The following is a 70451-nucleotide window of genomic DNA, read 5'->3' on the forward strand; positions in this document are numbered from 1 at the left end:
CAACCATTGCCCATTACCCCAACTGAATCCAGCTAGATGATGAGGAATCCACGGAATCCTAGAATGGAGAGAACCTGAGGACCCAGTCTCAGGAGTATTTAACCAGATGGGGTTTTAGAATGCAAACTCAGCCTGACCAGAGAGGGGCACAATGTCCAGGCCCAGCTAGGCGATAATCCCTCAGCCCTCTGCCCTGTCCAAGCAGTGTGGTGTTCAGTGCTAGTCACAGCATTATAGGAAGGTTGCTCACTGATAAATCAGAGACTAGGAGAGGATGGCAATCAGTAAGGGAGAGAGGTTCAAGAACATACCCCCAAAATGTCATCACAACTGGCATTTATGTATCATTTGTTTTACACAGGTTATCTCCTTTGATTTTTACAATAACACTGGGAGGCAGGTGCCATTTTATAGATGAGGAAACTGAGGAAAACAAAAGTTAAAAGGATTTTCCTAGAGTCACCTGGCTAGTAGCTATCTGAGGTTGAATATATACATTCTGTTTGTACACAATAGTTTGTACGTTGTGGTTCCCATTGGACTGTGAGATCTTTGAGAGTCTGTTTTTGCCTCTGCTTGTAGCTCCAGTGTTTGACATGGTGCCGGGCACCCAGAAGGCTCCTAATTAATGCTTAGTGATTCCATTCTATTCACTGTACTATGTAACTGGCTCCTATTTCAGTGGATAGGAGGATCTATTCAAAGAAGGATCCAAGTTCAAAATAGGCCTCAGATCTTATACTAGCTGTGTGACTCTGGACAAGTCAATCCATATTGCCTCAAAAAACAAAATAAAACAACCCCCCAAGAAGTGGGGACCCTTAGCTAGGAGAAGAGAAGGCTTAGAGATGACAGAACAGCTGTCTAAGTATTTAAAGGACTATCCTCTATAATATGACTTGTACTTATTTAGAGGGAAGAATGAGAATCAGTGGGTTTCAGTTACAAAGAGACACTCTTAGGCTTACGGTCCAGAAAAACTTCCAAAGTATTGATCCAAAAGTAGAAGGGGATGCTTTGGCAGGTACTGGACTCGCCCTTCCTAAAAATTTCCCAGCAAAGGCTTAAATAGCCTTTTGTCATATTTGATTTGGGGGGAATTGGGAGGCTGCAATGGCCCTTCTGAACTGGATCAGCCAGAGTCTAAGCTCACTTCACAGATAAGGAAACTGAGTCCAGACTGGAGGAGAGAGGTTCTTGCCAGCTCTCACAGGGAGCCGGTGGCATAAACAGGCTTGGATAGCATTCCACACTCTCTCGCCTGAGTACCCCCACCCAGAGCTGGGAGGGTGAGGAACCCCCGAGGGAGCAGCTGGCCAACTGATAGAAGTTTGTTTGTTTTCTGGCTTTCCATGGCTCTGTTGTAGTTCACAGATTGCTGCTGTGTATATCTGGAATCTCCCGGCCTGTCCCCGCCAGGACAAACTGGTTTTCATTTCATCACCTGATTCCTGGGCCAGTCCCTCATACTGTAGACTGGCTGAGCTCCCAGCTGCATTCTGCACCCACAACTTCCCACCGGGCCTGCAAGGAGGGGGGGTCCATGTGCTGGTTTCAGCTCCTTATTTAGGCTATAAACAGCTCACAGCCACGGGTGGCCGGGGGCCTCAGTGTTCCTGTCTTGACTAGGCAAAGCCCAGTTTGTTTGGGATAAATACAGAATGGAGGAGTGGGGGAAGTAAAGAGGAAGGGGAGAGAAGGGAAGGGGATTGGGCCTTCTCTTTGTTGTCCCATATTCTTTCATTAAAAATATTTATTAAATGCCTGCTGTGTTTAGAACTCTATGTTAAGAGTTGGTAGAAATGCACATTTCAGTGTGAACGCCCACCCAGCTAAAATGATGAGATGAATGAAAAAGCATTTAGTAAGTGCTGAATTTATGTAGGGAAGGAGGGAGAGAATAAGCATTTATTTGGAATTTACTAGGTGGGCTCAGTGGATAGAGCTCTGGACTTGGAAACCTGAACTCAAATCCAGCCTCAGACACTTAAAGGTAAGTCACTTGGCTGAAGAAGGAAAGAAAACCAAGAAAACCTCATGGCCACTAAGGCCCACAGGATCACCAAGAGTTGGACACAATTTACAACATTTCACTGAGCCAAGAGAACCTTATAAATATAAATATCATTTGATCCTCACAGCTGTTAGGATTTCCATTTTACGATTGATGAAACTGAGGCAGACAGAGTTTAAGGGACTTGCCCAGAGTCACACAGCTAGTAAGTGTCTGAGACAGGATCTGAACTCAGTTATTCCTGACTTCAGACCCTGTACTCCATGCACTGAGCCATCCTTTCCCCTCTATGTGAAATTGGAGGAAGAAAGTCACACTAGTCCTGGGGTTAGGAAGGAGGGATCAAGGAAGACTTCTTGAAGGAGATGGCATGTGCCAGATAGGTAAGGAATCAATGAGTAAATGGCAGGAAGAGGGCATTCTAGGCATGGGGAACAAGGGATAGCAGCAGGGCAAAGTAGGACCTGGCTCTCTCTATATTTGGACCAGAGCCATGAGGTCATCATTTCGGGGAACTCTTGTAGAAATTCCCTCTATAAATGTGGATCAGCAACTCTAAATTGTAGTCATCAGCAGAGATTCACATCCTGGAGTATGAGAACTGTTTATAAAAAATATTTTGACAACTGTATTTCAATATAATTCGTTTCCTTTGCTGTTCAGTCATTTCAATCATGGCTGGTTCTTTTGTGACCCCATTTGGGTTTTTCTTGGCAAAGATGGGGAAATGGCTTGCCATTTCTTTCATTTTGCAGATGAGGAAACTGAGGCAGAGTGAAGCAAATCGCCCAGTGTCACACGGCTAGTAAGGACTTATCTGAGGTCGGTTTTGAACTTAGATTTTACTGACTCCAGGTCCTGTCCTCCTTCTACAGCATCATCTAGCTGCCTCTAGGGTAGTCCTAGGTATTATTTTATTTTAATTTTTTGTGCATTTAAAATAATAGTTCTGAAAAGAGTCTGTAGGCTTTAAACAGAAAGGTTAAGAACCCCTGTGACTTAGAGTCAGGGTGGGAGGGGGCACTGGGAGTCTAGGGGACTTGGGCAGGGCAGTCACAGTTGCCTCCCTATTTCTACCTTAAGGCAGCCAGGAAGCACAGATACTGGAGGACTGTCTAAACCTCCACACACTTCCTAGCTGGGTGACTGTGAGTCACTTAACCTTTACCTGTCTTAGTTTTCTCAGCTGCAAAATGGAGATTAGAATAGGGAGAGGAGAGGGAGCGAATAAGTATTATTCTATATAAATATATAAAGTATTATTCTATATAAATAGAGCCTACCATGTGCCAGGGATTGTGCTAAGTGCTTTAATAAATGTTATCTCATTTGAGCCTTATACAACCCTGCTAGGTGGATGCTATTATCTCCATTTTACAATTGGGGAAACTGAGTCAGATTTTTTTTTTTAAGTGATTCACTCACTCACTAGGGTCCCACAGCTAGTAAATATCTGAGGTCATTTTGAACTCAAATTTTCCTAACTTTAGGCCCTCTTCATAGTATCGCCATCTATCTCTAGCACCTAATTTCCCAAGGTGGTGGTGAGGATCAAACAAGGTAATATTTATAAAGCACTTAGCACAGAGCCTGGCGCAGAATAGGTTATATGTTAGCATATTACCTCTCAGTCCTGATATAAAAATGATAAAATCAAGAGTAGGCTTCCAGCTAAGGTGTTGAGTCAATATCCAACTGTTGAAACTTTCGGTGGAAGTTGCTCATCTACCTATGGACAACATAACAGAGATCCTGGACTTGAAGTCAGAAGGACTTTGGTTCAACTTTCTAACTGTAGGATCCTAGGCAAATCACTTAATGACATTCAGCCTCACTTTTCCCTTCTGTAAAATGGAGATAATAATATCTCCCTCCCAAGATTCGCTGAGATCAAATAAGATAACAAAAATAAATGTGAGTTATTATTAGTTGTTTCCATTTGACTTTGGCTAAGTCCCTTTCCTTGCATGGATCTCAATTTCCTCTACTGTAACAAGGGGATAAAAGTCCCTGCCCTTCCTCTCTCATAGGTCTGCCGTAAGATACAGTGAGATAAGAGAAATGAAAGCACTTTGTGAATTTTCAACACCGGCTAAACAAATATGAAGGGACATTATGATATAACCTCTGCTCGGCTCAGTTATTTTTTTCCTCAGTATTTTCCTGCCATCGCTAGGAACCAGAGAAAAGCAGGAAGTGTAGGCCCGACCTGCCTGGGGGTGGGGAAATGGCCATTAAGGTAAAAAGAGTTGCCTTGGGTCATTGGGATGGTGTAACAGGAGGGCACTGGAGGACAGTCCCTGGACCTCACAAATCCCTGGAGACGGGAGAGAGGCGGATGCATGAGAAACAGTCTGGCGGCTACAGAGACTAAGATAGCTCCTGACCACAGATCCCTCCAGGGAATGGCCTGTGAGGAATCCAGAGAGGGTTTAGTCTGACTCGTAGCTAGAAAGATCCTGGAGACCTGAAGGGGTACAACTAGTGGGTACTAGAGGTTCCTTGAGATGGTAGAAGCAGGACACAGACAGCTAAGTGAAGACTACCCGTTAGCTCATATAACTTCTCTGCCTCAGTTTCCTCATCTGTAAAATGAGGTGGTTAGATTCAGTGACTTGTGAGGTCCCTGCCACCTTTTTTAAGTTCAAAATGTTTCAGTGTTTCTGACAAAGGTCTCATTTCTAAAATATATAAAAATATGTAAAATATATAAAGTGACATCAGCAGGATGATTTCAGAAAGGCCTGGGGAGACTTACATGAACTGATGTTGAGCGAAGTGAGCAGAATCAGGAGATCATTGTAACTCGACAACAAGAAGATTACGTGATGATCAGCTGTGATGGACGTGGCTCTTTTCAACAATGAGGTGATTCAGGCCAATTCCAATAGATTTGGGATGGAAAGAGCCATCTGTAAACAGAGAGAAGGCTGTGGGAACTGAATGTGGATCACAAAAGAACATTTTCACTTTTTTGTTGTTGTTTGCTTGCTCTTTGTTTTCTTTCTCATTTTTTTTCTGTTTTGATCTGCTTTTTCTAATGCAGCATGATAAATGTGGAAATGTGTACAGAAGAATTGCACGTGTTTAACATATATTGGATTACTTGCCTCTGGGAGAGGGGATGGGGAAAAGAGAGCGAAAAGGAACTAGGAAAGACTTCGTTCTTCTCAATGATTAGTGCTCCATGGCAATCCCAATAGATTTTGGATAGAAAATGCCATCCAGAGAGAACTATGAAGATTGAATGTAAATCAGCATATGCTATGTTCACTTCTTTTTTTTTCTGTTTTTTTTTTTTTTTTTATCCCTCCCATGGTTTTTCCCTTTTGTTCTGATTTTTCCCTCCCTACATGCTTCATGAAGCAATGTGTATTAAAAATAAACAGATAAATAAACTTTAAAAATGTCTGAGGAGCAGTTCCCTACTAATGTTGTCTTTAAAGATACCACCTCAGGTTGGGAAAGAAAGGGAGAATTGAGATTTCATGTTTCACTAGGAGGGGGAAAGGGGACCTTACCGACCACTTAAGAGTTTCAAAACAAATGTTAGTTTTCCTTGTAGTAAAGAGTACATTTAATCCACATGAGAATAAGTAATTCTCTCAGGTCATGGGAAATTGGAAAAGAGATTAGCTAAGAGTTTCAATGGAAAGAAGTCAAACACAAGTCAAATAAGTTCTGAAGCATTGTTGGGGCCATATTCATTCCCATAGAACAAATCAACTAGCATTTCTTAAGCACCAACTATGTGCCCAGCACTGTGTTAAGTGCTGGAGATACAAAAAAAAATTTTAAAGGCAATCCTTTTTTTATTAAAAAAAACTATTTTAAAATTACATTTTTAATTTTATTTTTTCTTCCAGCTTTATGTAAAAGCAATTTTTAACATTCTTTTTAAAAAAATTCGAGTCCCAATTTTTCTCTTTTCTTCCCTCAACCTCCCCCTTCCCTGAAACAGTAAAAAGACAGTCCATCTTTCCACAAGTCCTTAGGCTAATGAAGGAGACACCGGCAAACATCTTTGTAGGAACAAGATACAGACAGGGTAAATTAGAGATAATCAAGAGACCAAACTCAGACTAAATCATCCATAGCGAAGATAGGACTTGACAACAGAAGGCCTGAGACTAGAAAACTAGACGTAGCTGGTCCAAAAATTTCTAGGTGGAAGAGCTCGAAGTCAGAGTTCATCCAGAGATTTTGTTCTGATTTTATTCCATTTGTTCCCATGAGTGGCAATGGTGACCTGGGGTCTGGGAGCACCTGAACCTTCACAAAAGAGGTTAATCTGAATGTGATGGGGGAGAGCTGAGCCTTGTACCACATTCAGATGTTGTGATGGGAAGAAAAGGTCTCTTCATTCTCCCATCTCTCTATACTGCCTCCTGTAGCTGCATATACATAAAATACGGTTCATGCTCAGTCTTAATAGCAAAGTGCTGGCTGCCAATCAGAGAATGAGTAGATCATAGAGCCTGGACATTTGAACATAATGAATCAACTTGACAAATGTTTATTTTAAATACTGGCTCCATACTAAGTACTGTGCAGGGGATTTTAAGATAAAATAAGTGAAAAATGTCAAGGACTTTATATTGTATCGGGGGACATGTCCATAGGGCAGGTAGGTGATGCCATATTGCATAAAGCTCAGGGCCTGTGATCTGAATTCAAATTCAGCCTCAGACACCAGCACTGTGAACTTTAGCAAGTCACTTCACCCTGTCAGCTCCAGTTTCCTCATGAACAGTCAGACATGACCCCCCCAAAAAAAATGATCAGACACATTTATATATAATATGAAATGGTTGCAAAGTAAATAAATACAAAGTAATTTTAATGGTGAGTGAGATATACAGCTGGAGGGATGAGGAAAAAGTTTTATTAGGAAGTGGCACTTACCTGGAGAGTTAAGGATTTCAAGAAAAGGTAAATGTCAGTACTGGGAAAGTCCTTAGACAGACAGTGTTCTAATGGGGAAGGTCCTTAGAACACAGAATATCCTTAGAATCAATCAGGGCCCTTAGAACCCGGGAGGTCAGAGCTGGGAGGGTCTTTAGAACCCAGGATGTCAGAGCTGGGAGGGCCCTTAGAACCCAGGATATCAGATCTGGGAGGGCCCTTAGAACCCAGGAGGTCAGAGCTGGGAGGGCCCTTAGAACCCAGGAGGTCAGAGCTGGGAGGGCCCTTAGAACCCGGGATGTCAGAGCTGAGAGGGCCCTTAGAACCCAGGAGGTCAGAGCTGGGAGGGCCCTTAGAACCCAGGAGGTCAGAGCTGGGAGGGCCCTTAGAACCCGGGATGTCAGAGCTGGGAGGGCCCTTAGAACCCAGGAGGTCAGGGCTGGGAGGGCCCTTAGAACCCAGGAGGTCAGGGCTGGGAGGGCCCTTAGAACCCGGGATGTCAGAGCTGGGAGGGCCCTTAGAACCCAGGAGGTCAGGGCTGGGAGGGCCCTTAGAACCCAGGAGGTCAGAGCTGGGAGGGCCCTTAGAACCCGGGATGTCAGAGCTGGGAGGGCCCTTAGAACCCAGGAGGTCAGAGCTGGGAGGGCCCTTAGAACCCAGGAGGTCAGAGCTGGGAGGGCCCTTAGAACCCGGGATGTCAGAGCTGGGAGGGCCCTTAGAACCCAGGAGGTCAGAGCTGGGAGGGCCCTTAGAACCCGGGATGTCAGAGCTGGGAGGGCCCTTAGAACCCAGGAGGTCAGAGCTGGGAGGGCCCTTAGAACCCAGGAGGTCAGAGCTGGGAGGGCCCTTAGAACCCAGGAGGTCAGAGCTGGGAGGGCTCTTAGAACCCAAGATGTCAGAGCTGGGAGGGCCCTTAGAACCCAGGAGGTCAGGCCTGGGAGGGCCCTTAGAACCCGGGAGGTCAGGCCTGGGAGGGCCCTTAGAACCCAGGAGGTCAGGCCTGGGAGGGTCCTTAGAACCCAGGGTGTCAGGGCTGGGAACCACTTTAATGCATGGAATACGAAAGTAGGAGGGCCCTTTCTTCATTACAACAGTTGTACATCTGCCTCCTCCCCCTTTGTGAAATTATCCATGTTTCCCTTCTCAGGTTCTTCCTTCTTCTTTGACTTGAGGCCCAGGAAGGGCCATCTTCCTTAAGCCTCCCATTATGTGGGACCCAGCTCTAGGGTGCTTAATTAAAGTAACAGACAGGCCAGATCTTCAAATTCCAGACCCTTGAAGGATGGTGTCCCTGTCTCATCCATTTCAGCCAAGCTCCCCTCTACCCAATGTTCTGTCTGAGAGTTCCTAAAACCTGGGATACTGCAGGTGAGGACAAGGGCTGGGGGCTTTGAGGAAAGCCAGCTTTCAAGTCAAAAAGCCTATTAAAGAGTCAGTGAGGAGGAGGAGGCAGATGCTAGGTCCTTGTTCAGTCCTCTTCTTGCCAGCGACCCAGCTTCACCTCCTCTGTCCTCAGCCTTACCCCGTACCAACTAGAGGGATTAGCAGGACCTAGCTTTGTCCTTTGGGCTTGAGAAATCACATCTCTTCAGCAATGGCTTGGCAAGAGCGCGATGTCTGCCTCCCATTTACCTCAGCCAGGGTAACATACTGTACAGTTCCGAAAGTCATGTTTTCTAGGCCCAGATCCAACCACTCAGAATACTACTTGGTTGGATGCAAATGCTAGGTCTTCATCATCTACCAGGGGGAGGTGGTGGGGAGATCCAGGAGAAACTGCCACCTAAGAGTTATATGACCTTGGGGAAAAAACATTCCCTCTCAGGGCCTATCACCTCCTCGGTAAAGTGGGAATAATAACCTCACCTGGTTCCTTTGCAGGATTTTTGTGAGTGTTATAGGAAATGATAATTTTTTTAAAAAGTATTGGGTGACTAGGTGGTGCAGTGAATAGAGCTGAGCCTGGAATGGGGAAGATCTTAATTCAAATTCAGCCTGAGACACTTATTAGCTGTATTATTCTTTAAAAAGTCACTTTATTTGCCTCAGTTTCCTCATCTGTAAAATGATCTGGAGAAAGAAATAACAAACTCCTCAAAGTATCTTTGCCAAGAAAATTCCCAATGGGGAAACAGCAAGTCAACAACAACAACAAATTTTGTAAACTACTTTTTAAATATCACTGTTACTGTCATAGTGAAGTAGTAAGGGCTTCCCTGAGAGCGAGGCAGGGGGTGCCAGGCAAACCAGGTCACCTCTATCACCTTAAGTGCCAACTTTCTTCAAATCCTGATGGAAATAGTTCAGGATCCTGAACCCAAGAACCGTAGGAACAGTGTTGACCAACAGTATGCCTCCAGACCTGCTTCCAGCCCAGCTCTCGCAGCCATCATTGGGGAGAAAATCATTGTAGAAGAGACTCACCTTTCTCAGTACCATTGGACACAACTGACCCAGCTCTACCAACAGGCAGATAAATACAGAAGATCTAGGAGCTCTCTGCCTGGCTCTTCCTGCTTCCAGCCCAGTTCTCATCTGCAGAGGTAGTTCCTATGGAGAAGGGGCTGCTATCCCCAGCTGACCCTCACAGAACAGACAAGCCAGCCTGGCTGAAGCAAGGAGGCCCCCTGAAGGACAGACAGGAAGCAGCCAGTGCCAGGCAGGTTAAACCACTGCCCCCTTGGACCCTCTGCCATCCTACAAGTAGCAGCCTCTCCTGGAGACACACCCTGACCCTGCTCCTGCCGGGGCTGCAGCCACAGCTACCCAAGACCCAGCCAGAAAGAGGGATCTTATCAGCAAAGTCACTGGCCTTTTCAGGTAGTTCAACATCAGAAACTGATGTTATTTTATCAGAGAAGACATTATAGATGTGACTTCCCTATCTGCTTTGCTGCTGTACTCTAAGGACCAAGGGGCCTTTCCCTCACACCTGCTGCTGAAACCTCCCATGAATGTGATCTCCTTTAGACTGTGAGCTCCTTGTGATGAATGAAATATATTTAGAATTGCACATGTTTAACCTCTTGGATTGCTTGGAGAAGAGGAAGAAAGAGGGAGGGAGAAAAATTTGGAATACAAGGTTTTGCAGGGATGCATGTTGAAAATTATCTTTGCATGTGTTTGAAAAATAAAATGCTGTGCTCCAAAAGTTATCAAACTGTGCATACCCTTTGACTCAGCAGTGCTACTACTGGGCTTATACCCCAAGGAACTAAAGAAGGGAAAGGGACCTGTATGTGCCAAAATGTTTGAGGAAGCCCTTTTTGTAGTGGCTAGAAGCTGGAAACTAAGTGGATGCCCATCAATTGGGAAATGGCTGAATAAATTGTGGTATATGAATGTTATGGAATATTATTGTTCTGTAAGAAATGACCAACAGGATGATTTCAGAAAGGCCTGGAAAGAGGAGATCATTGTACACTTCAACAACAATACTGTATGAGGATGTATTCTGATGGAAATGGATATCTTTGACAAAGAGAAGCTCTAATTCAGTTCCAATTGATCAATGATGGACAGAATTAGTTTTTCTTCCCAGGTTATTTTTACCTTCTGAATCCAATTCTTCCTTTGCAACAAGAAATTTGGTTGTGCACACATATATTGTATCTAAGATAGCATATTTAACATCTATGGGACTGCCTGTCATCTAGGGGAGGGGGTGGAGGGAAGGAGGGGAAAATTCAAAACAGAAGTGAATACAAGGGATAATGTTGTAAAAAATTACCCATGCATATGTACTGTCAAAAAAAAAGTTATAATTATAAAAATAATTTTAAAACATAATTTTTTAAAAAAAATACTGTTTTAAAAATTAGAATGTGAGCTCCTTGAGGAAAAAACCCTCATCTGGGATCAACCCATTAACTCTTTAAATCCCCATTCTGTTACTGCCTGAAGGATCTTGGACAAGTCTCTTCCCCACTAGCAATTTTACTCCTTTGTAAAAGGAGGGTGTTGGACCCAAAAATCTCTAAAGTCCTTTTCAGTTTTAATGGCTATGTTCTATAACCTCCAATTTCTGACAAGCTATGATCTGAAGGCCCAGCAAGCTCTGATGATTTATTGTTCTAAGTTCCTTCCCAGGTCTAAAGTCAATTTATTGTAAGAGGATATCCTGTGTTCTAAAGCCCTCCCAGCTCTGACATCCTGTATTCTAAGGGCCCTCCCAATTTTCACATTCCCTGTTCTCCCAGCTCTGATATTCTGTTGTATAAGGACTCTCTCCATGGGCCCCTCCCAGCTATGACATCTCTCTTCTAAAATTCCTTCTAGGCTTTGAGCTTCTGTGTTTTACGGGCCCTCTTACTCTTAGTCCTAAGACTGAGGTGTTTAACCTGGGATCCACAGATTCCCAAGGGGTTTATAAATAGATTTCATGGGACCTGTGAACCTGGATGGAAGAAAAGTTATATCTTTATTTCACTGTACTGTAAATTAGTTTCTTTTATAATTCTGTCTTTTATGCACTTAAAAAATATCATTCTGGGAAGAGCTCCACAGGCTTCATCACAGCGACTGCCAAAAGGGTCCAGGACACAGAGAAGGCCTAGAATCTCTGCTCGGGGGGCCCTCCTAACTCTGCTGACATTCTACCTTCTAAATGTGACACTCCATCTCTCTAGTTCTGCCATCCCATGATTTAAGTTCCAAAGTCCCTCCCAGATTTGATTCTCTGTCCTAAGGTCTCTCTCAGCCCTTGCATTCTATGTTAGAAAGTCCCTTTTGGTTCAAACATTCTAACAAGCTCTGTTAAGAGTTCCCTCCAAGGAATACAGAAAAACCTGAAAAGATTTATATGAACTGATGCTGAGTGAAATGAGCAGAACCAGGAGAACATTGTACACAGTAACAGCAACATTGTTAAATGATCAACTTTGACAAGACTTTGCTCTTCTCCGCAATACAGTGATCTACGACAATTCCAAAAGACTCATGACGGAAAATGCTAACCACAACCAGAGAAAGAACTGCAAAGCCCGAATGCAGACAGAAGCAGACTATTTTCACTTTTTTTTCTTTCCTTTTTTGTTCTGATTTTTCTTGTATAACATAACTAACGTGGAAATGTTTAATATAATTGTACATGTATAATCTATAGCAGCTTGATTGCCATCTTGTGGATGAGTGAGGGGAAGGAGAGAGAAAAAAACTAGAACTCAAAATCTTATAAAAGTAATGTCAAAAACTAACAAATACATTTTTTAAAAAAGGAAAAATAAGTAAAAGTCCCTCCAAGTCTCTGGAATATCAGACTTCAAAGAGACCCCTGAGATCATCAGGGCCAGCCTTCTTAATTTCTAGTTGTGGAAACTGAGACCTAGAAAAGGAGGATCTCCCCCAAAGTCACAGAGAGTGTTGGCTGGGATGAAAGGGTGAGGGAAGGGGGGAGGTTATGAGGGAGAAAAAAAGTCTGTCTCCTGGCCTGCCCTGGAGATCTTAAGAACTCAACTTTATTAAAGTTCAAATATCACCCAGAAGCACAATAATGATGGGGGGGGAGAACCACAGCTTTGTAAAGCCACACCTTGAGCTCAGGTGGTCCCTGCAGTGCTGGCCAATCTTGACTTCTTGGCTTTTCCAAATTATTTTTCAGATTTCGTTGCATGTTCTCTCCCCAGCCCAGCTGATACTACGTCAGTAGAGGGAAAGAAAGAGTTTGCAGCATTTCACTCAGCCCTTGAACCCTGGCTCAGCCCTGGTCAGTCAAGCCATTTGTCCAGATCACTTTACAATTCCCAGACTTGGTCCAGGAAGAGAACCGGTTCTGGCTCCCCACCTGAGCTATGTTTGAGTGCCCTCTGCTGGCAGAACATCATCAGAACCAGAAAAGAGACCAGGTGAGGAAAGGCTAAGGCGGGGCCAGCTAGGTCCAGAGGCTTCCCACGTTCTAGATGCACTCCTGAGAAACCACGATGGGGGTGATTTCTGGCAAATCCATGGGACTTTGGAGCCTGAAAGGGCCTGCATTTTATACATGAGAAAAGGAAGACTCAGAATGGAGAAGGCATTTACATCCTTCTTATTGTTTCATACCTAAGAGTTCCTCTCTCACCTCCAGGCCTGGAATGCTCTCGCTCCTTTCTGGGCTCCTGGAATCTGGGGTTGACTTCAAAACTCAGCTTCTTTATGAAGCCTTTCTTTACAAAAATATTATTTTATTCAACTAGCAGGATGATTTCAGAGAGGCCTGGACAGACTTACTGATGCTTAGATGATGAGACTTACATGAATTTGATGACAAATTTTGGAACTCGATCAACCATTTCTTAAAAATATATGATTTCCAAGACATTGATTGTGTGCTGGTGGTGGGCTGAGGGCTCTGGGATTTCTTTTTTTTTTTAATTAAATTTAATTTTTTTATTAATCTTTAACAAAACATTGCTTTATGAATCATGTTGGGAGAGAAAAATCAAAGCAAATGGGAATAACCATGGGAGAGATAAAAAAAAAAAACCGAAAAAAAATGAATATAGCATAGTGAATATAGAAGTGAGTAGAACCAAGAGAACATGGTACACAGCAACAAGATTATGTGATAATCAATTCTGATGGACAAGGTGATTCAGGCTAGTTCCAATGGTCTTGTGATTGAGAGAGCCATCTGTACCCAGAGAGAGCTGTGGGAACTGAGTGTGGATCACAACTTAGCATTTCCATTCTTTTTGTTGTTATTTGTTTGAATTTTGTCTTCTTTCTCATTTTTCTTCCTTTTTGAACTGATTTTTTGTTGTGCAGCATGATAATTGTGCAAATATGTATAGAAAAATTGAACATGTAATAAGAATTGCTTTCTATGATCCATGCATATGTTCTGAAAATAAAAAGCTTTAAAAATAGAAAAAAATAAATTTTAGGGTTTTTTAGTTATACATGTATTTTCATTTTATATATATATATATATTTCCTTGTGAATCATGTTGAGAGAGAAAAATCAGAACAAAAGGGAAAAGCCATGAGAGAAAAAGAAAACAGAAGAAAAAGAAAAAAAGTTAACATAGCATGTGTTAAATGTGTTACATTCAGTATCCATAGTTCTCTCTCTAGATGTAGATGGCGTTTTCTATCCAAAGTTTATTAGGATTGCCTTGGATCATTGAACTGCTGAGAAGAACTAAGTCTTTCATAGTTGATCATTGCAAATCTTACTGTTACTGTGTACACCGTGTTCCTGGTTCTGCTTGTTTCATTCATCATTAGTTCATGTAAATCTCTCCAGGCCTTTATAAAACCATCTTGTTCATTGTTTTGCATAGAACAATAATAATATTCCACTACCTTCATATCCCACAACTTGTTCAGCCATTCCCCAATTGATGGGCATCTACTCATTTTCCAATTCTTTGCTACCACAAAAAGAGCTGCTACAAACATTTTGGCACATGTGGATCCTTTTCCCTCCTTTATGATTTCCTTGAGATACAGACACAGTAATGGCACTGCTGGGTCAAAGGGTATGCAAAATTTTATAGCCCTTTGGGCATAGCTCCAGGTTGCTCTCCAGGTCTCAAATTAAAAATGCACAAGATGTGAAGCAGATGTTTAGGATACATATGTGACAAAATCTCCTGGTACTGAGGAGCTTGGAATTTCTCTTTTTCCTTGTAGAGTTCTCATTGTAGAATTTCCAGGTTCTGTTCCTTTCACAACCTTTAAAGAATCATGCTCCTTGAATATAAGTCCTTCCTTGGATAATTGTCTCTTTGTATCTATGTCTGCCCATAGCATGTCTCTGTTTCTTTCCCTCCCCCCCCTTTTTTTTTAAGTTTATGCATATAATTTTATTGTCATGGAAGCATACATCAGGTCCCTTTCTGTATCTGGGTTGCTTAATCATATCACAAGGATCTGGCTCATCAGCTAAAAAGAAAGAAAAAAAAAAACTTGTTAAGGAACATGAAAGTATTCTTTTAAAGAAACAGAAATGTGATTGATCAGAAACATTATAAAAGTTTTTTTTTTTATTTTTAAAGAAAATAGTCAACAATGAACAATTTTCATGAGTACAAATTTTGGAGCTCAATCAGTCCTATCACCAACAATTTACTAAAAATCTATGATTTCCAAGGCATTGATTGTGTGCTGGTGGTGGGGTTAGAGCTCTGGGATTTTTTTTTTTTTTTTTGTAATTTAGTTTAATTTTTTATTTATCTTTAACAAACATTGCTTTATGAATCATGTTGGGAGAGAAAACTCAAAGCAAATGGGAATAACCATGATACAGATTTTTAAAAAAACAAAAAAAAATGAATATAGCATGTGCTGATTTACATTCAATCTCTGAGGTTCTTTTCCTGGATGCAGATGGTATTTACTGTCCAAAGTCTATCAGAATTGCTTTGAATCACTAAACCACTAAGAACCAAGTCTTTCATAGTTGTTCATTGCACATACTTGCTATTATTGGGTACCATATATTTTTGGTTCTGCTTGTTTCACTCAGCTTCAGTTCCTATAAATTTTTCCAGTTCTTTCTAAAATCAGCTTGTTTATCACTTTTTATAGAACAATAATATTCCATTGCCAACTTGTTCAGTCATTCCCCAATTGATGGGCATCTACTCATTTTCCAATTCTTTGTTACCACAAAAAATAGTTTCTGCTTCCCTTTAATTGCAGTTTCTCCCACTTATTGGAAACTCATTTGTAACTTACAGTCTTAGAGGATCATTGACAACTAGGGGATTTGCCCCCTTCAGTAGTTACCCTTCAAAGCTACATGGCCAATGAGAGAGAGGGGAGAGAAATTTCTTTCACCCTTTCCCTTTTATAGAAAGTGTCTCTACAAGCAGGAATTGGCCTGCAAAGTGTCAGAACCCTTCCAATGCTTCTTCCAAGGATGGGATATGTTTTTCTGGGAAACTAGTGCTACCTATTATGATCATTGGAGGGGGCAGAAAGAAATTTCCTCCTCTTCCCCTGAAGGGGTCTCACTCTACCACAGATTCAAGTCTCTATTACCTTGAGCTCCTCTGGGTATTTGCTATTTAAAGAACCCCAGGGGCACTTTATTCCCTTTTTTATTCAACCAGAGAGATGCTCCTTCATGATAAAGGAACCTATGTAAAGATTTTACTTGTTTCTACTTTAACCCCTCACCAAGTGTTACTTTATCAACTGAATTGAGAGGGGAGGGGTGTGGGATGGAAAAAATTATGCTTCCCCTTCTTAAATAAGAAATAAAGTAAATTTTCGGACCTTAACCAGGGGTACGCTGTTTGAGTGTTTAATAATGAGGGAAAGGTGCACACAACACACTTAAATGTGAACTGCATTGTTAACATTCTCTCCACTACTTTCTTAAGTGCAGACAATCATCAAAACAACAGATCAAATTCTGAATTGTAGTCTTTGTCAGTTTGCAGTGTGTGACTGCCTACACTGAAAAAGAGCTAATAGAAAAGTGGCTTCCTCCATCCATCCCCCCCATTTTTTTTTTTTTTTTAATTTAATTCAGATAAAAATCAGACTGAGAGAATTCATTTGGTTAGTGACCTACTAGTCATGAGGGCTTGGAGCACTTTGTAATGTGGGAGTGTTAGAGGCTGAATCCTCCAATCTTTTCCATCTGATGGGATCAGAGTAGCAATTCCTAGTTTAAAACACAAAGCACAAGTCATGTGTGATGGATTCTCAAAGGTTTTCTCCTTGCTAAAAAGATACTCTTTATTTAAGAGAAGAGGTTACAAACAAAATGAAAAGGTAAAATAGGCACCGGGAGTGGGAATATGTAATAGATTCAGGAGAATAATCGATAAAGAGAGCATACTTGTAAAGAATATTGTTTTAAAATAACATAATGGAGATTTGGTTATAAATCAATCAACCTGAAGAAATCAAGGGGTGCCCTTTTATTTTCATGAAAATGGTTTCATGGACTCAAGTGATTACAACACAGTCAGGAATGAATGAGCAGTTTGCATTTCAGGGTACACTGCTTTTAAGGTTTCAGAAAAGCAGAGGCAAGATCTTTTTGTAAGGGGAGGAACCAGGGAGGAGGAGCTCAGAGGGCAGGATCAAGGAGGACTCAGGTGAAATCCACCTGACGGACCAGGTCCCAGACAAGTCTAAAGGTATGCTCATCAAGATCTCTACGGAGACTGGAGGCATGGATTGTAGACTGATAACGAGTTCTAGCCTAACATCTCTCTATGAAAGATAGTCAGGACTTGGTTATGATTGATAATAATCTGACGGGCTTCTTCCTGATAAGGGAAGGGAGTAAGCTTTTTTCAAAGTCTATCTACATCACATCACTTAGAAGAGGAGTCCAGAAGGCAGCTAGGTACGGCAGTGGATAGCGCACCAGCCCTGAAGTCAGGAGGACCTGAGTTCAAATCAGGTCTGAGATTCAGATCAAATCTGATCTCAGACACTTAACACTTCCTGGCTGTGTGACCCTGGGCAAGTCACTTAACCCCAATTGAAGAAGAAGAAGAAGAAGGAAGAAGAAGAAGAAGAAAGTCCATTCAAAAAAAAAAAAAAAAAATCCAGACTGAAATACCTAAACTGGATGATTGGAGTTTGTAATTCACAAGCTAAACAGCTAAAAAATCTTTTCAGAGTTGGGTTTCTAGCAATTTACAAAGCAGTTCAGTAAAGAAACTTCAATTTATTTTTTTATTATTATCATTTTTTATTTTTTTTAGAAACTTCAATTTCTAGCCATCTCCATCACACTCCAGTGTTCTCCTCTTCTGAACCCATGGCCTATTACAACTCCAAGCATCACTCTCTCAGACTCCCCTGGCCATCACTCTCAAACATTCTTTTGTCTTCCCATTTTAGAATATAAAATAGCTCCTTGAAAGTAAAGAATATCTTGAAGTTGCTTCTATTTGTATTCCTAGTGTTTACCACAGCACCTAATGCATATTAAGTGTTTGATCTTTTTTTTTTTTTTTTTTTTTCCATTCATTCATTTATTTATTCATCACAGCTGAAGACCAGCAGATGGTAGCAGAGTAGCTACCTGGAGCAGCAGCTTACCAGTTCTCTTCCAGCAGAAAATATTTCTGCAAAAATCCCCAGCAGAGAACGACATGATGAGAATAACATATCTGCAACAAACTGTCTCCGGTACATTTATTTCCTGTCTACATGTATATCCCCTATGTGTGTATGTGTTTGCTGAACGTGCATGTTCCCTGAGTATGATCCCTCCCATTAATCTTGTGGGCTCTTTGTTCTCAGACAGGACCATGAAATCAGGGAGGCGATGCAATGACTGGCAAGTGGATTGGATTTAATTGAGGGAGAACTGTGCAAGGTCACTCGTCTCACTTTCTCCTCCAGAGAATCAAGGGAGCTGGTAGGGAGATGGAGTGGTCTGAACAGTGAGATGAGCATGGGGTGAAGTGGCTAACAGGATCATGGAGTTTCGTATTGCTAGAGACTTGAGGGAGGGACACTTTAACAAATCCAACCAAATAACCCAAAGGAGAAATCTGCCATTTCCCAGGAAGCCCTTGATCTGAAGTAGATATCTCCCAGCCCTCACACTGGGTGTAAGGAGTCTCCCAGCTCTGACAATGTGAACTCTGTTCCCAGTACCTCGTATTCTTCCCAACTGAAGAGCTCTAAACACGAGGGGCAGAACAAAACAAGCCTTCTCTCCTCGTCTTCCCCACCCCAAGGGGGTGTAGGAGATGGATGGTTTCCTCTGACCCATTTCAAAAATAGAAAAACCACAATTTCAGGCAGATTGATGAATCACACTCCCCCTCCCAGCTCCCTAGGAAAGGCTGTGTCGAGGGGGAATCCCCAGCCATTTCTCTGAAATGGGGTCAGATCAGCTGGGCCCCACGGGGTCATTCTGAAGAATTTTTGCTGAACTTGTGGAAAATCTGTATTGGTGTGGTATAGATCTTGCCTAGAGTACTGTTCTTTTGAAAGGGAGTAGATGTTAGGATTTGATAAATTGAAGTTTTTACCCCAGGAATGAACATGGCTTCTGTTTTAGAGATCTGGAAAGGGCCAGAGTTGTAACTAGGGTGGGACAAATAGGGCTCCCAGGCTGTTGGATATTTAATGGGCCATTTCTTCCCCGTAGGAATCTGGAGACCCCCATTACTATGACTATTCGTACTTCTTGTACTTTGTGTAACAATCATCCCTGTCCTCCAGCTCCTATGTTTGCTCTCTTTCCCTGGGATCCACTTTCTCCTCTTGAATCCCTATTGAGATCCCTACTGAATTGCTCTGGTCAGAAGGAAACCTATTCCTCTCTGGGATGACTCTTAGCCTTAGGAAGTTTGTTTGTTTGTTTGTTTGTTTTTTAATGCAAAATGCAACCTACTTTTTGTAGCTTCCTACCCCTAAGCTATTATTGCTCGAAGCCAAACAAATGTTTACTCCCTCTTTCTCTTCATAGACAGCTATAGTCTAATCTTCCCTAAACTCAAGGCCATTTATCATCCAGATTTCTTTCCACTAGAATCTCTTCTACTTATTAGTGTCCTGTCTAAAAGATGGCCCTGATGGGGCTAATAAACTCTGGAAAAGGACCATGTCCCTGGTGGCAGCCCAGAGTGGGCCCAGTGAGAAGCAAGCTGATCCTGTAGAATTATCTTGTAGAGACAGGTATCCTGTACTGATGACTACTGTTACCTTACATGTACTGGAGGTTAAGGCAAGATCGAGGCTATTTTGACAACCTCAAGCACCAGTTGATTACTGATGTTCACAACTGACACAGCACACTTGCTTTCCCACCTTCCAACTTCCCCCTTGTTAATGGTAAGTTCATTAGGCATTTTGCCCACTTGTTAAGCATTTCTCCTTGACCGAGATGATTTGAGTCAGTGAATTCATTCCGGTTTACTCCCCACTTCGTGATTTATTGTACCCTGGAACTGAACACAGTGTTCCAGATGTGGCTGACCAGGGAAGTGCACGAGAGGTACTGGTTGTGAAAAAGTCTTTTTCAGTCATGTGCAACAAGCCCTCTGGGGATTTTCTTGGCAAAGATACTGGAATGGTTTGCCATTTCCTTCTTTAGCTCTTTTTGCAGATGAGGAAACTGAAGTGACTTCTGAGCTTCCGAGACACCCAGGCAGAAAGTGTCTGGGGCTGGATTTTGAATCCAGGAAGATGAGTGTTCCTGACCCCAAAGGCCAGTACTCTCTCCATTGCACCACAGAACTGCGCTTAAGAGGACGGTCGCTAAACATCTCAAATCAGCTCAAGGTTACAGGAACTCTTTTGACCAATACATCACAATGCTGACTCATTGAGCTTGCTCTCCATAAAAACCCCATGATCCTTTGGGGGGAAAACTGCTATCCAAACACTTCTTACTTTTGAAGTTGATTTTTTGAACCTAATTAATTATAAGACTTCCCTTCAATTTTATCTAGCTAGAGTCATCCCTAATCGGCAAGATTTCTTTGGTTCCTGACTGTCATCCAGTATGTTCCTGATTGGTGCCAGCTTTGGCTCACCTGCAAATTTGATAAAGGGTTTATTTATATATCCCAGCCCCATGGCACCTCTGTTAGCCATGATAGACACATTATCCTCATTTTACCTTGGAGAGTCCTGATCACCTCTTCATTATTACACAGACAGCTTTAAAACAACAGAATTGGTTGGGACCAGAGAAAATGGATCATTGGGACTTAAAGGGAGCTTAAAACATTTAATTTCAAAGCTAGGAAGGCCCTTAGAACCCAGGAAGGTAGAGCTGGAAGGGCCCTTAGAACCCGGGAGGTCAGAGCTGGGAGGGCCCTTAGAACATGGGACATCAGAGCTGAAAGGGCCCTTAGAACCCGGGAGGTCAAAGCTGGGAGGGCCCTTAGAACCCGGGAGGTCAGAGCTGGGAGGGCCCTTAGAACCCAGGAGGTCAGAGCTGGGAGGGCTCTTAGAACCCAGGAGGTCAGGGCTGGGAGGGCCCTTAGAACCCGGGAGGTCAGAGCCGGGAGGGCCCTTAGAACCCTGGAGGTCAGGGCTGGGAGGGCCCTTAGAACCCAGGAGGTCAGAGCTGGGAGGGCTCTTAGAACCCAGGAGGTCAGAGCTGGGAGGGCCCTTAGAACCCAGGAAGTCAGGGCCGGGAGGGCCCTTAGAACCCTGGAGGTCAGGGCTGGGAGGGCCCTTAGAACCCAGGAGGTCAGGGCTGGGAGGGTCCTTAGAACCCTGGAGGTCAGGGCTGGGAGGGCCCTTAGAACCCAGGAGGTCAGAGCTGGGAGGGCCCTTAGAACCCTGGAGGTCAGGGCCGGGAGGGCCCTTAGAACCCAGGAGGTCAGAGCTGGGAGGGCCCTTAGAACCAGGAGGTCAGAGCTGGAAGGGCCCTTAGAACCCAGGAGGTCAGAGCTGGAAGGGCCCTTAGAACCCAGGAGGTCAGAGCTGGGAGGGCCCTTAGAACCCAGGAGGTCAGAGCTGGGAGGGCCCTTAGAACCCAGGAGGTCAGAGCTGGGAGGGCCCTTAGAACCAGGAGGTCAGAGCTGGAAGGGCCCTTAGAACCCAGGAGGTCAGAGCTGGGAGGGCCCTTAGAACCCAGGAGGTCAGAGCTGGGAGGGCTCTTAGAACCCAGGAGGTCAGAGCTGGGAGGGCCCTTAGAACCCAGGAAGTCAGGGCCGGGAGGGCCCTTAGAACCCTGGAGGTCAGGGCTGGGAGGGCCCTTAGAACCCTGGAGGTCAGGGCTGGGAGGGCCCTTAGAACCCAGGAGGTCAGAGCTGGGAGGGCCCTTAGAACCCAGGAGGTCAGGGCTGGGAGGGCCCTTAGAACCCTGGAGGTCAGGGCTGGGAGGGCCCTTAGAACCCAGGAGGTCAGAGCTGGGAGGGCCCTTAGAACCCAGGAGGTCAGAGCTGAGAGGGCCCTTAGAACCAGGAGGTCAGAGCTGGGAGGGCCCTTAGAACCCAGGAGGTCAGGGCTGGGAGGGCCCTTAGAACCCAGGAGGTCAGAGCTGGGAGGGCCCTTAGAACCCGGGAGTTCATGTTGTTCCACAGTTCTCTTTTAAAGTCCTGACCCAGAGGTAGCTACACCCAGAGAAGAAACACTGGGAGGGGAATGAAAATTGTTAGCACTAATATCTGTCTGCCCAGGTTGCATGTACCTTCGGAATCTAATGTTTATTGTGCAACAAGAAAGTGATATTCGCACACATGTATTGTACCTAGACTATATTGTAACACATGTAAAATGTATGGTATTGCCTGTCGTCGGGGGGGGGGAATAGAGGGAGGGGGGGTAAATTGGAAAAATGAATACAAGGGATAATATTATAAAATATATATATATATATATATAATTAAAAAAAAAAAAAAAAAAAAAAAAAAAGTCCTGACCCAGTTTCCCTAATTGTCCTATTCTGCCTCAGGTTATAACCATTCCCTCTTAATGTTAGGATAAAGGTCTTGTATCTTAGACCTTAGGCTATACTTATTCCCTCTTTGTGTTTGATGGAATAAAGTCTTTATCCATTTTTGACATCATTAGAATATCGGGAGCCTCTCCAGTACCTCCCATTATGTCATCCTTGGTTCCTCCCCCCATTAGGTCATCCCCATCCAGGTACCTCCCCCATTATGTCATTGTAACCATATAAAAGAATGCTGCATACGATATTCAGGACTGGATTCCTTGAGACCTTCGTGTCCTTCAGCCCTGGGACCAACCATGGATCCATTGGTCCCAGTAAATCTCTCCATTTAACAAATTCTGTATTGAATATTCTCTAATCTCTGTCTTGCTCAGTTTCTCCGGCATTACAGGCAAAGCTGGGAGGGTTCTTAGAACCCAGGATGTCAGGGTTGAGAGGTCCCCAAGAACACGGGATATCAAGGTTGGAAAGGCCTTTAAAATACAAAATGTTGGAGATGAAAGGTATCTTGGAACATAGACCTGCACTCCAATCCCACCTCTGACACATCATCTAACCTCCTCGGGCCTCAGTTTCCTACTAGAATCTGAAACACCTTTTCCCTCTGGCTATGATTCTATGATTTTGTGTGTCTATGGTATTGAAGGGGGAAAAAAAAAAGTGATATTGTACTCTACAATGTGAGTACAAATCTAACAAAAACAATTTTATTAATTGTTTTTATACAGATCCAAGCATTTTTCTAGAAGTGTCCTCCTGCTCTCAGGCACCTCTCAAACCCAGGGGTCCTTAAAGCTTTTTGTGTCCTGGAGGTCTCCGCCAGTCAATCTATCTATGGGACCCCTTCTCAGAGTAATGTTTTTAAATGCCTAAAATAAAATACATCAGATTAAATGGAAACCAATTATAATAAAATGCAATAATCACAATGTTCCAAGTTCCAAGTTTATGAACTCCAGGTCTAATTCAAGACAATTGGAAATAACACAAATCAGGGTTAAAATAAAAATTAGCATTTTGCTCAAAGTCACCTAATCTTAGAGACTCATTCTCCTAGCACTCTTCAATCTCTTTAAAACCTTTTTAGCCGGGAGGACATTTCTTCCAGACCTCCCTCCCCCCACCTCGATTTCTCACTCCCTTCTCTTTCCCCCTTTCTCCTCCCTCTCCTCAGGCTGCTTCCTTCTCCTCCCAGCCACTCTCCACAGCCACTGGGGACCAGTGGGACCTACTCCTTCAGATCAATACCTTAATCCCCTCAGGGAGCAGCTTTCTACTCTCTGGCTGATCAGTAGAGTCTACTTTCCATTGTCTAGTGATTTCTCTAGTTACTTGGAAGAAAATGCTAGTCCTTCCTGGGTTCCTCAGAAAAAGGGTTTCAGAATGGAACGGGAAAAGAAAAATCTTTGTTTTTCAGGGTTTTTCTTGCAGATTAATCTGAGGACTTCAGACTAGGATATATTTTTAAAGGTTTTTTAAGCCTTCTTAAATCAGGATGGGTGGGACGGACTAGGGATTTGCTGCTGCCATCTGGGTAATGACTTTAGAATTCTAGAGAAAGAACCCATAAAATTAAATCATCATAATCATTGGGGCCCTGAGGGAGAGGATATCAGAGGAAAAGGAGACCCTAAGATAGACAATGTCAAGACTGGGAGGGCCTCAAAATAAAGGGCTGGAAGAGCCCTTTGCTGTTGTTGTCAGCAGTTTCAGCCTATCGTACTCCTTGTGATCCCACTTGGGATTTTCCTGGCAAAGATACTGGAGTCATTTGCCGTTTCCTTCCTCAGCTCATTTTACAAGTGGGGAAACTGAGGCAAACAGGGACAAATGACTTGTGTAGGATCATGCAACCAGCTAGTGTCTGAAGCTAAATTTGAACTTAGGTCTTCTAACTTCAGACTTAGCCTTCTTAATAATCAGCAGTGGCTCCAGAAGAACTCTGAGAACATAGAAAATGAAATGTTAGAGCTAGAAAAGGAATAAGGAACTGAGAATGTTTGAGCAATCCCAGGCCAGGGCTTGCCCCTACCTTACTCCTAAGCTATAGGAAAGAAACATTTCCTGTTTAATGTGCTCTCTTCCCTCCACTCCCAAGAGGGATCCCTTTGAGGGATGTAAGGGGAATAAATAATTCAAGTCTCTTTTGGTGTCAGTCCTGGGAGTGCATAAAGGAACTTAAAGAAGGTAAAACTAGAGCCAAGAATGTCCTTGTGGTCTACTCTAGGTTTTCCTCTGCTTACAAATGCCCAAGAGAGAGGATGCTTTTTTGGCTTAACTGCCCCCTGGCTGTCCTCCCAAATGCACACCTGGTTTGCAAAATCAACATCAGGCAGTGGGTCAAACAAACCCAATGCCCAACAGTTCAGCATCTGTGTGGGACTAGTAAAGCAAAGGGAGATGTAAAATAAGAGAAACATAGGATGGAAGGAACTTGGCCATCTTCCTTTCTGTTTATTTGACTTTGCCTTCCCAAAACATAAGGCCTTTTAAGAAAACGCATCCCTTATACTATAACATATTTAACATGTATAAGACTGCCTGCCATCTAGGGGAGGGGGTGGAGGGAGGGAAGGGAAAAGTCGGAACAGAAGGGAGTGCAAGCGATAATGTTGTAAAAAAAAAAAAAAAAAAATTGCCCATGCATATGTACTGTCAAAAAAAAGTTATATCTCTATACACTTCAACTATGATATTGTATGAAGATATATTCTTACTGAAGTGGATATCTTCAATATAGAGAAGATCCAATTCAGTTCCAGTTGATCAATGATGGACAGAAACAGTTACACCCAGAAAAGAAACACTGGGAAAAGAGTGTTAAAATGTTTACATTATTGTCTTTCTACCCAGGTTACTTATACCTTCAGAATCCAATTCTTAACGTGCAACAAGAAAATTGGTTTTACACACATATATTGTATCTAGGTTATGCTGTAACACATTTATTATATATGAGATTGCCTGTCTTCTAGGGGAAGGAGTAGAGGGAAGGAGGGGGAAATTTGGAAAAGTGAATACAAGGGATAATGTTGTTTAAAAAAAAAAATTACCCATGCATATGTACTGTCAAAAAATTATAATTATAAAATTAATAAATTAAAAAAAGATAATAGCAAAAAAGTTATGATTATAAAATTTAAAAATAAATAAATTAAATTATTAAAAATAAATAAATTTTAAAAAGAGAATAGCAAAAAAGTTATGATTATAAAATTTAATCAAAAATCAAAACAAAGCAAATCACAAAGCAAAAACAAAAACAAATAAACAAATAAAAATGAATTTTATCTAACTTTTTATTGATTTTGCAGGCCTTGCTCATACTTCTATGAATTCAATGAGATGTGTTCCTATCCAATAAAAATATCAGATGATTGACCAGATTAGATCAATTAATTGCATCAATCAGCTTCCACCTTACAAAGTACACTGAACCTTCCATCCATCTATTTTCATTCTGTCTTCAAGAATTGCTAATATGGGGGCAGCTAGGTGGCGCAGTGGACAGAGCACCAGCCCTGAATTCAGGAGGACCCGAGTTCAAATGTGATTTCAGATACTTAACACATCCTAGCTGTGTGATCCTGGACAAGTCACTTAACCCCAGACTCAGGAAAAAAAAAAAAAAAAAAAAAAAGAATTTCTAATATGAGTGCTCACTGAGTGTTTTCAGGGCTGCTCATCTACCTGTGGTGTCCACTTGCCACCCAACTCTCACCTGTGCAGTGACCACACTCTCAGCAGACAGGCTAAACTAGGTGAAGGATAACAACGGATTTCAAATACATCAGTGAAGTAGAGGGATGTCTACACCAAACAAAGTTCAAACAAAAATAACAGCAGCCTTAGAGAATCAGGCCTATGATTTCCCTATTCCAAATTTCAATACTTCAAGTACTCAAAGACAATGACAATCTCCTCTGCTAAGCCTTTAAATCTCCAGTTCCTTCAATTGATCTTTATCTGGCTCAGCTCCCAGAATTTTCTTCATCCTGGCTAATTTTTTCTAGATTTGGTTTAGTTTATCAAACTTCTTTCTGGAATAAAACCTCATAACTGAACCCAATGGCCAGAGTATAGGCTATCAGGACTGTCAACTCCCTTCTCCTGGACACTAGATTTTTCTTAAAGTGGACTAAAATCACATTAGTTTCTTGGGGTACCTAGTCATCTTGGGTTTTGCAGTTTGCAAAAAAGATTTTTTTCCAGGTGGCTATCACTTAATAATGTCTCTCTCTTTCTGCACTTTTCCAGTTGATTGCTTGACTCAAATGTAAAACTTTTCATGTAGCAATATTGAATTTTTATCTTCTTAGATTAGGCATTTATTTCTGAACTCTCAAAGCTGGAGCATACCCCTAGCAGGTTTTGGACTTCAAAATTCACCTGGAAATTAGCCAGGAAGACACAACCTCTGCCTAACGTGACAGTAAATGGAGCCCTAAATTGGGAATCAAGAAGCAACTTTACAGTTTAAATCTTGGTTGACTGAACTAAAATTGAAAGTTGGGCCAAAGTATGAAAAAGCAGGGATCCAGATGGGCTCTGGATGTACTCATGTGTAATATTTTATGTATATTATATATATAATATAATTGTACTCGTTTATAATAATCACCTGTATTTTCTCTTTAAATGACCTCAGAGGAAGGTATTATATCAATATAGGTTGATATATAACTTTATACCTACCTTAAGCATTAACGCTCCCCACCTCCACCACCTTTTACACAAAAAGGAACCCACTTCTCTGCATTTAGAGAAAAAACATAGTTTGTTTCTGAGTCTATTCAGTGGCACCGGTTATAATATAATATAATACTGGTTATAATTAAGTATGTTCTTGGGCAACTAGATGGTGGATACAGTATTGGACCTGGGAGAGAGGAAAACTCATCTTGGATTCAAATTTGGCCTCAGCCACTTACTAGTTGTTTGGCTCTGGACAAGTCACTTAACCCCATTTGCCTCAGTTTCTTCATCTGTAAAATGAGCTGGAGAAGGAAAAGAAAAATCACTCAGTGTCTCTGCCAAGAAAACCCCAAATGGGATCACAAAGAATTGTGGACATGACTAAAAAGACTGAACAATAGTCATAATCCTATTGATAAAATAAGTTAGACTGAAGTTTATTTTGTTACACCATGTCTCATCTTTTATTTTCGTTTATACATCATCATTCATTTTTTTAAATCCCATCTTTTTTTTTTTTTTTTTTATCCCAAGGAAGAATAATTTGAGCAATCATGGAATTTCAGATATTATGGAATTATATATAATGGAACATAGCTATTATAGAAAAATCTTGGAATTTTAGATACATTAACTGATCCACAAATTTCACATTTTCTCTTCTATGCAACCCTTTTAATTCAAATATTCTGCGTCCTAAGGGCCCGCTCAGTCTTGACATTTTGGGTTCTAAAGACCTTTCCAGCTCTGACACCATCATCTAAGGTCCCTCCAGATCTGACATTCTTTGTTTTAGGCTCCCTCCCAGCCCTGACATTCTATGAATTATGGTCCTTTCTAGGTCTGACATCCTAAGAAGACATTGCCATTTTCTCAGGTTCATTCCTCATGTAGCTTAAGATTCAAGTTTCCTGAAGCCTCAGATAGTCTTAGAACTGAAAGAAGAGAAAGTGTTAATGTCCTTGCAGGGACCTCTGCCTCTGGAGAGATGAAAGATGGTGCCATTTTTTTTCTGTCCTCATCATCTTGACCACACAGCTGTCTAGTATCTTGTGGGCCGTCCTCCCCAACTATTTCCACATGATTCTGTCTTCTGTAGCCAGAAGGGAGCTCCAAGTCCAGAGGGGGATCATTTTCTCCACCCATTTGTCTTTCTTTGTTGTCTGGGATCCCCTTGGGGTCCTCAAGGTTCAGTAGTTTGACCTCAGAGCCCACTTCAGGCTCCACTTTGGGAGAACTGACCTCAATAATCAATAATTGCTCCCTTAGGCCAACATCTTCCACTGGGTTTGAAGATCCTGCCCATGGTCTGACCTATGAAAAGAACAGAGAAAATAACAGGGAAAGTCATAAACTCAATCTTTGGTCTCTTCACCCAAGACACAAGTAAGCCAGTCATGAAAGGCCAGCTCCAATCTTTTCACTTTTCTCCATCTGTCTCTGGAAACATTCTCTTTCAGAGAATTTTCTTGGATACAGATGAGAGCTGGTATTAGGCTTGGTTAGCTCTAGAGTTCTCTAGGACAAAGCTTCTTAACCTTTTTCCACTTTCAATTCCTTTTCTCCTGAGAAATTTTCACATGACTCCAGATATATGGATTTATAAAATAGGCATACAAATAAAATATTTATTGACAATAAACTATAATTTTATGACTCCCCCAATCCAATTATGAAATCCCATATGGGGTTGTGAACCATAATTTAAGAAGCTTTATTCTAGATAATCTGAGAATCTCACTAATTGTCATTCTCCAGAATCAGCCAGAAGAAAGGAATTCAGATAATGGTCATATGGATATGGAAGGATAGAAGAATTAACTATTGTTTGATCTTAGACAAGTATCTTTCCGTCTCTCCTGGCCTCATTTCATCCAATTTGCAAAATGGGGATTAAAAATATTTTTAAATGTTTAATATTTTTATTTTCCAAGTTACATGTTTTTGTAATATTTGTAATATTAACTTCCAGATTTTCTCTCTTTCTCCCCAATCCCACCCCATTAAGAAAATACATGTGAAATTAAGCAAACCATTTCCATAAAAGTCATGTTGCAAAGGAAAACATAGATCCCCATTACATAAAAAGAAAACTCCCAAGAAAAATAAAGTTTGTTTTGTTTTGTTTTTAAAGAGTACCCTTTAATCTGTATTCAGAAATAATCAGTTCTTTCTTGGGGAATGGATGGCATTTTTCGTCAAAAGTCCTCCAAAATAGTCATAGATCATTATAGAGCTGAGAACTGTAAATTCATTCACAGTTGATCGGGATAATAATTCTTACAGGGCCGCTAGTGGAGTCTAATCACATATCTGACCATGTTACCACCAACTCAGTAAACTCCAGTGGCTTCATATTGCCTCTAGGATCAATCAATAGCTTTTTAAAGTCCTTCTGAACCTCGTCATCTGTGTGTACACATGCTTCTGCACTTGTTTGCATATAAAGACTGTCCTAAAATTCTTAGAGCATTTTAAAGTTTTAATAGCTTAAAGCTATAACTCATATTTTTCAGTGCACATGTACCTACATACAAGTAAAAGGGCAGAATCAGAACCTGTACTTTTTTAAAAATTGATTTTATTTCAAAAATTTTTACATAAAAATTTCAGTAAAATTGAATAAAGTAAAATGATTTTTAAGCAGTAAAATCAATCTTATCAGCAATAGTATGAGACTGAAAGAAATTTGGAGGTAATCTATTCTGGAATTAGGACTTGTGTGATTTTATCAGTGAGGGAAACTTCCTTTCCTAATTCTTTGAGTTCTTAAACTTTTTTCACTCGTAACCCCTTTCACTCAACAAACTTTCACATGACCCCATCTCAAATCTGAGCCACAGTGTTTTTTGGCAGCATTTGTGCAGGCAGTGCAAAGTACGTGATGCAACACAAGTTAGCGCTGCCAGAAACACCTTAGATTCATTATGCATTTGATTTTGAATTAATTTTCGATCTTTGCATTCAGAAACATTTTACTGGTGCCAAATTTTTCGTGACCCCCCACATTCAGTTCTGAGACCTCATGTGGGGTCAAGACCTACAATTTAAGAAGTTTTGTCTTAGATGACCCAGAATGGTAAGAGAGTGACTAATCATCACATAATTAGACTTAAAACTCCCTCAATCTTTCTAGGGGCTTTCTAATCCCAGAACTGTGTTGTTTCTCAGGCAAGGGGAATGATGAGAAAAAAAGGTGAGAGAGGTAGATGGGAGCTGGAATGAAATTTTTTTAAAGGTTTTTTGGGGATAGGGTTAAATGACTTGCCCAGAATATGTACGATTAAATTTGAATCCTCGTCCTCCTGACTCCAGGGCCAATGTTCTACTTTATCACCTGGGTGTCCCTTGAAGGTCAAATGGTAAAGGGCTTTTAATACCGGTCTGAGGAGTTTGAATCTGACCTTAGAAGATCTAGAGAATCCTAATTTTTTTTTTTTTTTTTTTTTTTTTTTTAATCACAGGAAGCACTTTAAGAAAATTACTTTTGCAGTTAAATGGAAGCTGGACTGGGGTGGAGAGAGAGAGACAAAAGCCAGCAGGCTTTGGGAACAAAGTCCTGGTCACAGATGGAGAGGACCCAGGCTGGAGCCATCACAGTGTCAGAGAGAAGAGGGAATCTAGGAGAGATGTTGCAGATGAAGGCTTGAACAGATTGGACCCTCGATTGAATATGGGAGGGGAGGAAGAAGGAAGAGTTAAGGAAAGCTTCAAGGTTAGGAACCTGGGTCAGAAATAAGGAGTTTGCCATCCCTGACAAACTCATAAAGAGCTCAGTCATCTGTGCCATAAGACATCAATGAAGAATAACAGTACAGTACTATTGTAATGGGCAGCTAAGTGGTGTAGTGGAGAGTGCTAGACTCCTTCCTCTTCCTGAGTTCAAATCTGACCTTAGACACTTACTAGCTGGGTAAGTCATTTAGTCTTGTTTGCCTCAGTTTCCTTATCTGTAAAATAAGCTGGAGAAGAATGACAAACCACTCTGCTAAGAAAACTCCAAATAGGATCATGAAGGGTCAGATATGACCCAAAAAACGATTGTAAAAGGAACTTACCAGCTTCATATCCTCTGCAAGGAACTTAGTTGCACTGCTTATAGAGGGATTGGGTAGAGGTGGACACAGGAAGATTTTCACCCTGTGGGACCAAGATGAGATTTCAGTGATACTCACATTCTCAAGGAAATACAATGGTCAACAGAGCAAAAAGAATCTTGAGTTACCTTTTTAGGACAAAATATACAGGAACGGCCACGAGGACTATGGCTGCAAAAATTAACACGCACAGCAGGAGAAAGGGGAATTTGTGAGCCGGTTTTCGATCTAGGGAGAAATAGATTTCTGGTTTGGGAAATGATCTCAAGGGAACCCAAGGTAAATGAGAATCTAGGGTAAATGAGACTTGACTTGAATCTTAGAAGAGTTTCAAAATTCTAGAGAATGGGATTCTATTTCTCATCTGGCATCATCACATGGTGTGGATTTCATTTTTCATCTCTAAATTGAGGAATTTGGATTATATAAAGTCTAAGGTCCTTTCCCCCTACCAATATTCCATGTTCCAAGATCGCTTTCAGATCTGTTATTTTACATTCTAAGGTCCCTCCCAGCTCTGGCATCCTATATACACAGAACTCTGGACTTGGGGTAAGGAAGACCAGACTGCAAAGCTTTCTCCAGACATTTATTAATTATGACCTTGGCAATTCAGTTAACAGCTCTCAAACCTCCATTTCTTCCTTTGTAAAATGAAGTAAATAATTGTACCTGTCTCCTAAGGTTGTATTAAAGATCAAATGAAATAATATTTTTGTTTGTTTTTCTGTTTTTTGCTGAGGCTGGGTTTAAGTGACTTGCCCAGGTCACACAGCTAGAAAATGTTAAGTATCTGAGACCAGATTTGAACTCGGGTCCTTCTGACTTCAGGGCTGGAGCTCTATCCACAAAATGAAATAATATTATGATGTATTTTCCAAGTCTTAAAATACTACATAAATACTAGCTAATTTTAACTATTTTCTAAGGTCTTGCCTAGCTCTGGTGTTCTATCTTGATAGAATAGACCATCCTCCAAATTTGGAATGAATTCTTTCCCATTATACCCTTCCTCTCCTAGTCCCCAGTCTGTTGAAAATCCTTCTCTTCTTTTAAAACCCTTTAGAAGGATCCTTCATTTCAATTCAAATCTTTGTCTCTAAGACTTTGCTTTGTGAGTAGATGAAAAAAGGGGAGGGGGGTGCCATTGTGGAAAGCTCACCAAGCTTCTGATTCCAACTTTGCTACTTGGGAACTTTGTGACTTTGGGAAAAGTTCCTTCCCCCAGCTCTCATTTCCCCTGCTACAAAATGAAGATACCTTTCCCCTGCCCAACCTCAAAAGGAAAGTGGTTAATTTACTTTAAAATACCCTGTAAATAGGAACCAGTAGTATTATATTAGGGAAATGGTAAGTGGCTCTTTCCTGAGTATGTGTACATATTTGTATATTGTGAGATGTAGAGATTACAAGCACAAATGGGATAGAAAAGATGCCAAGAAGATTTTCTAGGGTCCTTTTATTTTCTAACAACGGGATGCCTAATGTGGAAAGAATAGGCTAACCTAATTTAAATCTCAGGGGCTCACTCCATGCCCCAAAGGTGGTTGTTGTGATTCCTCGAATCTTAATGGTGTAGAAAGCATCCTCACTCAGGTTGCCTATTGTGTACTCTAAGGCAGAAGCATTCACATCATAACCTGTTTAAAGATATAAGACAAAAATAAGTCCCCTGGTATATAATTTCAAGTCCCCATCCACCCATCCAGTCTTTCAGCAACTTGGCACAGTGTTCCACAGGTTAGTCTTTTTGCCCAGAAGGCTTATCAGGATGGCAGGAGAGACTGGAGGAAGCTAGGTAAGAAGCCAAGAGCAGGATAAAACTAAGATAGAAAAGCAGGGACCAGACCCCACCCCATGGTACAGCAAAACAAACAGACCTGGAGGGCAGGAGAGGGTCAAGTATCCAGGAGTCAAGGAATATGGAAACAGCTAAAATCAAGGTGAATCAGCAGGCAAGCAGGCAAAGCATAACAGATGCAAAGGTAACATGGGACAATAGAAAGAGAGGCATTTCGTAAATTATAAAGTAATCTGTATAAATGGTTATCTATAAACGCAGATAATATCAGAGCTGAGAGAGCCCTTAGAACACAGAATGTCAGAGACGGAGGTCAGAGCTGGAAGGGTTCTTAGAACCCGGGATGTCAGGGCTGGGAGGGCCCTTAGAACCCAGAAGGACAGAGATTGGAGGGGCCTTAGAATATGGAGTTAATCAAGACAATAACATGGAGAATGTGAACCCTCAGAATAGAGTTTCTAGGGGATAATACAGACATGACAGGACAGGCCCTTGAGGTACAGACCATAAAATGTACTGACAGGCAGGTGTTAAATATAGTTTCCAACTTACAGATGGTTTTATTGTTGGTTTCATCCCAGCAATAGATGACATATTTCTTCAATACTCCTGGGCACTTGCTGAGTGGGGAAGGATTCCATTCCAGGGTTACTTCATGGGCTATTATTCTCTTCACTTTGAAGTAATTGGGCCCAGCTTTCAAAACTGAAAAAATTATTATTATATTTATGACTACTTTTCACCTCTTGAAAACTGGGTTTCAGAAGCTGCCCTCTCACCTCTGCTAATATATATATATATATAATATTTATATTTATCTTACATCTGTCTCTCTCTTTTTTTAGTTCAACATGTTACATTCACCCAGTCACGGTGAATGTAAGTAGCTACTGAGGGTTACAGGAATGGATGAATCATCCTATACCTCAGCAAGCTTACAATCCGATATTATAGAATAAGTCATAAAGAAACATGTTGAACTAAAAAAAGAGGTGGGGTGGTGGTGGATGAAGGACATAGGAGAGAGACAGATGTAAGATTGTGAAGGTGTTGAGTAGGGAAAAACCTTTCAAGAAAGGGAGCTCTAGGGAAGGCTTCCTAGAGGAGGTTGCCTTTGATTTGGGTCAAAAAGGATGAGGTAGGGGAGAACACAGGTTTGATTGACAAATGCATGGATACATAGACAAGTCCCTCCTCCTTCCTTAGCTTCAGTGTCCCCTAAAACTGGGAGGTGAGACTAGGTCACAACTTCTTATCTAGAGTCCACAGACTCCCCTGAATGGTTATATTCAGTTTTGCTGGGTAGTTGTATTTTTATTGTAATCCAAGCTCCTTTGCATTCTGGAGTATCTTATTCCAAGCTCTCTGATCCTTTAATGTAGAAGCTGCTAAATCCTGCATAATCCCAACTGTGACTCCTCAATATTTGAAGTGTTTCTTTCTAAGCACAGATTTACAGAGGATCCATGGATAGATTCCTGAGGGTCCATGAAATTGGATGAGGGAAAGTTTAGAACATCCTCTAAGAATCAGGATTTTGTTGAATTCTTTTTTTCTAATGTTCTATTTACTTTTTAAATTTCTCTTATTTGTTTTGTGATTTGATTTGTCTAAATCTGAGAGTGCAAGGTTGAGATCTCCCACTATTATAATTTTACTGTCTATTTCTTCTTGCAACTCTTAACTTTTCCTTTAGAAAGTTAGATGCTATACCACTTGGTACATATATGTTTAGTATTAATATGGCTTCATTGTTTATGCTACCTTTTAGCAGGATATAGTTTCCTTTCTTATCTCTTTTAATTAGATCAACTTCTGCTTTTGCTTGATCTGAGATAAGGATGGCTACCCCTGCTTTTTTGGCTTTTCCTGAAGCATAATAGATTCTGCTCCATCCTTTAACCTTTACTCTGTATGTATCTACCTGCTTTAAGTGTGTTTCCTGTAAACAACATATTGTAGGGTTCTGACTTTTGATCCAGTCTGCTATCCTTCTCTGTTTGATGGGAGAGTTCATCCCATTCACATTTACAGGTAAAATTACTAATTCTGTATTTCCTGCCATCATATTATCCCCAGATTATGCTTTTTCCCTTGACCCCCTGAACCCCTTCCCCAATATTTAATTTGTAGACCCCACTTGTGATGTGCAGCCCTCCCTTTTTTTTTTAGTATCCCTCCCCCCTCCTTCCAAGTCCCTTCCCTTATTCCCCTTTTCCTTTTTCCTTTTCCTCTCCCCCTTTTTAATGAGGTGAGAGAGGAATTCTTTTTTTTAAATGATTATGAAAAGGGATCTTTTCCAGACTGCCAGAAGGACTGATGGTACAAAGTTAAATGTGTCTTGGCTAGTAAATCTCTAAGCTCCCTCTAGGTTTGACTTTATAAACTGAAATTCTGCTGCTTTGGTATCTGGTTCCAGAAATCTCCAAATTTTCTAGATCCATCTGGATCCCAAGACTTAATTTCTTCTTTGGAAGATAAGTATACACACTTACCATCCCCACTGAAATGGTACACAGAGAAGACAGTGACCCAGGAATAAGGGTTGTGAGGTTTGTCTGAAGCATAAATATTAATCCGGTAACACTTTCCAAGGTCCATGATTCCAAAAGCTTTATTCCAGCTATATGTCACTGTTGGAGAAAAGAACAATATCAGAGTCAGGAGATATTTGTCAATCATTCAGAAAACAGCATCTATGAGCAGGGGCCTGGGCTGACTTTGCATTGGTGCTGACCAAAGAAAATAAGGTATAATCCCAGGAGGCAGGGCCAAGATGGTGGAGCAAAAGCAGTAAAAAGTAAAAGCACCTGAGCTTTCCCACAAACCCAAATACAACTCAAAAAGTCCGAATACTTTTAAATAATGACCCTAAACAAATTTTAGAAGAGCAGAACCCATAAAAAATAAGATGGAGTGAAACAATTTTTCAGCCCAAGAATAATTAGAAGGTTGACAGGAAAAGTCTATTGCACTAGAGGTGAGAGTGGATCACAATATAATGCAGGTTCAGCTCATGCAGACCCTAGCCCTGGGAATCATTGAATCAGCAGTGGCAATGGCTACTTCCAGGGTTCTCAGTCCACAAACTGTAAAGGGGTCAAACAATTGGACAAAAGAAGTACAGGAGTCTATTTGTTGGGGTGAATAAGATGCCAACAAAAGATCAGGTCCTTGATAGATAAATGGACCATAGAAAGGGACACTGACAGAAAAGGACAGAAAGCCCAGAAGTGAGTCTTCAAAGGGCTATCGAACCCTTTGATCTAGCAGTGTCTCTACTGGGCCTGTATCCCAAAAAGATTAAAAAAAAAAAAAAAAAAAAAAAAAAGAGGGAAAAGGACCCATATGTGCAAAAATGTTTATAGCAAACCTTTTTGACGTGGCAAGAAGCTGGAAACTGAGGAGATGTCCCTCTTTTGGGGAATGGTTGAATAAGTTGTGACAAATGAATGTTATGGAATATTATTGTTCTATAAGAAATGTTCAGCAGAATGAATACAGAGAGGCCTGGAGAGACTTACATGAACTGATGCTAAATGAAATGAACAGAACTAGGAGAACATTGTACATAGCAAGAAGAAGATTATGTAATGATCAATTGTGATGGACTTGGCTCTTTTCAACAATGAGGTGATTCAAGGCAATTCCAATAGACTTGGGATGTAAACTGCCATCAGCATCAAGAATCTATGGGGACAGAATGTGGATCACGCCATAGCATTTTCCCTCTTATTGTTGTTGTTTGCTTGCTTTTTTCCCCTTTCTCGTTTTTTTTTTTTTTTTTCTTTTTGATATGATGTTTCTTGTGCAGCATGATAAATGTGGAAATATCTTTAGAAGAATTGCACATTTTAAGCTATACTGGATTACTTGCTGTCTAGGGGAGGAGGGTAGGAGAAAAGGAGGGAGAAAATTTGGGACCCAAGGTTTTGTAAAAAAAAAAAAAAAAAATGTTGAAAACTAGCTTTGTGTGTATTTTGAAAATAAAAAGCTATTATCAAAATTAAAAAAAAAAATTAAATGGGCCTCTGTTGAATTTAAGTAGGCTTTAAGTTGGCTTTTCTTGCAGTTGAATTCCCACAATTACTGTATCCAATCCAATCCAATTACTAATCCAATCCAAATCAATTCCCAAGATTATTTATCTCCTATAAAAGTATCTACTAATCCCCTACTTTGATAACACCTTTTTGGAATTTAGCCCACCAGGCAATGGCATGATAATAAAATCTTTGCCTCTATTTAGAGATGGTTTAAAACTATAAATTCTTTTGAGAACATTGCAACATTGGCCCAGGACCCCAATATTTTTAGGGTTCAGTCCCTGCATCATATTATATTTTCTAGCACCAAGGCAAGATCCTATTGCTTTGCTCAAACTCAAATCCTGAGTGGCAGTCCGAAGGTGAGGAGGGACACTAGCACACCAGAGCTTATGATAACGATGGAACAAGGACCCGTCACTGTTCAAGGACAGAAAAGAGACCAGAGAACAGGCTAGGAGAATAGCAGACATCTCTCCTTAGATCATAACACCTTGGAAGATCTCTACAAGTATCTCTTTTTTTTATTTTATTTTATAATTATAACATTTTTTGACAGTACATAAGCATAGGTAATTTTTTACAACATTATCCCTTGTACTCCCTTCTGTTCCGAATTTTTCCCCTCCTTCCCTCCACTCCCTCCCCTAGATGGCAGGCATTCCCATACATATTAAATATCTTATAGTATATCCTAGGTACAATATATATGTGCAGAATCGAATTTTGTTGTTGTTGTTGTTGCAAAGGAAGGATTGGATTCAGAAGGTAAAAATAACCTGGGGAGAAAAACAAAAATAATGTTAACAGTTTACACTCCATTTCCCAGTGTTCCTTCTCTGGGTGTAGCTGATTCTGTCCATCATTGATCAATTTGGAATTGGATTAGCTCTTCTCTATGTTGAAGATGATATCCACTTCCGGATATCTTCAATATAAAGAAGATCCAACTCACTTCCAGTTGATCAATGATGGACAGAAACAACTACACCCAGAGAAGGAACACTGGGAAGTGAATGTAAATTGTTAGCACTACTGTCTATCTACCCAGGTTACTTATACCTTCGGAAGCTAATACTTAATGTGCAACAAGAAAATTGGATTTACACACATATATTGTATCTAGGTTTTATTGTAACACATGTAAAATGTATGGGATTGCCTGTCATTGGGGGGAGGGAGTGGAGGGAGGGAGGGGATAATTTGGAAAAATGAATACAAGGGATAATATTATTAAAAAAAATACTCATGCATATATACTGTGAAAAAATTCTAAATAAATAAAATTAAAATTAAAAAAAAAAAAGATATCCACTTCCATCAGAATACATCCTCATATAGTGTTGTTGTTGAAGTGTAGAATGATCTTTTTTGGTTCTGCTCATTTCACTCAGCATCAGTTCCTGTAAGCCTCTCCAGGCCTCTCTGAAATCATCCTGATGGTCATTCCTTACAGAACAATTATATTCCATAATATTCATATACTATAACTTATTCAGTCCTTCTCCAATTGATGGGCATCCGCTCAGTTTCCAGTTTCTGGCCATTACAAAAAGGGCTGCCACAAACATTCTTGCACACACAGGTCCCTTTCTCTCCTTTATGATTTCTTTAGGATACAAACCCAGTAGCAACACTGCTGAGTCAAAGGATATGGTGCATCTTTCATCTTAAGAGAAGCAATCTGGTCCCAGTGGAGAGAGACCCTAACTCGGTCACTGATTTATTGTGAGAAATGTGAGTACTCAGTACTTATTGTGAGACTCAGTAAGATTAGCTGTAAAATAAGACCAACAATCCCTCCCTGCCTATTGTTCCCCACCCCCACCCCCAGGGTTCTAGTGAGCAGAAGAGAAAATGCTTGTTAACTGCCTGGGGCTATTCTCGAAGCAGGGAGGATTATTGTTCCCAGTGCCAATTAGAGTCTCACACCCACTCTTTAAGGTCTCAAGTAGCTTCAAGCCAGGTGTCGGATGGGCCCTCTCCCTAGGGTGAGAATCAATGTTTACAGAACACTTTGGAGAGCTGGGAAAGCTAGGTGCAGAGTTATTACCTAGGTGCTATGAATGGTGTGATCACAGGTGATTGGCCCTGACACCCTCAGGAGCTACATTTTTCACTGTTTAAGAAGAGAAATTGAACAGGCTAGCATCTTGCATGAGATTCAACAATGCTTCCTCGGGCCCTAAGTGTTCTCATCTATAAAAGGAAGGCTGGGGGTGGACTTGGATGTATTTAAGGCCCTTCTTTCCCAGCTCTCTAAACCTGATTGTCAGCCTGAGCTTTCCTAGACCTGACATCTTGTGTTCTAAGGGTTCTAGTATTTCTTCTTTCATATTATCTCTCTTATGTGTCCCCCTTCTACCCTGCAACACTGTAATCACCTTAACACAGTGACTGGACCCTCATTGCCTTACACCAGGATCATTGCAATAACCTGCTGGCTAATCTCTCCCCCAGTCCAATCCATCTTTCATTCAGCTATCAAACAAATATTATAAACAGCCATTCTCTGAATATCTAAAAAGATCGTCCTTTGGGCTGTACCTTTTCTATTATTTTTGGATTCCTGAAAGCTCTCCAGAGCACACTTGGCATCTGTCCAGTTGGCAAGATGGGGGTACCATTCAATGCAGTAACGCCTGACCTTTCTTTCTAAGGAGAACCATCGCATTGTCATGTTCTCTTCTGAGGTGCTGATGTTCAGAAACGCTGCATCCTGGATAAAACCTGGGGAAATATTAATAGGTAATCATACTCCAGTCATTACAGCATCCTTTGTCATTCACAAGCTGTTTTACAGCTTGTGTGTCATTCCTCCATCCATTTTCACATCCATTTCCTCACAGTAGCCTTGGGAGGGAGAAGGGAGAGAAAGGTAGGATAGTCAGGGATTATTGGGTATTATCTCTATTTGATGGATGGGGAAACTGAGTCTCAAAGAAATTAAGGATTTGATTAGGGTCATATATCTCTGAAGCAGCTGTGAGATTTAAACCCATAGTTCCTTTTACTAAGCCACCGCTCAGATGCCAGTTGATCATCAAGAGAGACATTGAAGGGAAGAGGGAGGGAAACAATTACCTTCCTCTCATTGACTTATTTGGTTTGTTATTTATACAGGCTTTCAGTCAAATAACCTTGTAGGAAAGTTAGTGCCCAAAGGCACTTACTTCAAACAGTGTAGAAAAGGAATAGGTCTTTAAGGCATCCTAAACACATAACCTCATCTCCCTTTGTATCCTCCCACATAACCTCTGTGTTTTAGCACTGTCTAGAAGGCCTTTTTTTCTCACCTGAAACTCTTGACACCTCTGGCTCAACTCAAGGTCTCCATCTGCAAGAGACACTTGAAACTTCCTCTCTAATGTTATATTCCTTCTACTCTATATGTAGGTTTTATATATCTATTTTATTTATATGTGTTGTCTCCCTCAATAGTAAGTGAGCTTCTTTTTTTTTTTTTTTTTTTTTTTTTTTTTAATTTTTTATTTTATTTTATAATTATTACATTTTTTGACAGTGTAAGTGAGCTTCTTGAGAGCAAGAGTTATTTTTGTGGTTTTTGCCTTTCTTTGTATTCCCAGACCTTAGGACTGTTCCCAACCCAGGGTAAGCTCTTAATAAATGTTTGTTGACTGATCTGTGTTCCTTCCACATTTGATGTTCTATGTTCTAAAATTTTATTCTTCCCTGTGTTGTCTGTACAAAATTTCCTTGTAAATCTAACATGCAGTATTCCATATCTTATAATCAGCTTTATCATCCTGGGTTCTAAGGGCCCTCCCAGCTCTGACATCCTGTGTCCTAAGGGCCTTCCCAGCTTTGACTTCCTGGGTTCTAAGGGCCCTCCCAGCACTGACATCCTGGGTTCTAAGAGTCCCCCAGCTCTAACATTCCTTTTACTAGTTTTCAGTTTTTTTGCTTATATGTTCTATTCCACATGGTCACTTCCAGGCATCCCACCCTCACATACCCGAGTCAAGTTCAGCAGGGATGCGGAATGTCCGATTTAACTGTGGCCCAATGGTTCCCTGGGTTTGGATGATGGCATCATATTCTGCCCCAGAAACTTGGATCACTTTCTCCAGCTTCATCTTCTTCTTAGCCTTTGGTCTGCAGGAGCAGGAAACCATCCGAAGAACAAGGCTGAAATTCACTTTTTCTGAGCAGTTGAGGGGTTGCTTCTCTTGCTTGGGCTGCTCAGCGATGAAAGGGACAAGTTCAGAGGTGGGAACACTCATCCATCTCACACCACACTATCCTTAGAAACTTCATATAAACCAGGAAGAGCAGGGGGCAGATAGATTGTGCAGTAGATAAGAGCACTGACCTGGAGGCAAGAAGCCCTCAATTCAAATTTGACCTCACACACTTAACACTTACTAACTGTGTGATCCTAGGTAAATCATTAACCCTAATTGCCTCTCAAAAAACAAAATAAAACAAAAAAAAACAAAAAACAGAGAAAGAAAAACTAAGAATCCCAAGAGAAAGTCATCCCTCCCTTCTTTTATGGGAGTCAAAACACAGCTCAGAATATTGCTGTAAGTTTAACCATGATGATCCCTCACATTATTAAAGGACAAGGGATGAGGATTTCAAAGCGCTTTTTTGTCCATATTCTACTCATTCTTACAGCATCCCTGGGAAAAGAACTAAGCAGAGAGTATCACCTCCCTTTAATTTGTATCTAAACCATATCCCAACAGGAGAAGGGACTACTCCAAGTTTATAAGTGATCGATTTGAAGGAGGACCAAAACTCGGAGCTGTTGTCTCCTAGAGCAGTGCTTTTCCCATTGAATGTGAGTGCAGCCTCCACCAAAAGTACCTCCCAGTCAAGGATGAGGTCCCTCTTTCCATTATCATTGAGTTTTCCCACTGTGTAATTCATCTCTGGAATTGTGAGAATTTCTGTAAAGAGAAATAAATTTTGCAATCAGATCATTTATCAGCGTTAAATCAGAGAATGTTAGAAATAAAGTCCTTGGAGAATGTTATTAGCATTGGAAGGGAACTTAGAACATGAGAATAGCAAAACCTGGGAAGACTGTTAGAACATGGAATGGAGGAACTGGAATGGAGGTTAGGACCTAGAATGACAGCTGGAAAGGACTTAGAACTGTGACTGTTGGATGGACCTATGGAAGGAATGGGCGCCAACTTCTTACCAGCAGGAATGCAAATAGACTTGCTCCAGTCACTCCACTGACCAGTCGGGGAAGCTTTTTTGTGCCGGCGGAGCTGAATTTCATAGGCAACAGGTACTTCTAGCTGGAGAGCGCAGGTTTCTGAATAAGGTCCAGATGCCATAGAGATTAGTTAGCCGGCTAGTGAGCAGGTTCCATAGGGACCTATCCAGTACTTTCCAGTCACCTCCCCAAGCTGGCCCTGCCCCAATCAAGCCCATCTTCTCCATGGCTCACTTCTTCAGTTCTCCCTCAGACTAATCACTCTTTTAAAAAAAATGTACTATTATTATTATTATTATTTTCTAACACACATTGCTTTATGAATCGTGTTGGGAGAGAAAAATCAGAGTAAAAGGAGAAAAAACATGGGAGAGAAAAGAAACAAAAAAAAGACGTGGACACAGCATGATTTACATTCAGTCTCCTTAGTTCTTTTTCTGGATGCAGACGGCATTTCCTATCCAAAGTCTATTGGGATTGCTTTAGATCACTGACCACTGAAAAGAACCTAGTCTAATCACTCTTACTAAGTTTAACAGGCTTAATGAACACAACATTGGGCTGGGAAGCAAAGAAAGGTTTAACTGAGAGAGAACTGGCTAGTCTGCTACCTGTGTGACCTGGGAAATCACTTAATCTCTCTGAGCCTCAGTATTCTTATCTGTACAAAGAGCAAAATAGATAAGATGGAATCAAAGATCCCTAAGTGTTCTAAATTTATGATCCTACAAAAGCTGTCTGAACTTGAAGGGCCCTTAGAACTCAGGAGATCAGGGCTGGGAGGGCCCTTAAAACCCAGGATATCAGGGCTGGGAGGGCCCTTAGAATCCAGGATGTCAGAGCTGGGAGAGCCCTTAGAACCCAGGATGTCAGAGCTGGGAGGGCCCTTAGAACCCAGGATATCAGGGCTGGGAGGGCCCTTAGAACCCAGGAGGTCAGAGCTGGGAGGGCCCTTAGAACCCAGGATGTCAGAGCTGGGAGGGCCCTTAGAACCCAGGATATCAGGGCTGGGAGGGCCCTTAGAATCCAGGATGCCCTTAGAACTCAAGATGTCAGGGCTAGGAAGTCCCTTAGAACCCAGGATATTAGAACTGGGAGGGCCCTTAGAACACAGAATCGGGGTTGGGAGGGCCCTTAGAACACAGAATCGGGGTTGGGAGGGCCCTTAGAACACAGAATCGGGGTTGGGAGGGCCCTTAGAATCCAGGATGTCAGAGCTGGGAGGGCCCTTAGAACCCAGGAGGTCAGGGCTGGGAGGGCCCTTAGAATCCAGGATGCCCCTAGAACTCAAGATGTCAGGGCTAGGAAGTCCCTTAGAACCCAGGATATCAGAGCTGGGAGGACTCTTAAAACAAGGCTTCTTAAATTTTTTTCTGTTCTTAACCTCTTTTCACTTGAAAAATTTTTACTCAACCCTGGATATATAAGCTATATAAAATACGTATCCAAATCAAACATTTACTAATAATAAATTATAATTTCATGACCTTTACATTCAGTTACAAGACCCTATATGGACTCTTAAATCACAGTATAAAAAGCTGGGCCTTGGAACATAGGATTTCAGCACTAGGAAGGTCCTCAGCACATAGGATTTCAGAGTTGGGAGGGCCCTTAGCATATAGATCTTGATAGGACCTTAAAATAGAGAATATTTGCAGATAGCACGGACTTCAAAGATCTAGTCCATCTTTCCCTCTCTACAGATGGTAAAATTGAGACCCAGGGAGGTTGAGATTACTTGGCTTGAGTCCCACAGTAAGTTAGTGGGAGTTGGAACTAGAACTCCTTTCCCCTCAGTGAAAAGCCGTTTCCAACATACAGTTCTCCTGTATTGCCTCCTGTTGGACAAACAGGTATTGATGGAGTAATTGCTAGGGAGAAGGGCTCTATTTCCCCACTAGGGCCATGGAAGCCGCAGTTCCCAGGTTCTCACCAACATCAGAGTTCGTCTGGCCTCCACAATCTCCCTGGAATGAGATAATATAGATCATTAGCATTTTGTCAGAAAAAGTCACATAGACAAAAAAAGAGCAGGAAAAGAGGTGTTTAGGGTTACAATAGAAACAATTTTTGAGCTGGAGAGTAGCATTCCCTTAGAACTAACCTATCAAGAGGGGGTTTTTGTCATCATGAGCACCTCCCAGCGTGGGTGTTCCCTTCACACGAATCATACCTAACTATGGTTTGCAAAAGAAGATCCAGAGTCACCTGAGATAAATGCCTGAAATCCTTGAATTTAAATCCAGCCTCAGACACTTATTGGGTGTGTGAGCCTGGGCCAGGCATTCAACCCTGTTTGCTCAGTTTCCCCATTTATAAAATGAACCAGAGAAGGAAATGCAAACCATTCCAATATCTTTGCCAAAAAAAAACCCCAATGGGTTTTCTGAAAAAAGGCTGAAATAGCTGAATAACAGCAGCGTAGCTCATACAAAGCCAACAAATGTCAGAGACTGAGTTTGGGCCCAGGTCTGATCTAAACCCAGTCATTTATAGCTTATAGACATACACACATATATAAATTATATATATATATATATGCATATATATATATAAATAAAACTTATAACCTAGTCAATTTTAACATAATATAAGTCAATAACATGCTGATTTATTACAATGTACTGATTCTGTAACTACAATCAATAGAGAACAGCATCCCGAATTTGAGTCAGAGGAGCTCAGTGTATATCTTTTCTCCACGATGAACCCCTTCTGCTGACCTTGCTGTCCCTCTCTTGGTCTCAGTCCCGATGTAAAATTGAGGTGAGAAAGTTGAAATAATCCATGACTCCCAATCTGTGAGCGGGGGCCCTCTAGGGGATTTATGGAGTTATTGCAAGGGCTGCTCAAGTTCAAACGCCCAGCAGCTCAGGCAGCTCAGGCAGCTCAGGCTGAATTTGGCACCCCCAAATTTGTTATGCAGTTTGACCCAGCATAATAATAATCAAATATAGTTCCTGGGCCTCCAGGTCAACAATGTAGACAAATGCTTTCTCCATCTGGGTAGTCATAATTTCAAATACTGGAAGGAGCTATTGACATTAATAAAATAGAAATTCATTGGGATGTTACTGAATTGAGAGTAGGGTTTGGGGTTTTGGTTTTTTTTTACCAAAAAAACTCAGAGAGCGTCTCCTCAAGGAAGCCTTGCCTGATTCCTCCAGTTGTTGGAGCTGACCCTTTCTGGCCCCAGCAAAATTGCTTTTTATTATTTCTATACATATTTTGCTTTTACTTCTCTGTAGACAGTTTCCCCTACGCTCCTGAGGGCAAGGTCTATTTCATTTTTCCTTATTTGCCTCAAGAATATCAGAGTGGGGGGGGCCTTAGAACCCAGGATGTCAGAGCTGGGAGGGCCCTTAGAACCCAGGAGGGTCAGAGCTGGGAGAGCTTTTAGAACCCAGGAGGTCAGAGCTGGGAGGGCCCTTAGAACCCAGGAGGGTCAGAGCTGGGAGAGCTTTTAGAACCCAGGAGGTCAGAGCTGGGAGGGCCCTTAGAACATAGAATGTGAGAACTGAGAGGGACCTCAGAAGCCACTTAGTACAACCCTTTCTTTTTGCCAATAGGGAAACTGAGACCTAGAACAAGGCGGATATAAGCCAAGATTTCCCAGTGAGGCTGTGGCTGGCTAGTTTCCTCACTCCCATTTCAGTCCCTCTCTTCCCACCAGAAAGTACCAAATGGCTTCCCAGGGGCCTGATTACCCTTTGTGATTTACAGTTCTCTCCCTAGTAACTAATACTGAAGATCTTGCTCCTGAAAGGGCCTGCTTTACCTGTTCCCATGTTCCGTTCCACATCCTGTATCGATATTCAGCTATGGCATTCTCTTGCTTTTCAGGGGTCTTCCATTCTATCATGAGATGGCCATGGAGTTTGGAAATAGTCATGTCTCCACTGGGAGGGTCATACTTGACTGAAATAAAAATCAAATGGAATAGAGAGCCTGACTTAATGGATCTAAATATTGCTTATACGATTAAAAGAAATGAAGAGAAGGGACAATGATGGGAGAACATTCCCTCAAAACACAATGGAGCAATCTGTCCTTATCTCTGCCCTCCAGTTGCTGCTCCAGCCACATTTCCCATGTAGCATCTAGCCAGCTTAGTCCACTCCTTATTATTATTCCCTTATCCAACCCAAGCTCTTAGGTGACCAGACCCTGGAAACTATCATTGACTACCACTTTAAGAGATATTACATGGGATGCTTTTTATTGGAGACATCTCTCAGCTCCTGTCAAGATCCCCTTGTATCCGAAACCCATCCTCCATGTTTCTATGACTTCTGCCTTTCATCATGCTCTTGTTTCAAGCTATCGCTCTGGACCTTGAATCTCCAAATGTTCCTTACCCTTAACTTCTTTCTCATGGAAGGGGAACTATTGTATAATTCAATAGGAATTGGACAAAGGAATTGTAGAATCATAGGATACATGTCCTGCAACAGGAGGGAAGTTGAATTTAGTCTGAGAGCTTCAGTTCAAAGTCAAGTTCTGCTACTTACTAGTCCTGATCACTTTGGATAAGTCCTTGCTTCTAGTTATTTTTTTTTTTTCTCAAGAGGAGGAAGTTTGACTAATTGAGCTCTGAGATCCCTTCCCTTCTAAATGCTACTTAAAGTCCTATGATTCTCCGACTCAAAGGGACCTCAGAGATCATCTCGTTTAATCTGTGCCTGAAGAAAGCATCTTCTGACTAGCATCTGGAAAAAATGACTATCCAGCTTCCTCTTGAAAATCTCCAGCGATGGAAAGGGACTCATCAAGGCAGACACAAATTCACAACTTGCAAAGAAAATGGAAAGCCCACAGTTACTTACAGGCTCTGCCGAGCACCACAGTGATGTTTGGGGATATTGTTATTCTATTTCCAACTCGAGACTCCACCCAGAATGTGACGTTCTGTAGGATGGACACCTTAGCTTGGTCAGTAAACCTGACTCGGTTGGTAGTTCCTGCTTCAAAATAGCAACAATCCCCTTTTCTAAGACTCAAGAGGAGAGAGAAGTTTTTGGTCACACAGCTGTAATCCCAATATGGTACCTTGAGCATCCCCCATGCTGAATTACTCCAGGGAGATGGAAGAGACTGCCTGGGAAGGCTATTTAAGACCACCTGAGTGTACAATCGATATGATGGTTCTGACATAAGAGTCAGCACATGGATGCAATCAATCCACTGATAATATTGGGCTTATTTGAAGCACTCACTGATGGTGTCCCAATACAGAGAGACTGGAGCTGACTCTGGGCTCCCAGAGCTTAGAGCTGATTGTTAAATCTTCAGAGTGAGCATTCAGACCTCCAAAATTATCCAATTCTAGAAATCATGGCTTGATTTATTGTTTTTTTATTTTTTCATTTAATTATATTTATTATTATATATTATAATATATTAACATAATATATTTATTATTTTACAATTTTTGATTTTATTGTTTTGCAGCTTTAAGAATATAATGGAGGAAATGTTAATAATCAAGATTAAACATAGAAGTGTGTCCTGATTTTTATTTTATTTTACTTTTTGGAGAGTAAGTTGTTAAACATTCCTTAAACATTGCAGCATTCCCCCTGCAAATACATTCCTTTTTTTTTTTTTTTTTTTTTTTTTTTTTTGAGGCTGGGATTAAGTGACTTGCCTAGGATCACACAACTAGGAAGTGTCAAGTGTCTGAGACCAGATTTGAACCCCCTGCAAATACATTCTAAATAAATCCTGTAACAACCAACATTCCTCAGACAGGATCTACCTGCCTGATGAAGTGCTGAAGATCTCAGTTTGACTCATAACTGTCTCTTGGTAACCATATGACTTTGATCAAACTATTGCTGGTATTCAGTTTCCTCACTGAGTTGGGCTAGATGATTTCTGATTCCCTTCAAGATATAGGTCTTTTCATAATCTTTTTCAGTCCCTATAACCTTTGACATTCAGGATTCAATACCCTTCATTTATACCTCATTCAATATGAAAGGAAATAAATTGAGAGATGATCATGATAAAACACATAAAAATAAAATAAGGAGATTAATTTTCCATAAAGAAATGTGAGAATGGAATAAAACTCTCTAAGAGCAGTTGAAAAATTTCATGCCTTCATCAATCAAATGTTAATTTCAAAACATTAAAGTAAAATTGTCTCCATAGCTTCTTGAAAAGCTTTTCACACCCCAGAAGGTCTGTGCTTGCCAGGATGGGAACCCCCTACCTGAGATTTATGATATTATGAACTATGATCTACATCCTAAGGGCCCTCCCAGCTCTGCTGTTGTGCCCATTCAGCTCTGACATCCTCTGTTCTTGGTTCTGGGGTTCTTTTCAGCTCTAATTTTTCCACCTTTATATTTTATGTTCTTTGTTCTGTGTTCTAACTCTGAAATTCTAGGTTCTATATTATAAGGTCTCAGTTCTACATTCTAAGCTAGATTTTTAATAGTAGAAATTGTTGTTGTTGTTCAGTCTTTTCCAGTTGTGTCTGATTCTTCGTGACCTCATTTGGGGTTTTCTTGGAAAATATATGAGAGTGGCTTGCCATTTCCTTCTTTTGCTCATTTTACAGATGGGGAAATTGAGACAAATAAGGTAAAGTGACTTACCCAGAGTCACAGAGTTAGTAAGTGTCTTGGATCATAAAAATAAGTAATATGTAGGTTTTCAGCAACCCAGAAAATATAGAACAGAAATGTCAGAGCTGGGAGGGCCCTTAGAACCCAGGAGGTCAGAGCTGAAATGGCTTTTGGAATATAGATTGTCAAAGCTGGAAGGGCCCTTAGAACCCAGGATGTCAGATTTAGGAAGGCCCTTAGTCCTCATCTTGCTCAGTGTTTTCAACCTGGGCCCTATGAACTCACAAGGAGTCTGTGGAGAGATTTCAGGGGTCCTACTTATATAGAAAATAAAAAATCACATTTTCACTAAGTTCTAATGCAATTGAGCATGTCCTTTAATTATATGTAGCCAACAAATATTAGACCAAAAAGGGGTCCATAGGTTTTACCAAAGACAAAAAAGATAAAGAACCTAATCCAAGCTACAGATTTTAATGACAAGGAAACATGGAAATGTTTCTTGAGATGGGTTTTGTGATAAAAGGGTTGAAGAGATGCTGACTAGAGGATTAGAACAATTAAAACCAGCTGCCTTTATGGGTTCTTAATCTGGGGTCCATCAACTTAAAAAAAATCTTGATAACTGTATTTGATAAAATTGATTTTCTTTGTGATATGATGCATTTGAGGACATCATTTCCCATTGAAGTAGACATCTAATGGCAGATATGGTGAATGGCTTGAGCTTAGGATTCTGAGCTTCAGTAGGACATGCTATGTTCTGAACAAATATGACAAATCCTCAGGAATAAAAGAGCAGGGAGAAGAATAAGGGTCTGCCTAAGTAAGGAGAGACTAATTGGCCCACGTCAAAAAGGAAGCAGTCCAAAGACTCTGCTTATCTATGGGAGGTGGGGTTGTTCAGGTAACCCCCACACTTCCAGAATGAACAAAGAGAGGCAACAAATTTTAAAACAATGTTCTGAAGAGTTCTTCACAGACCAGAGGGGTCCATGAAAGTTTCAGAAGCCCTCCTTTGTTCAGCCAGGATCACCATGATTTGTGAAGATTGATTCCTCAATGCCTCTCCCATTCTCTTTGCCATTGGCAAGTCTACGCTGAGATGAAGCTCCTGAGTGTTTTACTTACCAGCATCGAAGGAAGTGGGTAACGTTGGTGGGGTCACCATTGTATTGCCAAGAACATTCAAAGTCCTTTGGGAAAATCCTGTAACAAAGCAGTTTCCTTGGACCTTCCACTGAGCCTGAAAAAGACCATAAGAAGCCTATGTCCATTGACTATTGGCTAGGGAAGACCTTAAAACAAAGAATCTAGGAGGTCAGTCAGGTCAACCAGCGGGCTAGTTTGCCATTTCCAAGCTCCCTAGAACACACTTTCTTTTCACCTTGGAAGGAAAGAAACAATTAAGTGTCTCCAATTTGCTAAGCACTTTATAAATATTATTATGTTTGATGATTTGTTAATAATAGTTGGGGAGGTAGGTACTATTATTATTCCCATTTTACAGTTGAAGAAATTGAGGCAGACTAAGATTACAGGATCACACAGCCAGTAAGTGTCTGATTCAGATCTTCACTCCTGACCCAGCACATTTCTCCCCTGCACCACCTAGTCGCCCCTTAGAATTCTTCCATTCCTTCGTTCAAGGCTCCATTCACTGCTGCCTCCTTCTCAAAGCCTTTCCTGGTTCCCTGGTTGCCTCTTTTCTCTCCAGAAAACTTAGGTTTAAACTATTGAGTGCAAGCTTCTGAACACCACTTATAGAAATTGGGAATAGCCTGAGAATTTATATACTGAGCACCCTCTGTCGACCAGAGGGGATACTGCAGTCATTTGGGAGGCTACCGAGAGTTGAGGGGACTTGGTGGGTGGTTCAAGGGGTGTACCATCTGATGAACAACTCAGGTACTATATTTCATTGATGGATAATTAATACAGTGTCCAGCTGTCATCTGTATGCTTAAGGAAAGCGGAACATGGATTGATTGGGACTGCTGCCATCCCTGCAGAGAGAACCCCCCACACTGGGATGTGCTGGGGCTAGTTCAAATTGTCTCTCACAAGTCGATTGTTAAACTTTCAGGGTGACACTTACCCCCTTAGAGATCAGTAGATGTTATAAATCAGGGCCTCAGAGGCAACCAGGGAACCAGGAAAGGCTTTGAGAAGGAGGCAGCAGTGAATGGAGCCTTGAACGAAGGAATGGAAGAATTCTAAGGGGCGACTAGGTGGTGCAGGGGAGAAATGTGCTGGGTCAGGAATGAAGATCTGAATCAGACACTTACTGGCTGTGTGATCCTATAATCTTAGTCTGCCTCAATTTCTTCAACTGTAAAATGGGAATAATAATAGTACCTACCTCCCCAACTATTATTAACAAATCATGTTTTGTTGATTGTCTAAACCAGTGGTCCTCAAACTTTTTTAAATAGGGGCCAGTTCACTGTCCCTCAGACTGTGGGAGGGCCGGACTATAGTAAAAGCAAAAACTCACACTCTGTCTCTGCCCCTCAGCCCATTTGCCATAACCCACTGTAGTCTGAGAACCCCTGGTCTAAACTTAAGAAAACAATGGGAAAACATTGATAATGCAGAAGAATGTGTCCAGTATAGACCACCCCAGCTCCTCCACCCCACAGAACTGATTGTTAAACATTTACCAGCAAGTGCACTCTTACCTAAACATCACATGCAGGCCATCCTAATACCTGAGTAAAGGAATATTATGAGGAGCACAGGAGATAATATCTATAAAGGGCTTTGTAAACATGAAGGTTTACATGAAAGTGCTTTTGTGTAAACATGAAAACCTCAGCAGAAGTGTGAGGTTTCCTTAGAAGATTGTGGACTTAGTTCCATCCCCTCCCATACCTGTGTCTCTTTCCCAGAAGGGCAGTTCTTGGAAACAGCACTCCCCATTTCTGCATGCTCCACCTGTATTGGAAGAGACAAAAATTAAGAGTCATTTAGTGATAGGGAAGGAATCCAGGGTCACCACCTAGAAGGGAAGGGGGAGAGAGATCAGGGTCATGATGAAGAAATGCATCTCTATTTCTACAAAAGGATTCTCTGCTGAGCTCCCAGGTGATTCATAGATTATCCCTTGTTTCTGATGCTCCAAGCTCTGCTCTCCAAATGTTGGGATCCCTATGTTGCCACCACAGATACTGAAGCCCCCAAACCCAATCTGGTTTCCTTAATGAATATCTGGTGTTTATATAGGCTCTTTGACACTTCATGCGCACTTTATATACATTATCTCATTTGAATATCACCACACTGTTGGGAAGTAGGTTCTTTGTATTATTCTTGCCATTTTTGACTTGAGAAAACTGAGGCTAGAAGCTCTGAAATGGGCAAAATAGCATAGAGGACAGGGCATTGCACTTGGAGTTAGTAAGATGTGGATTCAAATTAAATTCAAATACAGGCTATCCTAATCTTACTTGGATATTTCACTGGTTGTGTAATGCTGGATAAGTAATGAAATAAATCTCTTTCCATTTCCTTATCTGTAAAATGAGGGAGGGGATTAGACTGAATAGCTTTTAAGTCCTTCAGCTCCAAATATACAAGTCTGGGACGTGCTAATGGTCCTACAGTTAGTAAATATCCAAAATGGGCTTCAAACCCTGGTCCTTCTATATTGAGTACCTTTTTTTTTTTTTTTTTTTGGCAAGGTAATCGGGGTTGTGTCTTGCTCAGAATCATACATCTACTAAGTGCTTGAGGCTGCATTTGAATTCAGGTCTTCCTGATTCTAAGGCTGGTGCCCTATCCATTGCACCACCTAGCTGCCCCAGGGAGTTTATATTTTAATGGAAGAAGACTATGCACATAATTCCTCTATCCAGCCCCTCCCTCTTCCCACCCATCCCTGACATCTTCCTAAATCTTCCTAAAATCATCTTCCTAAAACTCAGGCTCCACCAAAGCTGCACTCACTCCTTGTGTGATATTAGCCAAGGGTCTTACTTTCCTCATCTATAAAATAAGACCATTGCACTAGATGGCTTCTATAGACCTTTCCAGCTATAGATCTACTATCATTGGGCTACTCAAGAATAATCTGTGGCTCCCTATTTTTTTTTTAATTTTTTTTATTATATATATATATATTTTTTATAATATTATCCCTTGTATTCATTTTTCCAAATTACCCCCCCTCCCTCTATTCCCTCCCCCCGACGACAGGCAATACCATACATTTTACATGTGTTATAATATAGTCTAGGTACAATACATGTGTGCGAATATCATTTTCTTGTTGCACAATAAACATTAGAATCCGAAGGTACATGCAACCTGGGCAGACAGATATTAGTGCTAACAATTTTCATTCCCCTCCCAGTGTTTCTTCTCTGGGTGTAGCTACCTCTGTCCATCATTGATCAACTGGAAGTGAGTTGGATCATCTTTATGTTGAAGATTTCCACTTCCATCAGAATACATCCTCATACAGTATTGTTGTTGAAGTGTACAGTGATCTTCTGGTTCTGCTCATTTCACTCAGCATCAGTTGATTTAAGTCTCTCCAGGCCTCTCTATATTCCTCCTGCTGGTCATTTCTTACCGAGCAATAATATTCCATAACCTTCATATACCACAATTTACCCAACCATTCTCCAACTGATGGACATCCATTCATCTTCCAGTTTCTAGCTACAACAAAAAGAGCTGCCACAAACATTTTGGCACATATATGTCTCTTTCCGCTCTTTAGTATTTCTTTGGGATATAATCCCAGTAGTAGCGCTGCTGGGTCAAAGGGTATGCGCGGTTTGATAACTTTTTGGGCATAATTCCAGATTGCTCTCCAGAATGGCTGGATTCTTTCACAACTCCACCAGCAATGTATTAGTGTCCCAATTTCCCCACATCCCCTCCAACATTTGTCATTATTTGTTCCTGTCATCTTAGCCAATCTGACAGGTGTGTAGTGGTATCTCAGAGTGGTCTTAATGTGCATTTCTCTGATCAGTAGTGATTTGGAACACTCTTTCATGTGAGTGGATATAGTTTCAATTTCTTCCTCTGAGAATTGTCTGTTCATATCCTTTGACCATTTATCAATTGGAGAATGGTTCGGTTTCTTATAAATTAGGGTCAGTTCTCTATATATTTTGGAAATGAGACCTTTGTCAGAACCTTTGTTTCTAAAAATATTTTCCCAATTTGTTACTTCCCTTCTAATCTTGTTTGCATTAGTATTATTTGTACAGAAACTTTTTAGTTTGATGTAATCAAAATCTTCTATTTTGTGATCAATAATGATCTCTAGTTCTCCTCTGGTCATAAATTCCTTCCTCCTCCACAAGTCAGAGAGGTAGATTATCCTCTGTTCCTCTAATCTATTTATTATCTCCCTCTTTATGCCTAAATCAGGGACCCATTTTGATCTTATCTTGGTATATGGTGTTAAGTGTGGATCCATATCTAATTTCTGTGTGGCTCCCTATTTTTGTTATGACAACTACAAATGCCTCAACCTCCAGTTTAGCACCTTCATTCTTATCTGGTAATCTTCCCTTTCATACAGGTCCTAGCCCAAGGATTTACTTGATGGGCCATTTCTCCCCTTAGAACTTTGTACAAACTATTTGTCTGTATCCGATGCTTGCCTTGTATTTTCTCCTCAATTCTGTCCTGGCGAATATTTATCTTCCTTTGAGGTACAGTTCAGGTGTGACCTCCTCCTGACATTTTCCTCTTCTTTTTGATTGTGATCTCTCTCTCCTCCAGTGACCTTGCGTTTACTTCTCTTCTTCCTCACTGAACACCCCAAGTTGAGTTCAAGCCCTTAAAATAGTTAGTTTTTGCCTTTCCATCCCCAGCACCTGGCAAGGCATGTATGCACATGATGTTTAAAAAGATTGGGGAAATTATTATTATTGCCATAACTAAGTTATTCTGAATTTCAGCAAGGATCTTTATTTCCAAGGAAAATGGCACCGTTTCATGATATACCCCCAGGGGCTTTACATGGTCATTGAAAGGGCTAAAATCTTTAGCGTGGCATTCAAGACGGTCCATTATTCCATCTCCACCCTAATCTACCTTGCCAGCTTTTATGAGCTGTTTCATTTAGTGGGAAAAAAAATTACTGAACTTGAGGTAAGGATGATTTGGGATTGAATCCATCTCTGACACTTACTAGCTTTACGACTTCAACCTCAAGTTTTCCCAGCACAGGGTTGTTAAGTTATATTAAGTGAGATGATTTTTGTATGCGTAATTTTTTGCAAGGTTGAAGAGACAATAAATTTAGTAGCTCTTATTGTTACATTATGACCTTAAGTAGTATGAATGAGAGATTTTGGAGGGGAGAGAGTGTCATAATTTCTGTTTTTAAGTTTTTAAGAGTTGAAATGTGGAAGAGAGGTGAGATTTGTTCTGCTTGGTCCCAGAGGGTGAACTAGAAACAACAAGTGGGAAGTACAAAGAGGTAGATTTGGTTCATTACTGGAATGAAAAATCAATGAGGGTTGCTCAAGAATGGAATAAGATGACTCTCAAGAACTATGAGATCTTCCAGTAGAGGGTGGGAATATTTTATTTTATTTTTATTGGTGGGGGTGGGGGGAATATTGAAGAGATTATTTGGGGGGAGAGGCATTTCAGGTTAAATGACTTGCCCAGGGTCACACAGCTAGTGTTTGAGGCTGATTTGAACTTACATCTTTCTAACTCTAAAAGCCAATGCTCTGTGTACTATGGCACCACCTCACTATCCCTGAAGGAATACTAAATTATCCAGGGATTAGATTGCCAAATTCAGCTCTCTTCCAACTTTAAGATTTGAGGATACCAGATGAGTCCTCTTGGCAGAGAAGAAGCTGTTGTTCCCTGGAAATGCAGGGGTCAGGATGGCTAGTTGTGGAATTATGGGTAAACAGCTTAGTATCTCTGAACTTTAGCTTGATCAATTGTTAAACAGTGTTAATAACAGCACTCCTACTACCTCCCAGAATGGAGCTGGAGAAAATCATGAGGCTGTGTCAACTGGGTCCACTACATGTGTATGTCACATTCAACTTCAGCTGGACCCTCGCTGCAGCAAAGCAATTCTTTGATATCTCCCTAACTGATCTGCTACTTCACTTAACATAGCAGTTCTTCAAACTCTTTTAACCCTTTTCAAGCCTCCAAAGGTCCTTCCTCCTAGTGTGAGGACTTTGTCTCATACTTTACCAAAAAATAGAGGTCGTTTGCTGAAAACTTCCTCCCATTCTCTCCTCCTCATCTCACCTCCCTCAGTTGCTTTATGCTACTAGCTCTTCCTTCATCCCTCTGAAAAGATAGACCTTTATTTTGCCAGAGGCAAAGCCCTCCACATGTATAAGTGATCCCATTCCATCCCAACTTCTCCAGCAGATTGCCCCTTCTGTCATTCCCAACTTATCACTAATCTTCAATCTTTCTTTATTTACTGGCTCCTGCCCTACTGCCTATGTGTCTTCCCTGAGCTCACAAAACCCTCATTTGCTCCTTCCATCCTCGTTAGTGTTCGACAACCAGACACAATCTACTTCCTCTCCTCTCATTCTCTTCTAAACTCTCTGAAGTCTGACTTCCCAGCTCATGATTTAAGTCATCCTGTGCTTTCCAAAGTTACCAATGATTTCTTAATTGCCAAATCAAATAGCCTTTTCTCAGTCCTCATGCCTCTTAAATTCACTTCAATGAATAACCCTTTTCTCTTAGATACTCATGCTTCTCCAGCCTTTCTGGGTTCTCTTGTCTAACCCCTCCTTCAAAGTCTCCTTCGCTGAATCTTCATCCATGTCGTGCCCACCAACGTATGGATGGAATATTTTTCCATCTTTGCTGAATGGTCTTCCTACCACAAGTCTTTCCTCCATGAAGCTGCCAATGTCATCTCCTTTAAAGTACAGCAATCATATCCCACTACCACCACCAGAATCTCACTGTGGAAACTCCAGTGTGTTACGGGAGCCACCTGCTAGAGGTTGCTGGGGATCTAATTCTGATCAGCAATTTATTTCATTCCCAATTCACAAGCAACATCTGCGTCAGTAAAGGCTGATTTTCAATTTCTTCAAGACAGTTATGATTCACAGCTATAGGGGCTTTCAGAGAACCTCCCAGCCCCTTAATGGTACAGTCCCCTTTAACCCTTTATAGACTTTCTAAGTTTCGCACGTAGGTGTGGTCCTTAATACCAGGGTTTCCCTATGATCACCAGCATCAAATATGGACTCTTCAGTTTGGGTTTTTAAAGACCTTTATATTGTGACCCCTTTATGACTGGTTGAGTCATTTCGCCACATAAAGAAGATGAGATTTGGGAAGATCATTAATGGGGACAGGTGGATCAAATAAGGGTTTTGGGGGAAGACATGGAGGGTATAGGGAAGGAGCCAGTGAATAAAGAAAGACTGAAGATTAGTGATAGAGTGAGCATGACTGAAAGGGCAATCTACTGGAGAAGATGAGATGGAATGGGATCCTTTGTGTATTCAAAGGGCTTTGTTTTTGGCAAGGAGAAGGGCTACCTTTTTATGGGAGAAATGAGTGAAGGAAGAGATAGTAGCAGAAAGTATTTGAGGGAGGTGAGATAAGGAGCAGAAGAGAAGAAGTTCTCAGAGAAAATTCTTCATTCAGCACTCCTGCCATGAGCACTGGCTGATTCTGTGATTAGAATGTCATCCCTCCTCACCTCTGCTTCCTGCCTTAACCCATTTCCTTCAAGACTCAGATCAAATATCACTTTCTGTGAGAAGCTTTTCCTGTTCCCTCTAGTTGCTGATGTTTTCTCTCTGAGACTGTTGTTGTTTAGTCCTTTTGGTCATGGCCAACTCTTTGTGTCCCCATTTCGTGGAGGTTTTTTGGGCAGAAATATTAGCATAGTATGTCATTTCCTTCTCCATCTCATTTTATCAATGAAGAAACTGAGGTAAACAGAATAAAATGACTTGTCCAGGGTGACACAGCTAGTAAGTATGTGGATCCAGATTCAACTAATGAAGATGAGTATTCCTGACTTCAGACTCAGCACTCTATCCATTCCATTGCCCAATTGTCCTCTCTCTGAAATTACCTTCTGTTTATGTTCTGTCCTCTATCCTGAAACTTATGAAAGAGACATTCACATTTATCTTGTACATACTTATCTTTTTGTATGCTGCCTACTCCATTAGAAGACGAGCTCCTTAGGGAGACTGCCCTTTGCCTTTCCTTGTATTCCAGTGCTTTGCACAATGCCTGGTACATAGTAGGAGCTTATTGACTGACCTGACAAGATAGTTGTGAGAAAAGTGCTTTGTGAATCTTCAGATCCAATGAATGCACGTTAAGCACCTACTGGGTGCAGAATATTGTGTTAGGTCCTGATGTCCAACTTAAACAAGACAGATTTCTGAAGGAAGTAACATCAGGGCTATCCAGCTTTCTATAAGGCACAGGTGAGGAGGGAGTGCCTTCTAAATAGCTGTGCAAAGGTGTGGAGGTGGGAGATATATAATTTGTGTATGGGGAACAGAACATGGACCAGTTTGACTCAAGTCTCAAGTCTGGAAAGGGAGGTGGAGGCCACATTGCAAAGGACTTACCATGCCATACTGGAAATGGGAAGTGCCTTCCCCAACCCAGGACGATTGGTTTCCCAAGCTCTTTAGTATAGGTCCCTCCAGTATGATCCCTGATCTCTCCCCTAAGGGATCTCCTCACTTCCTCCATTTGTCCATAAGGTCAGGCATCCTGAGCCCTGTTTTTCTCTGGGTATTTGCAGCACACCCTGAGAGCCCACATGCTCACATCCTGTTTCCTCTTTGCAAACCGACTTTCCTTGACCTCCTATAAGAGCCCCCTCCCCCAACGCCACCACATTGCACCAGGACCCTAAGACATGGGTGGAGACTGAGCAAAGTGTGACCGGAAACCTCTCTCGTGAGCCAGTCTCTTCCTGGTCCTTCCTTCTCTCTCTCCCTAAGAAGCATGGGTCACTGAGGAATCAATCTGTGCTCCAGATATCTCTGGTGCAGACCCCAGCCCCAGGAAGAGCCACCCCAGAGGATGCTCTGCTTCCTCCTTTCCTTTGCAGAGGTGACATGCAATGTTGCAGAGTATGAGACTCCATTGACATCCACTTCCCACATTTTACAGATGAGTAAACTGAGGACCATAGAGATTAAGTAATTTATTTAGGATCACACAGCTATAGTATCTAAGTCAGGATCCATTACCCTATCTACTATAATACACCTCACATTTTCTCAAAAGGCCAATCTGTCAGGAATGGAATGCACAATCTGGGACACCAGGAGAGGAAATGACTTGCCAGGATCTCACAGCAAGTAAAAGTCTAGATTTGAACCCAAGGCTTCTAACTCCAAATCAAATGCTATGGTCAGTGGAGAGCATATCTTCCATTCTGGAATCCACTTGCCCAGAAGCTTCAAATATGGCCCTCAGTAAAACCTTTTTTTCTGGATAGGGCAGGACTGAAAAATCCTTAGTCCCCTTTTCTCTCATTTTTCCAGACTCCACAGAAATCCTACCCTTAGACTAGAATTGACGGGGTCACTGCTTTCTTTATACTTGCTATATATTATATCAGATTGCTTATTGTCTTGTATTTGGAAAAATAAAATACTATTGAGACAAAAATTGCCATATTCCTGAGAAACTCCATTCTCAGCAAGAGCCCATCCAGAAATCTGAGCTTTGCCACTGAAGAACTATATAACCATGGACTGTCCCCTCTCCAGGCCTCAGTTTCTCCATCTGTAAAATGAAAAAGTTGGACTCTATGGTCTCTAAAATCCCTTTCCACTCTCACAATACTTCTCTAGATATAGATTTAAATGAGCAAAGCCATTTTCCAAGTTTAAATTCAAGGTCCTCTATAGGCTATCCCCAGATTATCTTTCCATCCATATCTCCTTGTTCTTCTAGAGCAAAGCCATTTTCCAAGCTTAAATTCAAGGTCCTCTATAGGCTATCCCCAGATTATCTTTCCATCCATATCTCCTTGTTCTCCTATATCAAGAAGTATTATAGGGTACATCAGAGTAAGAGTTGGGAAGGCACAGTAAATACCCAGACTCCTCAAACTCAGTAGCTCTATGGCCAGTTTCCTCAACAGAGGGAATTATTCTGTTTTATGGCCCAAAGTTCTTCCCATTTCAGTCAATGAATCTATTGTTGTATGCTTGATTCAAGCTGGAGAAGTTATCCCTGCTCTCAGATATAAGAGCAATTTTCCCTTCTAGCCCTTTGCTCATGCAGTTCCTTTTGCCTGGAATGCCTTCTCTCCATTTTCATTTTATTTGTTGACACCTTCCTCCCCTTTTTCCCAAGTTTATCTCCTTTGTGATATTCTCTGGAATATGAAGAAAAGGAGAAAGGAAGAAAAAAAGAAAGGAAAGAAAGAAAGAAAGAGAAAGAAAGAAAATGAGAGAAAGAGAAAGAGAGAAAGTGAGAGAAAGAGAGAAAGTAAGAGAAAGAGAGAAATAACAAAAGAAAGTAGAGAAAGAAAGAAAATATGGAAGAAAGAAAAAAAAATTTTTTTTAAAGAGAGAAAAGAAAGAAAAACAAAATCCTGTGACAATAGTAACTCTCCCAAGCTTTGGGAAAAGCAGCATTCTATCTTGTGTCTTTTCAGAAGCAGGGAAAATTATACACTCTAAGAACTACTCTTTCCCTTTCGTTGAACTTACCTCTTTGAGCCAAGATAGCAAGAAGCAGAAGCAGCAGCCAACGCATCCTTTCCCCGTGGGGCCTGAAGCAGAGTGGCTTCTGTCTGGCAGCCAGCCTGAGAAGGGCCCCCAGCTCCCCAGAAGTAGCCTTGAAGGTCATCTATACTTCTGTAGAGATGACTGGGAACTGGCAGGGCTCAACCCAGATGCATTTTGTAACTGTGTGAGAGCAAACAAGTGAGAAAAGGTGACGTCAAATATCCCTCCCTCTTTTAGTCAAAGTAAAACTGAAAGAAACCATGACAAAATAGCAGGCCCCATTGCCCCCCACCCCCACCCCAGCCAGGACAGAGCCACAGGGCCCTGGTAAGGTGAGTGAGAGAACTGGGGGCCAGGGTAACTCTAGCAGGCCTATTGGCCACTGAGTCACCAGTCTGGTGAAGTCACTGAGGGGATGCCCATCAAGACAAACATTGATTAAGCACCTACTATGTGTTTTTTTGGTAAGGCACTTTACAAATATCTCATTTGATCTCTTTCTTTTTTTCTTTTATCCTTCTTTCCTTTTTTATTTTCTTCTTTCTTCCTTCTATCCTTCCTTCCTTTAAAGGAAAATAACAGCTTTTTCTTTTTTTTCCCCTGAGACTGGGATTAAGTGACTTGCTCAGGGTCACAGGGTTAGGAAGTGTTAAATGTCTGAGACCAAATTTGAACTTGGGTCCTCCTGAATTCAGGGCTGGTGCTCTATCCACTGTGCCACCTAGCTGCCCTTTGTTTTTCACAATAAATGTAGATAGTTTTCATTCTTTCATTCACCCTTGCAAAACCTCTCTCTCTCTCTCTCTCTCTCTCTCTCTCTCTCTCTCTCTCTCTCTCTCTCTCTCTCTTTCTTTCATCTTTCTTCCATTCAACTTTATTTCATCCATCCTTCCTTCTTTCCTTTTCCTTCTTTCATCCTTCCTTCCCTTTTATTTTTCCTCTCCTTTCTTTTCTCTTTCATTCTTCTTTTCTTTTTTCCATCCATCCTTCTTTCCTTTCTCTCTTTCTCTTTCTTTCTCTATCTCTCTCCTATAGAGGAGGGGGAAGGTGGGACAGATAAAAAAGGTTTGATAACTGAAAAAAAAAGTTATAAATACAAAATAATGATTGAAGGTGACTGCTATGAAAATATAACACCCAAGCTTGGCTCTGGGAAAGAGATGTGATAAAGTACCTCCCAGGCTCCTTGCTGCTACTTTGCTGGAGGAGTATATAGCTATAGATATAGATATATAGATATAGTTTTTTGATGAGTTGGCCAGTTTTGCAAAACTGTTTTTTTATTATTACTAAAAGTTTTTTTTTCAAAACATATGCATGGGTAATTTTTCAACATTGATTCTTGCATAGCCTTGTGTTCCAAATTTTCCTCTTCCTCCCCTCCACCCCCTCCCCTAGATGGCAAGTAATCCAATATATGTTAAACATGCTAAAATATATGTTAAATACACTATATGTAAACATATTTGTACAATTCTCTTGCTGCAAAAGAAAGACCAGATCAAAAAGGAAAGAAAACAAGAAAACAAAATGCAAACAAACAAGAAAAAGAGTGAGAATGTTACATTGTAACCAACACTCAATTTTCACAGTCCTCTCTCTGGTTGCAGATGACTGTCTTCATCATCACTAGATCATTGAAACTGACCTCAATCATCTCATTGTTGAAGAGAGCCAAGTCCATCAGAGTTGATCATCACATAATATTGTTGTTGAAATATACAACGATCTCCTGGTTCTGCTCATTTCACTCAGCATCAGTTCATGTAAGTCTCTCCAGGCCTCTCTGAAATCATCCTGCTGATCTAAATTGTTTTTTGCCTTGCTTAGAGGCAGAGAAATGTGGGTATGACATGGAGCCTGGAGTCAGAATAGTCCTGAATTCAAATCCTGCCTCAGATAGCTCCTAACTGTGTGATCCTGAATAACTCTCTTTACTTCGGTTTGTCTTAGTTTCTTCAACTGTAAGATAACAGCACTTACTCCTTAGCGTTGTTGTGAGGATCAAATAAGATAATAATTGTGAAGTGCTTAGCACATAGTAGGTACTGAATAAATATTTCTCCCCTCTCCTCTATTTTATTCTTCATTCTAAGTGATTGCTGGGGGAGTGCGGGAGGGAGGATGGAAAAATTGCTGGGAAAATAGATAACATAAAAACAAAAAATAGGAATAAAGATATAGGGGGAAAAAAAAGAGCTGACAGTAAAGGTCTAGAAAAACAAATCATGAAGTGTTTCTCCCTCATTATGGCAAAGAGGTGACAAACACAAAGAATACTATATCCTTTTTTGTCAACTGTAGTTACTGCGTTTGATGTTTTTGCTTAATTTTTAAAAATTGATGTTGTTGTCAAAAAGGAGGATTCAATTACTGTAACAGAAAGACCAAAGGTATTAATAATATGTGTGGATGTATTTTTTAAAAAATTAAATGATATTTGATATCATTATTAATAATTATAATTTATGATTGTCATAAAAATTCTGGATGACATAGCTATATACCTGTGCTGAGAAAGAGCACAGAATGCATGGCTACTTTCATGAGCAGTGCCCCAGTCCCCTAATTAACCCTATTAGAGCTACAAAGAATAGAAACAGCTAAAATGTTTGTGGTGTCTATATCATCTCACTTGTTAATCATTACAAAATCCCTGGGAGCTACGTGCTGTGGTTTTTCCCCATTTTAGAAAGTGAAGAAACAGGCTCGGTTTCCTTGCCCAGGATCATTCAGCAAACAAAATAAACATGGCATTCCAGAACCTTTAATAAAAATCTAGACTTTAGTAAATGAATATTTGCCCCAAAGTAGCTTCATGATGCTGATAAAGACTCATGAGTAAGGAATGACATCAAAGACATTATCCAGGAAATGTTTGACCCAGAAAACTGATGGGCTGGTGATGAGGCAAAGCAAAGGGGGGCAGGGATACAGTCTGGCACAGGGCCCAACATCATGTTAAGAGATCCAGGCGAAGAAGGACTGCCAGAACACCAGGAAGATTGTCTAGCAAAGATTCTGAAGAGGAGAAAGAATGGAAGGATATTGCTACCGTACTGTTGGAGGGTCTACTGACACTGGTGGGATTGTAGCCTCAGGGAAGAATGACATTGATGTGATATGATGAGAGTTTATGTTTCAGTCGTGTCTTGTGGCTTACAAAATATTGTCCTTCCAGGAAGCTTGTAAGGTGGGGTTCACCCTACAGATGAGAAAAATGAGGTGCAGAGAGTGCAAGGGATTTGTCCTGTGTCATTTCATTCATTCATTTATCTTCTTTGTGGTCAACCTGAGATTAAAAATAAAGTCTTCTGATTCTGATCATCAGAGTCCTTTATATTATATTCTGAGGCAACTCCAGCTCTGACCTCCTGGGTTCTAAGGGCTCTCCCAGCCCTGACTTCCTGGGTTCTAAGGGCCCCTCTGACATCCTAGGTTCTAAGGGCCCTCCCAGCTCTGATATCCTGGGTTCTAAGGGCCCTCCCAGCTCTGACATACTGGGTTCTAAGGGCCCTCCCAGCTCTGACATCCTGGGTTCTAAGGGCCCTCCCAGCTCTGACATCCTGGGTTCTAAGGGCCCCTCTGACATCCTGGGTTCTAGGGGACCTGCCAATCCTGGTCTTCTGTGCTCTAAGGACCCTCTCAGTTCAGCCATCCTGGTTTTTAAGGGCCCTCTTAGCTCTGACATCCTATTTTCTCTGATGGTTAATGGATAGAGAACTGAGACTGGAGTCAGGAAAACTCTGAGTTTAAATCCAGACTCAGGTACTTGTAGTTAACAATGTGATCCTGGGCTAGTCAGTGCACCTCACTTTGCCTCAGCTTCTTCAACTGTAAAATGAAACTTTCAATAACACCTCTCAAAGTTATTGTGAAAATCAAATATTTGTAAATCAATCAATTAATCCATAAACATTAAGAGCCTACTATATGCAGTGTGCTAAGCTCTGGGGATTCAAAAAAAAAAAAAAGGAAAAGGAAAAGGAAAAGACAGCCCCTATCCTCAATGAGTTTATCATCTAGCAAAAGAGACAACAAGCAAACAAATGTAAACAAAGTAAACCATATACAGGATAAATTGGAAATAATTAACAGAGGGAAGGCACTAGAATGCAGAAAAGTTGGGAAAGACTTCCAGTAAAAGAAGGATTTTAGTTGGGACTTAAAGAAAGCCAGGGAGGTTGGCAAAGTGGAGGAGGCAGAGTGTTCAAGCCATGAAGAAATTTCAATAGACTTAAAATGGGAAATGGCATCTGCTTCCAGTGAAAGAACTATAGAGTTAAATGTGGACTAAAGCATCATTTTCTTTGTTTCTTTGTTTTCTTTCTCATATTTTTTCCTTTTGGCCTGATTTTTCTTGCACAACATGACAAATATAGAAATATATTTAAAAGAACTGCACATATTTAACCTGTATCAGATTGCTTACTGTCATGGGGAGGAAGGAAGTAAGGGAAGGAGCAAGAAAAATTTAGAACACAGTCTTACAAAAATGAACGTTAAAAACTATATATGTATTTCGGAAAAAATACCATTAAAAATTAAGGGAAAAAAAAGAAAATGCACAAAGCTAAGAGATGGAATATACCTGGATGGAAGTATGAGGTGTAAGAAAACTGGAAAGGAAGAAGGGGAGTAGGGTATGAAAGGCTTTGAATAGCAAATAGTCCTGGAGGCCTTGGGAGTTTATTGAACAGGAGAATGATATAATCAGATCTGGGCTTTAGGAAAATTACTTTAGGGGCACTTAGCACAGTGACTGGTACATTGTAGGCATTTAATAAATGTTTCTTGCTCTTCCCTCCCAGGGACCTTCTCAATTTTGATATTCTTCATCTTAAGATCCTTACTAGTTCTAAGCTTCTAGGTTTTAAGACTCCTCCCTTCAGGGCAATATAGAGGTCAACTTCCTAGGGCTCCCCCCCCCACCCCAAGCTATTCTAGCCAAAACCTGAATTTGCATCGGAAGAATAATAATCAGGAAATCCAACTGAGAAATTACAGTGACTCCTTACTACAGCACCAAAAATCAATCAAAATCCCACCATTAGAACAAGTACCTGACAAACTAGCAACAGTGGAGGCAAACAAGTGGGCAGCCTCCCAGTGAGACCAAAGACTGGGGGAGCTTTTGGGCTTTGTTTTGGAGGCAGCAAGAACAGAGACTTCCCACCCCCAAAAAAGTCCCAAGGAGGTCAGAAAGTCCCCCGGTGGAGACCTTAGAGGCCCAGTAGTAGCAGCCATCAGTGTGTATCAGTAAGTGCTCATAATGGGAAAATCCAGTTACCCAGATACTCCAAGGTCAACAGCACCAGGTCCTGAAATGTCACAAAGGGTTCTAGAGAGGGTGCACTGAATCTCAAAGGTCTCTGGCCTGGTCCCTTGCCCCCATCCAAAAGTCTGCAAAGGAGTATGAGTGGTTCAGGGTAAGACCAAGAAAGGCAAGTCCTCTTCACCCAAAAGTGCAGCCAGGGGCAGAATCTGATGAATAAATGAAGCCCCAGTACAGGAACTGAATCTGAAGAAATGGATAAACCAAGAAGACATTGACCAATATGAAAAAATGATTCCCCAAGAGATTTTCCCCAAAAAGCTTAATTCCATAACTACTATAAAGAGTGACTCAGGGGAAAAATGGATTTTCTAAAAGACCCAAATAAATAACTAGAATAAATGAAGCAACTAAAACAGAGTGAAGTAAGCAGAGACAAGAAAACAATATACATAATGACTACAATAATGAAATGGAAAGAAAAACAACCACAAATTGATCAAAAGCATATGTTGCAAATTACAGAGAAAAAGCCTGGCTTCCAAGAAGAATTATAAGAAGAAACCCCCAACCTACTTGTGTGAGGTTCACAAGTATTAAACTCTGTATATGTTTTCAGATTTTTGTCTATCAGGTTGACTGATTTTTTTCCACTTCTATTTTTTTCTTTGACAAAATATTTGTTATATGGCTGGTTCTCTAACAAAGAGGAAAAGAGGTATGTTAAGGAAGATTTCGGAGATGTAGCAACAAAATATATCAATAAAAATTAATTTTGAAGAAAAGAATGAATGAAGCAAGAGAATTAAAACAGAAAGGAAGGAAGGAAGGAAGAACTGGAAGGAGAACCTTACCCAAGAAATGGAGTAGACCAAATAGACATCAATGACTCCATGATATAGCAAGAAATATTAGAAAGAAATAAAAAAATCGAAAGAAAAAAAAAAAACAAGAAAATGCAAGAGGCTTAGTATAAGAAACAACTGACCTGAAAAATAGGTCAAGGAGAAATAATTTTTAAATTAGGGGACTCCCTGAAAATCATGATAAACAAACAAACCTGAAAACTGAATTTCAGAAAAATCATAAATGCCAAGTAACTCCTAGAACCAGAGAATAAAGTGAAAATTGAAAGAATCTACTTTTTCCCCCCCTGAGGCAATTGGGGTTAAGTGACTTGCCCAAGGTCACACAGCTAGACAGAGTTTAGTGTCTGAGGTCACATTTGAACTCAGGTCTTCCTGACTTCAGGGCTGGTGCTCTATCTACCTAGCTATTGCTTATCAATTATCTCCTAAGGAAACTCAGAAGGAAAATTGCCAGGAATGTCATGATCAAAATCTAGAACTCTCAGATCAAACAAAATCATTCCGGGGGGGGGAGGGGGGGGACATTTCAGGTACCAAAGAACTATAGTATGGATCATATAAGACCTAGAAGCTTGTACACCAAACCAGGAGTTGATAAATTACAGCTAAAGGCCAAATGATTAACCATCTGTTTTATATGTTCAAAGAATGGTTTTTGCATTTTAAAATGTGTTTTGAAAAGTGTTAAATCACCCACTTTAAAACATTTAAACTCTTTAAATAAGGACTTACATAATAATTATTAATAATTTATATAACATAAGCATATAACTTAAATAATTTAAAGCACTTTAAATAATTTAAATGTTTTTAAACACTTTACATAAATATTTATTTAAAGAAGTATTTAAACACATCTTAAAGTATAAGAGTATTCTTAGCTCATAAACCATACAAAAATAGGTGAGATTGGATTTGATCTTTAGGAAATAATTTGCAATTTCTTTTGTAAATAAAAGAAAGCCTAAGAATCTAATATTCCCAAAATAAGACATAGATTTACATTCCCAGGATAATTCACCCTGCAAAACTAAATATAAGGGGAGTTCAAGAAATGGATCTTTGGTAGACTAGAAGACTTTCAAGCATTTCTGATGAGAAGATCTGAGTTAAATAAGAAAATTGAAATACTAAAAATACTAAAGGACACTGATTTGAATAAATTGGAAGAAATTATATGAAGATCCTCTAATGCTAGCATTCTAATAAGCAGAGAAGAAACAAGTGTCCTCAAAGTGTTGTGAGGAGTTAAACAAGAAAAAGGAGCCTGGGGATGGTCTGCTTTTGTTTTGAGGCATTTAAGAAAAAAAAGAAAAGGGTGGATAAACGAATATGGTATGGTTGTTTTCCTTCCTTTTTTGAAAAGGACCAAAATGGAAGGAATATACTATTATAGAAATGAGAAGAATTGGATAGAATTTTGCGATTTCTAATCTTTGAAGTGAGTGTAAAAAAGGGATCTCCATAAGGGGAGAGTGAGTATCCAATTAAATTCATTATTAATATGAAACAGATGCAAATACATACATAAATAGTTTGGTGTAGAAATGCATCAGATTCAATAAGGAAATAATCAGGGATTGAGGAAAAAAATGAAGAATCCCTCTTAAACTAGACTTTAAGTAGGGGGGCAATAAGTTAGGAAATGACTAAACAAATTATTCAGGCAGCTAGGTGGTACAGTGGACAGAGTGACAAGCTTAGAGTCAAGAAGACTCATCTTCACAGGATCAAATCTGGCCTCAGACACTTACTAGCTATCACTTAAGCCTGTTTTTCTCAATTTCCCCATCTGTAAAATGAGCTGGAAAAGCAAATGACAAACCGCTCTGGTATCTTTGCCAAGAAAACCCCAAAGAGTCGGACACAAGTAAATTACAGCATAGAAACATACTATGAACTTGTGCAAAGCGAAGGGAACAGAAATGATAGAACAATTTGCATAAAGAAACATAGTGAAAAAATACATCTTTCAAAGACTTCCAGACTCTAATCAATGTAATGAACAACCAGAAGACTTATGATGATGCATGTTATCCACTTTTGCACAGAGAGGTGATGAACATAAGATACAGAGACACACCTCTTGACATAGATATGATATGGATGTGTTTTGCTTGACTACAATGTTTATTTCAAGATAAGTTTTTCTTTCTCTTGATTTTTTAAATTGGAAGGGCAAGGATTGGGGCAGGTGGAGATAGTAATAATGAGCTGAAAAAATGAAGGTCATTTAAATATTTTTAAATGCAGAAGAGAAAAATATGTAATACAGTAGGCAAGATAGTTACAAAAATATTGTGTACAATTTATTCTAAACTTCTTTCACCATATGATAATATGGAAATAAGTTAATGTGACTGTACATGTATAACTCATATCAGATTGTTTGCTATTCTGGGAGGGGAGAAGGTAGGAAGGAAGAAAGAAAGATGTGGAATTCAAAATCTTAAAAAATGAGTGTTGAATGACATTTATGGAAATGTTTTGTATAACTTCACATGTGCCTTCTCTATGGAATGTGGGATGGGAAGGGAGGAGGGGAGATTAGATTCTCTAATCTGGAATTCAACATTTTCAAAACAAATGTAAAAAAATTGTTTCACATGTAACTAGAAAAACAAAAACAAATATATATATATATATATATATATATGAAGAAAACTATTTTTATATGAAAAATAAAATGTTAAGTAAAAAAACAGAAAAATTAAAAGAATTTATTATAAACTTATTTTTAAAAGCAAATAGTATGAAACTGAGCTTCATGATTTCATATACAATCTTCTATTGTACTTTGCTATGTACTTGGAATTGTTTTTGGTGTTTAAGTTCATAATAATAACAATAATACTATCCAGCCCTTATGTCTCACTTTAAGATTTGCATAATGCTTAAATTTTATCTCATTTGATCTCACAAAGACACTGGGAGGAAGATGCCATTATGATCCCTATTTAACCAGTAAGAAAAAACTGGCAGACAGAGGTTAAATGGCTTGCCTAGAATCACACAGCTAATAATAATAGTAACTAAAAGGTAGCATGTATGTAGCTCTTGCTATGTGCCAGGCACTGTGCTAAGCACTTTAAAATTAACATCTCTGGTTCTCAAAATGGCCTTAGGATCCATGTGCTATTTTGATCCCCATTCTACAGCTGAAGAAACTGAGACAGTGATTTGTCCAGGCTAACAAAGCTAGTAAGTGTTTGAGACTAATTTGAATTCAGGTCACCCTGACTGTAGGTCCAGTACTCTATCTACTGTGCCACATAGTTGCCAGGATAAGAAAAAAAGGGGATAGAATTTTTTAAAATAATAGGGTTTTTTTTGATGTTCAAAATACATGCAAAGATAGTTTTCAACATTCACCTTATGTTTCAAATTTTTCTCCCTCCCTTCTTCCACCCCTTCCCCTAAACATCAAGTAATCCAATGTATGTTAATGATATACAATTCTTCTATACGTGTTTCTATATTTATCATGTTGCAAAAGAAAAATCAGATCAAAAAAGAAAAAATGAGAAAGAAGACAAAAAGCAAGCAAACAACAAAAAAGGTGAAAATACTATGTTGTGATCCACATCCAGTCCCCACAGTCCTCTCTCTGGATGTAGATAGCTCTCTTCATCTCAAAGATGGAACTGGTCATTGTTTAAAAAAGAGTCCCATCCATCAGAAAAAAAGAGTCCCATCCATCAGAAAAAAGAGTCCCATCCATCAGAATTGATCCTCATATAATCTTGCTGTTGCTGTGCACAATGTTCTCCTGGTTCTGCTCACTTCACTCAGCAGCAATTCATTAAAGTCTCTCCAGGCCTCTCTGAAATCATCCTGCTGGTCATTTCTTACAGAATAATAACATTTATATAACATTAATACCTCATAACTTATTCACCCATTCCCCAACTGATGGGCATCCACTCAGTTTCCAGTTCCTTGACATGACA

The 70451-nt window shown here is 40.7% G+C and overlaps 1 protein-coding gene across 3 annotated transcripts; it reads right to left on the reverse strand.

The window, feature by feature from the left end:
- Positions 1 to 25904: 25904 nt before the first annotated feature.
- Positions 25905 to 60540, reverse strand: IL12RB1 (interleukin 12 receptor subunit beta 1). Of its 3 annotated transcripts, XM_074302416.1 has the most exons (17): positions 60340 to 60540; positions 51530 to 51592; positions 49787 to 49901; positions 46907 to 47076; positions 45859 to 45998; positions 44014 to 44047; positions 42057 to 42176; positions 41717 to 41799; positions 40860 to 41082; positions 39431 to 39613; positions 35333 to 35470; positions 33390 to 33542; positions 32542 to 32676; positions 31165 to 31264; positions 30998 to 31079; positions 28182 to 28253; positions 25905 to 27241 (listed from the first exon to the last, which is right to left on the reverse strand). In XM_074302416.1, the coding sequence occupies exons 1-17, from the start codon at positions 60476 to 60478 to the stop codon at positions 27164 to 27166; spliced, it is 2028 nt and encodes a 675-aa protein (XP_074158517.1). In that variant the 5' UTR covers positions 60479 to 60540; the 3' UTR covers positions 25905 to 27163. The 3 variants fall into 3 exon arrangements, with proteins under 3 accessions (XP_074158517.1, XP_074158509.1, XP_074158524.1); XM_074302408.1 differs by lacking the exon at positions 25905 to 27241 and having other exon boundaries at positions 27413 to 28253; XM_074302423.1 differs by lacking the exons at positions 25905 to 27241; positions 51530 to 51592; positions 60340 to 60540 and having other exon boundaries at positions 27414 to 28253; positions 46907 to 47070; positions 49787 to 49883.
- Positions 60541 to 70451: the final 9911 nt, after the last annotated feature.

This window comes from Sminthopsis crassicaudata, chromosome 1 (genome assembly GCF_048593235.1).
Source record: "Sminthopsis crassicaudata isolate SCR6 chromosome 1, ASM4859323v1, whole genome shotgun sequence".
NCBI classification, from domain to species: domain Eukaryota; kingdom Metazoa; phylum Chordata; class Mammalia; order Dasyuromorphia; family Dasyuridae; genus Sminthopsis; species Sminthopsis crassicaudata.

Bases quoted from the DNA above. Each gene is read 5' to 3' on its own strand.
- IL12RB1 (XM_074302408.1), bottom strand. From the start codon at position 60,478: ATGACCTTCAAGGCTACTTCTGGGGAGCTGGGGGCCCTTCTCAGGCTG. The intron at 42,177-44,013 runs GTGAGAACCTGG...GACCTTATTCAG, and splicing joins CCAGACGAACTCTGATGTTG to AAACCTGCGCTCTCCAGCTA. The intron at 28,254-30,997 runs GTAAGTTCCTTT...TTCTTTTCATAG, and splicing joins TTGCAGAGGATATGAAGCTG to GTCAGACCATGGGCAGGATC.